This window comes from Anopheles ziemanni, chromosome 2 (assembly GCF_943734765.1).
Source record: "Anopheles ziemanni chromosome 2, idAnoZiCoDA_A2_x.2, whole genome shotgun sequence".
Taxonomy (NCBI): Eukaryota; Metazoa; Arthropoda; class Insecta; order Diptera; family Culicidae; genus Anopheles; species Anopheles ziemanni.
Window position 1 is genome coordinate 55324432 of NC_080705.1, and position 71157 is coordinate 55395588.

General features: G+C 42.5%; 5 protein-coding genes across 5 annotated transcripts; 3 read left to right on the forward strand and 2 right to left on the reverse strand.

The window, feature by feature from the left end:
- The first annotated feature begins 12159 nt into the window (after positions 1-12159).
- LOC131293984 (uncharacterized) lies at positions 12160-17570 on the forward strand. Its single transcript, XM_058322037.1, has 4 exons — positions 12160-14313; positions 16605-16714; positions 16789-16970; positions 17074-17570. The coding sequence occupies exons 1-4, from the start codon at positions 12205-12207 to the stop codon at positions 17463-17465; spliced, it is 2793 nt and encodes a 930-aa protein (XP_058178020.1). The 5' UTR covers positions 12160-12204; the 3' UTR covers positions 17466-17570.
- A 3302-nt stretch (positions 17571-20872) lies between these two features.
- LOC131281760 (ras-related protein Rab-2A) lies at positions 20873-25486 on the reverse strand. Its single transcript, XM_058311110.1, has 4 exons — positions 25061-25486; positions 22240-22555; positions 21429-21609; positions 20873-21351 (listed from the first exon to the last, which is right to left on the reverse strand). The coding sequence occupies exons 1-4, from the start codon at positions 25104-25106 to the stop codon at positions 21253-21255; spliced, it is 642 nt and encodes a 213-aa protein (XP_058167093.1). The 5' UTR covers positions 25107-25486; the 3' UTR covers positions 20873-21252.
- Positions 25487-26030: 544 nt separating this feature from the next.
- On the forward strand, positions 26031-27625 carry LOC131281759 (post-GPI attachment to proteins factor 3). The gene is made up of 5 exons (XM_058311109.1): positions 26031-26332; positions 26410-26567; positions 26644-27058; positions 27137-27341; positions 27420-27625. The coding sequence occupies exons 1-5, from the start codon at positions 26191-26193 to the stop codon at positions 27496-27498; spliced, it is 999 nt and encodes a 332-aa protein (XP_058167092.1). The 5' UTR covers positions 26031-26190; the 3' UTR covers positions 27499-27625.
- A 1566-nt stretch (positions 27626-29191) lies between these two features.
- Positions 29192-33814, reverse strand: LOC131281758 (uncharacterized). Its single transcript, XM_058311108.1, has 3 exons — positions 33760-33814; positions 33299-33683; positions 29192-33200 (listed from the first exon to the last, which is right to left on the reverse strand). The coding sequence occupies exons 2-3, from the start codon at positions 33480-33482 to the stop codon at positions 29959-29961; spliced, it is 3426 nt and encodes a 1141-aa protein (XP_058167091.1). The 5' UTR covers positions 33483-33683; positions 33760-33814; the 3' UTR covers positions 29192-29958.
- A 900-nt stretch (positions 33815-34714) lies between these two features.
- LOC131287514 (D-glucuronyl C5-epimerase B) lies at positions 34715-39880 on the forward strand. Its single transcript, XM_058316577.1, has 4 exons — positions 34715-35086; positions 36915-37080; positions 37156-38577; positions 39041-39880. Exons 1-4 carry the CDS (start codon positions 35042-35044, stop codon positions 39190-39192), a joined length of 1785 nt encoding a protein of 594 aa, XP_058172560.1. The 5' UTR covers positions 34715-35041; the 3' UTR covers positions 39193-39880.
- The last annotated feature ends 31277 nt before the right edge of the window (positions 39881-71157 follow it).

Below are 71157 nucleotides of genomic sequence, written 5' to 3' on the forward strand. Positions count from 1 at the left end.
AATTCACTGCCTCGTTGCTTAAACCGCGTGGTGTATACCCCGGAGAGGCTTGTTGCTTTTTTCACAAGCTGGCCCGGCGTTTCTTTGCTGTGATGTTGCTGGATCGAATATTCCGGTTACTGCCTAGATCAGCCCTAGGCAAAATGCTGTTCTGAAACTTCGGCTGGTTTTTTGTTGTACAAAAAAAAATGTACAGATTCATGGCAAAATCGACCAGCAATGAAACGATTGAAACACGAATCTTCCGGAATGTGAAATCTTTTCTTAATTTTAAAATAACAAAACCAGTTTTGAATGCGTTTGTTTCGCGCGTGAATTGCTTGCAATTAGTTCATAGGTCTGTCTTGCCAGTTAAGGAACGATATTTCCGTGCATTTTACCACCCCGGAAAAATAATTTTTCGTTCCAATTGTTCTATTCATTTTTTCATTTTCGAACTTTATTCCCCCCATCTTCATTTACATTTACTAGAAAAGTAGTTTTATACTTTTCAAATTGCTCTTTTTTTAAATAAATTTAATTATGTTTTACGAGAAAACGAGTTTTTTAGAGTTGATATTGGCCTGTTGTTGTTACACAAACCGCGGCAATATTTTTACTTAATACAGCACATATTTTTTTAAAGCAGAATGAACCTATGAAGTTCATTTTTTTCAATAAATCTCAATATACATATTTGTGCCTTAAATCAAAAACTACTATCTACTACTGTTGGAAACTGTTTCAACGTTGTGCAAAGCAAAGAAAAGAAAAAGAATTCCTTAGGAACCGATGTGGTACTGATCCAAAAAATTAGTCTTTTATTAAACGCTTATGTTTGCACAATGGCTCATGGCGCCCAAACGAGCCCTATTTAAGGTCTTCCACCGTCGAAGCCGACGCCAATGGTCATCGATCCTCTCGATCAGCCGATCCGTCAGCTGATCGATGAAGTTCCATTTTGGCTTATCAATATTATCAGGCTGTCTGTTCTTAGCCGAATTGACAGCTGGCGTTAGAAGGAAAAGTTTTTCTAACAACTACATTAAACTATCTTCGACTAAGTTTTTTTTAATCATCAAAAGCATGATCTCATGACACTACACCTATTTTAGATTTTAATGCATTTGTAATATGTAAAACATTATTAAACTATGCAAGAGTAAAATGGAATTCTGGCATGTAGAAAAAAAAAGATTTTTTGATTAATTTTCATTACATAAAACCATTAAAAAACAAGCTCTTATTGTGTAATGGAGATTTTTTTTTTTGGTTAGTCTATTTATTTGTTTTAGTTTACTTTGTTCAAATATGTTTGGTGGTAGGTATAGCTGCATGGAATAAAGTCGTCGAAGAGTACCACATTTTAGCATATTCGGTGTATTGGACTTGATTCACCGCTAAAAAGTTGTTCACACATTTGAGCTTCACGCGACTTCACATATGGCGCATGCTCCTCAACGTGATCGGGTCGAAGTCGCCGCGGACGAAAGAAGAATTGGAGTTAACCATCTTATATAGATGGACAAATTCATTTCAAGTTCATCAATTGTCGGCGCAGGTCAATTAACTTTATTCTGAATAAAAAACAATCCCATTAAAATTGGTCAGAGGCCAACGCAGTTTTATTTAGCTCCAGAAACTATGGACGAGTTTTTCTTCTTTCCGATTTTGAGATGTTCATACGTATATATTGATGCAAAGGGAAATGGAGATTTGCAAAGATAGTTCTAATAGTCATTCTTAAACGGTAAGGTCAACGTTTTAAAATACAAAAACGTCCAGCACGATTATTCTATCAGAAACAAATTAACCTGGTTGATTAAACTGCCCGGTGACAGGCGAATACATTCCCCGACAGCTCCATTGCGCAGATGCGCCCATAATTACAAACATTACTCAGGAAATTGAAAACAAGGCAGAGATTGATAAGCGAACGGATTTACAAACAACCGATGGCATTGAGGAAAAGCTGGCGGGACCTATCTGGTTAAGTAATACTTAACATTCTACAGGAACTTTTGCAAACGCAAAAACGAACCAAACGAGCCTGGTTCTTTGCACTCCATTGACAAACGTCGGTTTGTTCGATCTGGTTGGTGGCTCGCTTGCATAATAAAATTCCGCGTTCTTGACACTCAGGTCGTCGTCTATCGTGTAACGAATGTGGCGTCAAGAAGTTTGGCTTCACTATTGCTCGCAACCGAGCGAACTCGCTTTATGATGCAATAGTTTGCGCCGAGCATTGAAGGAAGACAACGTCCGCAGCGATGGCTAGTTTTAAATCACATGGAACGTGTTTTTTTCTTTTAAGCCGGTTTTTTTTATCGATCGGCTAATAGTGCGTTGCCGATTAGCTAAGTTAGCAGAAAAAAATAACCAGTTTTTATATGAACAACTGGCGCCAACACTTTTTATGTGCGAAAAGATGCAAAGTAGGATGGAAGGTTCGGGTTAAGGTGAATGTTGATTTTGTCGTTTGAAAATGTAGATTTTGAATTAGTAGATTAGTTTAAAAAACAACGAAATTTTGCAAAAATTAAAAAAAAAGTACATTTATTCATCTGTCCACAAACCTATGCAATGAAATAAAAATTAAATCAAAAAGATAGTAGTAGTAGTACTTCACCTGCATGTGTCGGTGGTGATTCGTTCTTTGGTCCGAGTTGTCTTTTCTTTTTTAAGAAATTTCCAGTGTGAACTGGTGTACCGTTATTTTGTTCACTCAATTCACGCTGACTAATCGATTGTGCTCGCAGATCTAGAGCAAAAGCACGTGGTTTTGATAAAGAGCGACCGAACCAATGACGTCCGAGAGGAATCGGGGATGTGCAGATCGTTGGACAGTGCCTTATCAACTTACTCTATCACGAGCGACGGGTGCGTTGCTCGTCCTTCTATATTTAAAAAAATTCCATTATCTCTGTCCGGTGTATTACCCCACAATAATCTGAAACCGGAGGTTGGGTTTTGGTAACACTTATCACGCAGATACCTTTTTTTTGTTTTTAGTATTTTATTTTGCACCTCATTCCGGTGAAGTTCAAACTGCTGATAAATATTCGTTCGAATTCGAACGGGTTGTACTGATCCAAAAAAAAAACTAGAAAGACAAGATTGGACAGTTGAAGCGAGTCTTCCTGCAGTATTCTTTCTATTAGACAATCATGCCACCATAAAACAGGTACGCATGATAGAGATATGGCTGTACAGCGTTACTGAATCGATTCTTTGGTGGATCGTTAAGCATGACTTTACGTTAAGCCCCACCCTGGCGGTAGATGATACAAAATAGTTTATTGCAAATTTCTTCGATCATTTTGAGTACCATCAAGTGACTGCCAAATGAAAAGATTGGCATCTTTCAATTGATGCTATCGTCACATTCCTTTTATAAACGACGCATCTATTTTTCCCAAACCATCTTTTCTGTAGCCTTGAGTTAGTCTAATGACTTTAAACGAGTAGAACGACATGATACGAACTGGTGGCGTTTATAGATGCAGTAAACAAAAAAATGGCAACGCCGAGTGGTAGAAAAGTTATAAATAAAAAAACGTAATGAAAAAAAAGGAAATTACATCTAAGCTAGATTGATGATGATTGATTCGTGATGGTGATATGATTGCAATTTAATTGCCAACGAATTATTTATTAGGTTATGTGCACTCAATTAATGTTCGTTGTGTAATTGACCATAGTGTTCATGTTTTTAAAACAGTTTGGCTATACATTCTTGACTTTACTTTAACTGATTGGTCAATTATTGCGACGTTTTAATGTCATTTGCATTTTAGTGAATGCTAGCCAAACATTACCTGATGATAATTTGATGATAATAAATCGAATTCTTACTTCTTTAACAGCATATAGGAACATCACAATGTACCCTAGTTTTCCACAATTTTTATAAAGATAGCAATCAAACAGGCATTTCAATAACCTAGTTTCTCGTATCTTTTTTCATTGACTTTTCTAATGCGTCATCCGATAAGCTTATCATTATTGTTTATGGTGCATTTATGATTCCCCCCGTAAACGTATGGTATCTTACGCTTCGCATCTTTATATTTCTTCCTTGGTTTTACTAACCTTTCGAGATAGTCGAATCCGTCACCTTTTAGCTACAATCTTGCCCACTTTATATCGTTTCGATTGTAAGCGTGCTTCGGTGTGCAATTTCGCACACATTACCGTACGCAAAGTAATTTTGCCACGAACATTCATTGCTCATTTAAGTGCACCTTAGCGGACGTTACTGTGCCATTGGGTATGTTTGTGCAACGGAAAGGTTGGCCTTCAACATGAGCGACATGCAAAAGAACCCTTCGAGGGTCATACATTAATTGTACAATTTACATTCTACCATGCAACAACAATTAGCATAATATTTTGTCACCAAGAAAACCCGGAAAAACTACGGTACACTTTCGAAGTCACATCCTTCGTGATGTAAACGACCTTCGGTGTCATGGCGGTTGTGGGTGTTGCCTTTTCTTTTCGTTTCTAAAAAGAAAGGAAATTTATGCTTCCCTCACAACCCCTCCTAAGCCTCCTACCGAGCGGAAAACGAAGGCAAATTGTTTAATGCTTTCCTTAATTTCCCTTCGGGCGTGAACGGAATGGAACACGATACGGAGGTGCGTGTGTTAGCCACAAGGACTTGTGACCTTTTATGCAACAGTCTGCAGACTGTTAGGGGACCTGGTCGTGGCTGTAATGGGATTAACATTTCGGCGACGGATCGATTTGAAGGAAAGGCGTTTTGTCGTAATAATCCCTTGTAGGGAACTCGACGTGTTTCAAAGAAAAGTGTATGTCTTACTGTGATACTGCATTGATTGTAACCACAACCGTTCCTTGGCAAACGATGAAATATTACTTTGAGATGACACCAACTTAAATGGTCAAGTGTGCATATTTGCCCAACCCAAATACGCCTTCGCCTCAACAGTGCAATAAATTCGCGTGCCATATGGCAATCAAACACAAACTTCGCATGCCGCCAATCGTAGAAAATGGCAGCGAGTGACCGTGTGTCGATGGCGCTATGTGCTCGCATTTCCATTCCACTTCCCCTTCCACCAACTCAGAGATCCACTGAGTCATGTGCGACTACGCTGATGAGACACTGTTGCCAGCTGATGGGGTTATTTATATTTGCATCAATGATATCTCGTTACAATCATGGAGCATTGGCAGTTAGTGTGTCGTACCATTGGAATGATTCTCGCCTCTCGCCCACCCAATACCCACCCTACCTCCTCAAGTATAGTGCTTTCGATCGTTTAGACTCGCCTGATTCTTAAAATAGAATAAAAATAACACAATCATCGCTGCAAAAGGCGAAGTGACCATCATCGGTAGGTCTGGCAAAGGATGGACGGTCAGCAGTGTCCCACCTTGATTCTCTTCCTCCGCTCTCTGCGTCATGGTAAATGTTGAAAATAAAAGTGCTGATGCTGGGACAGGCCGCCGACGTGCGCAGGGAAGACTTTTGCGCTTATGACGTGCGATCACTCCAATACGTGTGCGTGGGTATGTAATCAGCGTAAGCACATTTACCCCGGCCGGCGGTAGTAAATGACAACCGGCCAGACCAAGACTGGAGCGAACCGGTATGAACCGATCGGGCACCCGAGATACGCAAGAAGTGACAAGTCTTCACAGTAGTAGGGGTTGGAAATTGGAGGACCGAAAACGGAGAGGGAGAAAGGGAGAGGTATACTGATGGTCATTGTGTTAATTTTTTGTAAATTAGTCTACTGTTCGTGCGATCGGTTTATGGTGCCCTTTTTGATTAGGACAATTTCCTGTACATTGACACATGTCGCTAGTTAACCCTTACGTGCATGCGCGAAATTTGGAAGGTCTCGTTCAGTGATTTCAATCGTCTATCAGTAAGACGCTTTTACGTCTGCAGGAAGTGTTTCTAGTTAAAACTTAAAGTAAGCTGCTTCCTCCAAATGCAAATTTTCTTTAAGAAGTACATAAATGGATAGTTTATCATTGCTTCCCTAAACTAATATGATAATACTTTGAAAGTCCATTCAATTATTGTCCAGTTGCTATAAGACCAGTAGCGTCTTTAGATGAAGAGAACTTATAAATAGAGCTGTTAAAGCATAAATTGTTTCATTTTGAGCGAGATATGTTGGATTGTGAGAGAAAATCTGTCCGTCTTGTAGATATATTCAGGTCGATCTTAATTGTTTTGCAAGATCCCTATTGGGACTGGTAAAAACTACAAAAATATATTATAAATTACATTTTTCTATTTAAAATAACTTTACGTTTATTAAAGTTGGCTAGACTTTCTATAAAGCATTAAAAAAAAAATATGTAAACAAGATATGTACAAGATGTGGGTTGGACGTTTTTTGAGTAAGGATATTTACAATTATCAAACTCTAAAATGTATTCTACCTAGACATTAGTTTGGGATTATGTCTTTTAAATCCAATTGTGTTTAAGTAGTCTTATAACAACTGGACAGAGTGTAGTAGACACATTATGTACATCTCTTGTCGTGTAGCAAAACAAACATTACAAACCCCTCATTAATTTGTATCTCACGCCTGAGAAATAAATGACTTATGAAATGGTCTCTAATCGTTGTATGTATTTTTTAACCATTAAAAAATATTATTAAAATATAAAAAGCTTGTGCCAGAGGAATTTGTAATTCTAATTACTTAAAAATTGAAATTTTATTATCTCTACACTACCGTTTTTTTTGCTAACATAAAATGACTAAAATTTGTTGAAAGAATTAATCAAACTTGGATTATTTAAAAAGCACGATTTCTGTACCATTGTGTGCATTGTTTATAATGCATTTAACTGGCTGAGTTACCCTGTATAAACATGCAAGCAGAGATATCTTTTGTTTGCGTTAGACTGAAAACTAAACAAACAACGTCGTTAGACTTGCAACAGATAAAATGCAGCACTTTGCACGTAGTTGAAGGAAAGAATGTTTATAAGCGAATGCGCCGGTCGTCAAATATAGTGGACGGCAAAGTGTTGTAGTATGTGGCAATATGGCTATCATTATTTGCACAGCCCAATCCAAAGCAAAGTCAAAGGGGTGAAACGTGATGCACAACATCATATCCATCCTTCACCACTTTTTTCATCCTGGTGATAGTGAAACTTCCCCCTGATAGCGACCGATCGGCTAATGACCAGAAAATACCTGACAGAATGTTTGTTTTACCTTCGACCGCTGTTTGTTCGGCGGATTTGTTATAATGTTAACTATACTTAAATAAACTTAAACTGGCTTGCGAGGGGGAAAGATTAGATTGCGGTAAAACCTAATAAAAGGACAACGTAATTTTCGAAGGCATTCTAAAGATAATAGAGACGAACCTTTAAAAAACGGTGTGGGTTTCCTTTATAAGGTTATGTTACGAGTTGCATCGCAATCTTTGAAAATTATATGCCAAAAAACACCCTGATTTTTACAATTTAGCATAGGTTTTCTAAAAGTAGAAGGTTAACGATAGGAAAAAATTTGTAACTTGGATTACTGGATTCGAAAAGATTGACCAAAACCGTGCAAACTGGAATGGGATCCTTGTGGGGTTATCCTTAAATTGGATGTCCTTCTTGGCGATCGATCAGTTTAAATCAAGTTTCGGCTGTTTTACTTTCAATTTTTTATTATGTAGGGTAGGAATTAAGATATTCTGGAATTCTGGATACAATTTCCGACTTGAGGACTAATTAATACTCTTGACAATAATTGCACTTTAAAATGTTCGAGTGTGTTAAACAAGGTATTTTATTGATGTATATGAGAGCATGATTTCTTTAACATTTGAACTTAAAAATGGATTATGTTGTTACGTCTACTACATACATTATAAATCACTGCAGTGAAAGAAACTCATTAAAAACTAATTCATTCATTCATATTTTATCAATAACCAACGCAGAAAAGTTTCATTCTTTCTATGTCCCGGAAAAGAAAACATAACTTCTGGCTACTTCTTAACATTCTCATAACGTCACGGTTGCCCCGAACTGAATCTAATCATTCGACCTTCGCAAACACACACCGTTCGAGTTCTTGTTTCGGTAGCTTCCAAACAACGATTTTGGCAGTTGCTCGCTCGTCAATGGGCAACCCGATCGACCCAATCACGGAGGACTCATTTGACAGTGTCAACGATCCACAGCGCTGGCTGGACGGAAGCTGCACGGGTGACAGATCGGTTGTAGAGGGGGTGAGTCGGAAGGACCGATTATGAGTGAACGTTGCCCATTGCGTAGATGCAATAGCAGACGGTTGATGGCATCTTCCAAGCGACGGGTGTGTGGGCTGCGAAGAGCAGGGGTCGGCATGGACGCACGGGAACGATGATAAGAGCTCATCGGACTGGGAACAAAATCCCCCTGCCTCCTTGTTCAGTACCGATAGAAAAGGTAAAACGGCGAGAGGGCTGCAGCACGGGTAGGGGGCTAGGAAAAAGGGGAGAAGTACAACAGCACAATGCAGCTCGTGCCCGGGAGCGCCTCATCAGTCGCCTGCGGTATGTGTTGCAATGCAGAGCGAAAGTGGAAGTGCTGAGGAACGGCGCTCGAGCGCGTGTTGATCGGATCCGGAACCACATTCGCCGCTGTGTCCGCCCGATCGTCGTCCTAAACGACTACCTCCCGTGCCGTCCTGTGCCTTGTGTGAGTGAGGCGAAGTAAATTGGCCACAGGTTAAAAGAAACGTATCTCTGATGAGTTTTCTGGACCCGCTTAAGAACAATTTTGTGATAAATTTTAATAAAAGTGTCACGATAAAAGCCAAAGCCAACAAGTACGCAAACGTTGACTGACAACGATGAGGTAAGTCGTCACATCCCCCACGCTTAATGGGGCGAGTGTTTTGGCAGAGAAGCACTTAAGAGATACGATATTATTTTACATTTTACGATATCTGCTGGACGGATGGATGGATGGATGAGAACCGGTGCGATAAACCTCTCTTATCGCCTGTGCCCTCAATGGCTTCTCGAAAGTGTGAAACGTAATTTCTGGAAATGTTTTGCAACATTAGCATTATCTTATCCTTTTTTGTGGCAAATTTTTGTTAATGGCTTCCAGCGAAAGTCGATTGAGTTCCACGTGCAATTCGGTTGCGTTATCTGGTGTTGATAATCCGAATGTGCGGGATTAGATACGTTCCCCGAGCAATGAGGTTCCCACGAAATTGACCTAAATGAAGATTAAAATTGTGTTCCGGCTTTCAAATCGGTTTGCCATATCGCTTTTCGCACCACAGGGAAAGCGTTTGTTACATGGAAAAGATTTCTAGCTTGACTTTCTTTTTTAAATTAAGTAAGTTTTAATAATGATCCAATAGCTTGATCTGGTTCGGTAATTGCGGCAGTGAGATCCGGTTTCTTGTTAAAATTATTGCAAAAAGAAATATATTTCTTCTTCGGCCATCCCCGACCGAACGACGCCAGAACGGTGCGACAACGCACGTCATGGTCCACCAGGCGGCTCCATTTCGCCGAGCAAGCCGAGCTCTCGGTCTGCGGTCTTCGACTACGTTAGTGGACGAACGACGCAAACATATGCAGTTGTCCTTGAACCTAGCAGACGTCACTATTTTTGTGGTAGGATGCTTTTGGAAGTCCGGTTCTAACTGACTGTTTCCGGTAGAAGATTACTATTTTTTTTTTGTGGGTGAACACAATAGAAACTGAATGAACTTCTAATCTCCTTTTTTGCCGCGTATTGTTATGTTTTGTTTTTGCCGAATAATTAGTAAACTTTCAGTTGTTTTACACTGCAAGTTTTAATCGTTTTTGATAACAGTTGAACCGTTTTTGTGGCGTTTCCCATGATTTTTGTTTTGCTTTAAATCAATCCTTTCATATAATGGTGACATTATTGAATGAGAAGATGAGAATTGTATCACATTGTCTCTCGAATCCTATTTTTTTCAGTTTTTATTCCCCCCAGACAAATTGTACTTACAATTGTATGTAACTATACAGTTACATGATTGTTATAAGCATTTAAGTTCATTTAATTTTCAATTCCTTAAATTTTCCAAATACTCATTCAAATTCAAATGTAAGAAAATAGTTTTTAAGACAAAAGAGAAGAGTTGAATTTTAGTACAGAGACAACTCTATTGAAAATAGAATCTTCATATACATAATTTAACAATTTAATCGAAAACTTTTGTTACACATCGTTGGAGTATTCCCTTATATTTTATTTTTTATAGAGTGTGATAATCCTTCTATGCTTGGATGTAGCACATATTTTTCCTGCGAGGTTCTTGGTGAATTGAATTGAAAATTTTGTCAGTTTTGTTTTACCTTAAAAGATAACAAATAAAAGCGCTTGTTCTATCGAAGGTAATGAACTGAAATATCAATAATCTATACAAAACAAATTGTCGTTTAATTGTATGTGCTGTTTTTATTTGTATCATACATATATCTTTCATCTACTTGACTCTCGTGAAGGTTATTTAAACTTATTCCTTTCCTTCGCTTTCTCATGGTTTCCGTTCTGATGGTTCTATTTATATTTGCAGATTTTCCCACACTAGCGGCGAAGCAACACACAACAACAAACCGCCATCGGTAGCGACCGGCAATATACAGACGAACTTACACGTGATAGAACGCTTTTCTTTCCACTCGGAAAGGAAAAAATAGGGAACGGCATCTCGTGTACCGTGTGTTGGTCAGTTTTTCCGCGAACGTTTGTTTGCGAATAGCAAAAATCTGCGTCTATCCCGGTGCACAGCCGTCAGGTACTGCCAATTTTCTGCGTTCCATCTGGGAAAAACAGCTCTCCGCAGCATCCATTCGAGGCCCGCTCAGGGTCGATACGGCCGTGCAGTAGAGTCGTTACGTTAGACGCGATCAACACACACATTGGTGTAGATATTGCCAACAAAGTGACAGCTGCGCTTCGCTTTTTTCGTCGCTATACCAGGTGGTGTGATTCTTAGTCGTTAGAAACGATCAAAACAGAACACAGGACAGGAGAGAGTGCTCCATCGTAAGTGCGATTTTTCCTTCCCTCCCGATCGAACTGGTTCGATCGTGGACCATACCGCAAAAAGGTACATCTATACATACAAAATGTGGTTCGGCTTCGCAAACGACGTAGCAGAAGCCTGACACACGACACACCTTTGAGTGTGCCGAGAGAGAACGAGACATATAGTGCGAGCCGTTTTTCGGCCAAATCGTATCTCGAAAGGAGTGCAAAGGGAACTGCTGAATCCCTTCACTTGTGGAGCCCTTTGCCGGAGCGATCCGCAAACACAGAGAAAGCCTATTCGACCATTTCGAGCCCCCCGGGGAAAGCTTAATGAAAGCGCACCATCCAGTGACATCATTGAGGAAAGCCAGCGGCCAGTCTAACGCACTGCTAGCACCACTTATGCATTGTATTCGGAAAACCGCGACCATCGAATCCGCCGCCCATTGTCTCCGCTACCTGCCGAAGGATCCCCGGCTCAGACCGTTAAGTAGTAGAGCTGAACCGCGCAGGATCTTAGCGTCCTGTATCATCACCACCACCAGCAGCAGCAGTAGTGGCAGTGCGCTAAGTAGTATTAGCCACACCACCACTAAGACCACCACCGGCATCCGGCGTCAGGCGTTCGTCGAAAACGCCAACCGTAGCAGTGTCGTGTCGGTCATCGCCAAGAGCCATCGATCATCACGTCGTCCGTTTTACTCGGCTTTGCTTCGAGACGAACTACTACGAGGAACGACGACGCAAACGGAGACGCGAACCAGTAATAGCAGCAAAAGCTACGGGGGCAAACAAATCCCGGGCGAGCGACAGCTAGTACTGCCACAGGCGAGGCGACAGTTTTTCCGCGACGACCTCGTGTAGTAGCAAGAGTAGTGGTTAGTGGTAGAAGCGATCCTGCGAAAACAAAACACACGCCTCTACAAAGTGTTGTGTGACATCAGTGGTGACGCTTGGCGACGCGCGCGCTTTTCAATTCACTGATTTTTTTCCGATTCCCGCGTCCATCCCAGGCTCTTGTAGCGGCGCTTGGGCCTCGAGTAGCATTTTTCGCCTCGTCCCCGAGGGAAAAAAACGCAGCCACCACACTTGTGTGTGTGCTTTTGATCGCTTGCCCGCCGCGCGGTCACTGGATGAGGTTTGTACCAGCGGCCCATCGAAAGGAAATACCGCTCGAAGTTAGTAGTAACCCTATCACCTCTATTGGTGACAATGGTGCTCGAAATACGTATCACCGATCCGTCGGAGAAATCGATCACCCCGGAGCGGGCGATCGGTAATATCGCCGCGGGCGATGAAACGGTCGACGAGGAGGACCGTCGGAATAATAACACCAATCGTCGACTCCAGTCGCCTCGGAACGGAGCGTCACCGGGACGGAATGGGGCGACACCTGCGCAGCGCATCGGTCGGGAGGAGCTGGAGGCGATAAAGACAAACTTGCTCAACACGAACGAGGTAACGTTCAGTACCGTGCTCGATTCCGATCTCGGCCCACCGGGATCACCTGGCTCGAGGAAGGGGGGCGGTAATTATGGGAAGAACCTGAGCATGTCCCAGCTGAAGGTACCTGGCACTGCTAGTGGTGGTGATGGTCATAGTGGTGGTGGTGGCGGTAATCGTCGTATCCGACTCAACTCGGAGCTCTCGGAAGCGGACTCGATCCTGTCGTCGTATCACGAGCCGGAGAAGAAGAAACCACCGAAGATCCCGGACGGTGGATACGGATGGGTGGTCGTGTTCTCATCCTTCATGATCTCACTCATCATGGACGGCGTGTCGTTCTCGTTCGGGCTGATCTACACCGAGCTGCTGACATACTTTGGCGAGTCGAAGTCGAAAACGGCCTGGATCGGTTCGCTGTTCATTGCGGTACCGCTCCTGTCCGGTCCGGTCATGTCGAATCTGGTCGATCGGTACGGTTGTCGCAAGATGACCATGCTCGGGGGCATGATGGGTGGCATAGGGTTCGTGCTAGCCTCCTACTGCCAGTCGGTGGAGCAGCTGTACTTTACCTTCGGCATTCTGGCGGGCGTTGGGCTGGGCGTCGGGTACGTCACCGTGGTGGTGAGCGTTGCCTTCTGGTTCGATAAAAAGCGCACGTTCGCGACGGGTATTGGCGCGTCCGGTACCGGTATCGGTACGTTCGTGTACGCACCGCTCTGCCGTTGGCTGATCGATAACTTTGGCTGGCGCGGTACGACGCTCATCCTTGCCGGGACGCTGTTCAACATCGTTGCCATGGGTGCATTGATGCGTGACCCCGAGTGGATGATCGAGGAGAGCAAACTGGAGAGCCGGGCGCAGAGCATACAGACGTTCTCGAACTCGAGCGTCTACCTGGACGAGATCAAGAAGCTCATCGAGACGGGCATCTCGAAGGAGCACGTGCTGGACACGCTGGTGACGAATGTGAACACCGAGGCGAACCAGACTATCCCAGCCGAGGATCCGACCATGACGAAGAAGTATCAAAGCGAGGTCGCCCTGCCGACGTTCTTTAGCGAGGATGAGCAGCAACCGCAACAGCAGCAATCGCACCGAGGAGGAGGAGGAAATATGCGCGGAAGCCAACGATCGCTACGTCACAGTGTCCTCACGAAGGAAACCTTCAAACGGTCGATCACCGGTGGCAGCAAGCTGGCCCAGGCAACAAAGGCCGTCCTAGCCAGCTCGGAAACGCTCAACTCGTATGAAAAGTTCTCCGACGAGGAGGAGGGTGACGACGAGCTCGGGCATCAGGATGGGATTAGCTTGGGCATTCGTGCGTCGCTGAAGACACTCAGCGTTGTTTCGCTTGAGGATGCGTACCTGAGTGTGAAGCGTCAGCAGGAGCTGCACGTAAAGGCGGGTGGCAGTACGTGGTCTTTGGACGAGGAGGCTCTCACTGGATCCCTTGTCGTTCCGACACTGCACGGTCGCGATGGAATTGGTGGTGGTAGTGGTGGTGCTAGTGGACTGGATGGGCTTGGGCAGGAGCGGTCACGCAGCTACCGTGGCAACTCGCTGGATGTGGTGTACGAGAATGAAATTTTTAACCCGAACGTTGACACGAGCGTAACACTGGTGGTACCGAAGCAGACCAAGCTGCTGCAGCGCTCATCACCGCGCAACGGTGGCCTAAAGAAGCAACAGCAACACGGCCTCGGTCGGACGCACTCGATGCGCTATTCGAACTTCTACAAGGACATGCGGCTGCACCGGAACTCGATCCATTATCGTGGCGCGCTGCTCAACACGCACCGCTACCGACTGAAGGCGTCCTCCTGTCCGAACATTTACCGCAATTCGATGACAACGATCGCCAAGGAACAAGATGAGGTAGGTGGAGTTCTTACGGAAACATTTCGTATTTTTAATATAATGTGGAATCTACAAAAAAGGTTTAAGTTTTCATTTTTATGAAAAGAGAATTGCATTTTCAAAGAAAATCATACACATGGGTTTGCCAAAAATAATCGCGACTATGGGGTTTATGATTTTAAATCTTAAAATCTTAGGAACTTCTGTTAGTGTAAGAGAAAAATATTGTATTAAATTATGCGTATAAACTACTAATGTTTTTATTTCAAAAATATATTTATATATTTATTTATTGTTGCCACGCATGAATTAAAACTAGAATCCATTGCTATGAAATCATGCCCGAATGCTTTTTGACCGCCCATTTTAGACAAGCTATAACTTTTGCATTTTGGAAGATTTTCAATTCATTAAACGACTTATTTTAAGTATTTCTATCGACTATCTTTTGGCGTTTTTTTTGTACCACTCCATCATTCTGATCATAATGTAAAGGGAAAAAGATCGTCCCAGAATTCTTTTGAATTTTTTTCCTTTTTATATTTTGAAAAGCAAAAATGTAAATTAGAAAAAGTATGCGCATCGGAAAGGAAAGCAAATAAATTGGGCAACTTTCAAAAAGTAAAATATATTTAAGATAGTCATGCCCCAAATTGACCTTAAAGTTTGAAATTTTGAATTTTCTATAGTTTGTTTCCGGGGGTCCGCGACAGCCGAGCGGTAGCGCTAGTTAGAAAAATCGGCCCATTAGCGCCGGGGCTCAGCACTCTCGACGGCGTGGGTTCAAATCTCAACCGAGACCGGACCCTCCCCTGTACGAGAGGACTGACTGTCCACGTACAACAGGGAAAACAAGTCTAGTAAGCCCTTAGCGGGCAGGCATGACCAAGAGGTCGTTACGCCAAGAAGAAGAAGAAGATAGTTTGTTTCCGTTCGGTGATTTATTTCATTATGCGTGAGTGTTTCGATCGAAATCGATGAGGCTTTTGGTCTTTAGGGTCAATATTTGGCATCATTTGCATCATCATAATTATGCATGAAGGTTATGAAACATTGGCATTGGGCATTGCAAATTTTTACCCCCCAACGAATTCCTTGACTTAGTTGGTATTGTGTACTTTACCCGTCGAATGACAATTAAAAATAACTCATTTGTCCGGTGACAGAGAGCACGTTACGTTCGACTAATCGGGGTTCTCGCATGTTTCACGTGTTTGGATCATTCTTCCGATTTGCTCATCGGGCGATTTTTGCAGCAAACATGTGTGCTTTTTGCTGCAAATGATGCTGTCACGGACAAAAGAACGTGCACAATCAGCAAAGAAAGATCGTTCGTGATTGCGCAACTCACAAACCCATTTGGTCAGAGTTTAGTAGAGGATCGTTTTTTGCACTTGTGCTTTTAATCAAATAAGATATCTGGTTTGTCATGAAAACCGGTTCTAGTTTCAGTGAGGCTTTTAACAGGTTGCCGATTACATGCAACGAACTTTAGTTTCGCGTCACGCTCAACTTTAATAGGCTTTTCAGTGGGGTTTTGCGTGCATTGATTTAAAATTTGTAAGTACCATCGTGAGCCTCCTGTCTGTGCCCTTGAAACTGATAACCAGTTCCGGTCGACGACCATGCGCCTCCATTTATGCACCCCGAAATGAAAAAAAATTCTAATAGCAAAATTTAACTGTCCATCGCTACCGAGTTCTCTTCTTAAATAATTAACCATCTTACTTTAAGTACTCGTCTTACCTATTATTGCCGTTTACACTGATTTATTTCCCTTTTACTATAACTACCCCCAAGGATTTCTTTATTAGAATATCTTTCATTGGTAAAGATTTTTGTCCCGGTCATTGAATTACATTTACAATCCTTTTGATGTACAAATTAATAAGCATGGATGATTTATTAAAATGAACTTTAAATTGTATTTTCAATCAAAATAAACATCCTCCATTTAGCCATTAAAAAAAACCAGAATGATCTTTGCCTTATGGTTGGACCCTGTAATTTAATTATTATTTTAATATTCTATTACCATTTAGGCAAAAGTGACATTACGAGTAAGTGAAATCAGCAAACCCAAATGCCAATGAACATTATTCTGTCTGCATTCAATAAACTTCCACCCATAGTATGAGACCTAATTCTAGAATTGTGTTTACAACAGTTCAAACATTGGATTTTTTCCTTAAAACAACATACCTTTTAAAGTCATCTCCTGCATTTTAAAATTGAGCTGAGCTGTGTTTGTATTGCATGTGTTTTATTGCGTCGAATACTAAATGTATGATTTATTGTATTTCTCTTAGCCATGGTACGGCAGCTTCATCGACACGTTAAAGTCCATCTTCGATTTTTCGCTGTTTTTCGAATTCCGCTTCGGTATGCTATCCATCTCGACGCTGCTGCTCTTCGTTTGGTAAGTGAAACTAGTCGCGAACTTGGTAGAATAGATTTTGTCTAACTATTAAAGATGTCCCGTACATTCCACAGGTACATCATTCCCTACTTCTACATCCCGGAGTACGTGCTGAAGTATAAGTATAGCGAGCAGGACGGTGCGAATCTAATTTCGGTGATCGGTATCACGAACACGATCGGCATGGTTGGTCTCGGCTGGCTGGGTGATCGACCTTGGGTCGACGTTAATAAGACATACGGTGTTTGTCTGGCACGTAAGTACTCGCTCAAAGTAACAAATATAAGGGTTTATTTAGTTTGGAGAGAACATATTTATGAAATAAACCTTCCGTTTTTCTGTCACTTCCACTTTCGCAGTTTGTGGGGCCTCCATCTTCGTCATGCCCTGGCTTATCTCGAGCTACGCGGCCATGGTGGTGCTGTGCATTATTTTCGGCTTCACCTTCGCCAGTACGTTCTCCTTTACGCCTATAATCATGGTGCGGCTGGTGAGCCTGGACGATTTCACCGTTGCCTACGGGTTGATCCTGCTGGTGCAGGGCATAGGCAGTCTGGTCGGGCCCCCGATCGCCGGTTTCCTGTACGACATCACCGAGCGCTGGGACGACTCGTTCTATGCGGCCGGTTTTTTCATCTTCCTGTCCGGCATCTGCGCTTGGGCCATCGGTGCGTCGGAACAAACCGCCGACAGTGACTCGGAAGAGGAGGAAAAAGAAAGCGAAGCTCTCAGTTCGACGGCTACGGCCTAGAGCAGAAGGAAGGAGGGTAGGGATAGGTACGCGTGGAGAGAGAGATCAATAGAGCTAGGGAATGGATAGATAGAGGACCTTTGGTGCCTTTTGTACTTACTTATACCGATGGTTGGGTGGGAAAGGTTGCGCTCGTAAGCGACGCGCTGTCCGGGGATGAGTTTGCACAGCTTCAACTGAAGCGCCATCAGTTCCATTAGTACACGGAATTTAAAATGTGCTGCTATGAAGTCGATAAAGGATTTGCTATATAGTTGAGAATATTACTACACCATATAATAAGCACTTTAAAAGGTTTAATAGCTAAATTTTATTTCGATTTGCAATCGACACTGACGTGCGATGAAATTTTGCTTTTCCCTAACTATGAACTACCTCAAAAATTGAACAATCAAAGCAATGGAAACAATGCAGGCAAACAAACGATAAAGATCTTTTTTTGAAACCAACGAGGTTGGAATGAGGTGTTCAGTATATTAGGCCATTTGACCATTTTGAATATTTTTTTAATTTTTCTGAATCGATCACTAAGATATTAGCAAAACAAATAGATCACCGAACGTGTCAATCGAATGCCTTACGAAAAGTAGAAAATAAAAATGGCAGCATCAGTGCAGGTTATTGTTAGCTGCCTGCTTCATTTATTCTTCAGTCCACGTGTTAGGAACATTGTAGGAAAACATTTACAATAACAATACGACGTTATATTTGAAATATTGTAGTGAAACTGGGCAACTTCTGGGGGCGCGTAGTGTTAGTGTGATATTTTCAGAACTAGAAAATAACCTGTTTCTGTGTCGAAGGTTTCTTTTGTCTGTACTGTTTTTACACGTCGTGGGTCCAAGGTCAAAGGAATAGGGTTGATTGTTATCGAGGACCGTGCTGCAATGGTAGCTAATTGAAAATCATTATTTTTGGCATACTTAGAATAATAGAATAGATAAAAATTTAAAAAATCAATAGATTGTTTGTTTCGGCAGATGTAGCGCACGGTAAATACAAACAATTTAATGTCAGTGGATGAAGTCTCTTTAAGCTAAAACTACACTTAAAACAGGGCTTTTGTGATTCAAATAGTTGTAGTTGCGTGTTGCGTTTACCGTCTTACTCTCTATCTGTGTCTCTCTCTTTCCGCCAGCAAGAGTTATTATAAAGCATTTAGGATTAGTCGTAGTGTTCCGTACTTACGTAAAGACTTTTAATGAATAAAAGTGATCCATATAGTTTCAATCAATCAATGATGTATCTTTTTAGTTTTTTGTTTTCTTTCACAATCTGGTGAAATGATGGAACAATCTTACACTTTTTACTGTATTTCAGTTCCGTTGCCTTTTTTATTCCTGTCTTTTTCTAAACCATACATATAGTGTTGTTATTCCTTGCAAGATGTTTTTTTCGTTTATCTTAATTTCTGATCCACTTTCAATTTATTTCCTGTTTGTTGCGCATGTCAATATTTATGACATCGGCACAAATTACCGTTACCTTGGCTTTGCTCCGAATACGATCGGATCATTCCATCGCTTTCCCTTACAACTGCACTAATTTAAAGTCAGCTCCGTATCTCTCTTTCTTTTTCTCTTTTGTTATAAGGTAGCAATTCAATAATGGGATTAAAGATATTTATCTACTTTATTCGCTGATGATAAGTTTGCATTAGAAAATCGTTTCAAAGAACGGCGCCGAACGGAAGAAAACGAAACCCTGGCCAAACGCGCGGATGTGCAGCGGATGATTGAAAGTTAGTTTTTGAACGTTACTTTGTTTTGTTTGTATGCGATACCATACATGTATACGTAACTCTACACAAAGTTAATTGCAACCACTAACTTATATTTATTATAGCTCGGAGAAATAATAATATGTTTTAAGGACGTTGAAAGCATACAGGGGGTGAGGGCATTGGGCAATAGAGAGTGCGAAGTGCACTCGGGTTGTTTTGCTCTTTGTTTTTGGATTGCGATCACAACTAATTATCAAGTTTTCATAGGAATTTTTAAGGCGTGTAGTTTCGCTGCGGTTTCGTGCACCAGTGTGATGTGTAACGCGTAAACTGCCGAAGGATCAAAGTAGGCGACAGTTTACACAATCTTCTAATCCGACCCTCTTTTTATCAAGCCAACTACGAGATTTGGCTGGAAGAACAACGGTGGCGAGAGATTTAATGGAATATTGTGGAGAAAACGAGTTTATTTATATATGGCCCGAAAGAGGACTGCAGTGGGAAACGTGTTGCAAATCGTATGGATATAGTGTTCTTCTGTTCCGTGTCCAATGTGTTAATCTTGTTACATAAAATAAAAAAAAAACATTTGCATCGACCAAGGACAAACCACATCATCCATGCTTGAGGTGGTTTAAAATGAAGGAGGTGACTTATACAGTAAAATTTAAACATTGCGTTGAGTGCATTATTTAGAGCATCGCTGAGACCAAAAACATGCAACGAATGAATGGAGAAGATGGAAAACAAGCAGTTTAAAGAAATCATTGATCATAATTTTAAAAATACATTCGTATAAGCTGACAAACGTACTGTACAAACGATACAGTGTGAATGGTGTGTTAGCTCTACGAGATCATTTCTTTACCGACCCATTTAATTCTTCCTCGAGAGCGCAAGGAAGATGGATGAAGGTATGAAGAGTAAAAATGTTTATATTTTGCTTTTATTACTTTACAATCACCTCTCGCAACGGAAATCACGTCTTCATGAACGCGCCAAACGACGTCATTTTGCGATCATCCGTACCACTTGCGCAAAACGAGGTGTTCCTTTGTTGTGACAACACGATCGTGAATATGGTTTAGTGTGCTGTGTGTGTCTGTGTGTGCAAGTGTGTCTATTTTCATTACGAAACCCGCGTCGCTACAACGTCATCCGAATCATCCAAGGAAACATAGGTTTACCGAGGCGTTGTAAGTATTATTCTCGTAGCATCGGTTCTTTTCTTGTGTTTTATTTTAGTTTTGTCGGTTTTTTTCTTTTGGTTTTCTCTAACACACCGCTATACACGGTAGTATCCACCCCTTATCATCAGACAAAACTGGAATTGGTTGTCAATTGGTATGTTTGCGTTGTAATAATTTCATCCCATGTTTGCTCAATTTTGTCCCTGTTCTCCATAATTTTTATCCTTTTTGATCGTGTGATAAGCTGCACTGTTTGTTGGCTGTATTTTAGGCGGGCGGAACAAAGCAAGTGTGCACATATGGCATAGCTATCGTACTGCTTCGAATGTCTCTGAAGCTCTCTCATCAGTTCTTATGATTCGTGGCTTACGAAACGTGCCTTCACTTTGTTGATCTTTTACCTCTATTTTTCCTTTCGCGTTTTCGATTACTTCGCCCCTGAGTTTCTGAGCGAGTGTCCGATGTGTGCCCCTTATAGCCTGATTACTTTCAAGTGTGGTAAGTTAGTGTGTGTGTGTATTTTTTCTTTACTTCTCTGATTCATTAAAGTGACGGTTTTAGCCGTACAGAAAATGCAGCCCCAACTGTAAAATTTGCATTGTCTAATCACCGTCCCCGGGTCCTGTCTTTTCGGTACCTCTGGTGTAGGCATTATTTTGTCGACCGGTCTCGACCATAACTAACTCGTTACGTTCCGCAGAAACCGATCTTTGCCCCTTTTTCCCTCCTGCCATATATCCTTCCTCTTTCCCGTTCTCGATCACACCAGGTTTCACTTGATTTCATCCCAGCTCCGGCCCAGCGTCGCCGTCGTCGGGCCATCGTCGGGTACGGCATTACACATCATGATCGTCGGTGGCTGGCGGCACGACGCTTAGCAGCATCCACTGCTGGCCGGCCCGCCCGGGCTGTTGCCACTGCCCAGCGACGGGCTCGTCGGGGAATGCTGCTGACCAATCTTGATTCCGTTGGCCTAATAGGAAAGGTAAAAAAGAGAAAATGTTTAAAAGTGGCCACAAGACAAAACCTTTTTTCCAACCAAACTCTCACCTCATTGTTTATATCGAAGACACCTTCCTGGATTTTTTCGTAGATTTCCTTGGCCGTGTTGATGAACGCCTCCTCGACATTTGCCGCCGTACGCGCGGATGTTTCCATAAACACCAAGCCGTGCTCACGGGCGAACGCTTCGCCTTCCTCTTTCTTTACCTCTCGACGCGAATCCAAATCACTGGAAGTGATGGATAGTAATTTAATCACCATAGCACAAATGAATTTAAAAAATCAATTCCTGTTATATGCATTTTTAATTAGATCTATTGTAGATAACATTTATGATCCTTCAATTCAATTTAATCGAAGGAACCATAGAACAGAAATATTACATTAAAAAAATATCATTCCCTTGAGTAACAAAGGAATGTTAAATTAGAATATAATTGGATAACACATACAAAACAAATCACCCACGTCATTTATAGTTTTCTGCTTTCATTAACGTTGAATCACTTCAGTTTTTGACAACGTTCTCAGTTTAAAGAACAGTTTAAAGAATTGTCTCATATCAAACAAGAAACGTAGATGATAGGAGATTTAAAATTGTATGAAAAGTTATATCTAAGAATTTGACAACTTCTATAAGAGAAATAACAAACGAAATTTTGACCGTAATACACCAGATTCCTAATATGTAGTTTTACCTTACTTCATAATTTAAAATGTGCCTTGAAAATATTGTTCTTCTCAGCCGATTAATAAAATTTTATTCGATCGTCAGTTAAACGTATCATACCGATGGTAGACGATTCTATTAGTCTGTTACCGCATTTCCCATAATGGACAATCTATACACATTACAAACCTCTTGTTGCCGATCAGCATGATCACCATGTTGGAGTTCGAGTGTTGCCGGGCGTCTTCCAGCCAGGTGGTAAGGTGGTTGAACGTTTCACGGCGAGTAATGTCGTAGACGAGCAGTGCACCGGCAGCGCCACGGTAGTACGAGCGTGTAATCGAACGGAACGCCTCCTGACCGGCCGTGTCCCAGATCTGTAGCTTGATCTGCTTGCCATCGATGGTGATCATGCGGGCCCCAAACTCGACACCGATCGTCAAGTCGTGCACGGGTTGGAATCGTTTGTCGGTGAACTGCAACAGTAGGCAGGATTTGCCCACACCTGGGAAAAGAGAGAAAAAGAGTTTTTTTAATTAAATTTCATCCGTATGCTGCAACATTAATTCCATTATACTACATTTTGAAAGACTTGTGAATGTTTGTAAATATAATTTACATTTTATATATATTTTTCTTATCGCGGGGGGTCCGCGACAACCGAGCGGTAGCGCCGGTTAGAAAATCGGCCAATGAGCGCCGGGGCTCACCATCTCGATGGCGTGGGTTCGAATCCCAACCGAGACCGGACCCGCTCCTGTACGAGAGGACTGACTATCCACGTACAACAGGGAAACAAGTCTCGTAAGCCCTTAACGGGCAGGCATGACCAAGAGGTCGTTACGCCAAGAAGAAGAAGAAGAAGAAGAAGAAGAAGATATTTTTCTTGATGATGGTAGCTACAATTGAAAATTGGCTACCTCTAATGATACATGCAAACTTATTGTTTAGACAATTGAATTAAAAATATTGATTATACATAGCGCAAAGAACGCACACTTTATCCCAGCACGTGCTGCGCAATCCAAGTTGAGACTAGGGAATCTACGGTTCTAGCCAATAGGTCATACAACTAGGTTGTGATTATACTATCTGTTGGTCACTACATACCAACACTTATCGCAGAGTCAACCATGGATTGAGTTCCACAATGAATATTTCTCTTCTGCGAATCATCTTTGGCCGCGTGCAGTGATTCAAAAAGCTATCAGTACCACCGTTTCGTAGGCATTTACATTGTGTAGTTGGTATGGATTTTCTACATATGTTTCCTTAAGAAGGCGCTAGCACAACTGAAGTAAGGAAAGTTAATGTTGTAAAACAAGTGGTTATTAATCTCTATCTTACATGATTTCAAATTAATTAGCAAGTAAAAAGAAAAGTCAATCTGTTATGTCATGGATGAATAAAGTCCACAAAGACCACTGAGTAACACGCGTCTTGAATGAATAACATAATGATTAATCTTACAATACGGCCTGGCCGTCCAAATATATATAAAAAAAAAAATAATGATTAATCTACATTTTCTCTTTTCCCTGTAGTATCCGAGCGAGAGTGTTAATAGTTCGTTTGAGGTTTGCTTTTATCTTTTATTTTTGTTACTTGTTGCCCTTGTTTAAAATAAAAAGACAAGACCATCCGGCTGGATGCATCATGCAATTGAGCGTGTAGACTGCGCCTCAGTACTGCATCGGAGTACCCCTTCACAGCTCCGAGTATGAATCATGCTTCCGGCAAACATAAACAAACGGGGTGTTAAACTATTGAGTACTTTCTTCTTTATGAGGCCGGATCGTAATTCCCGCTTTCGTTTTGTTGCATCGTCTTTTTCACTTTCTTTGTGAGCATAGCCTACTCGATTAGACGGGGACTTTGGTTGTAACTACCGCTTCCTGAATCGAGCAAAAAGTGTGCACCCCACGGTGGGCGGTGATCGCAATATCATTGCTAATATCGTACCCCCAGCCAAAGCAACCGGACAAGCAAGTGTATGGCTTCAGTATGCATCCGTAGTGTTGTTGGACTATTCGTTTGGCGTTTAGAAATAATAACCGTAATAAGTAACTAATAAGAAAATGGTAGGTCTCTTGACCAAGCTTGGTTTTGCTGGCCAGGGACACTTTCCATCCCAGTACGCTAGATGATGTGATGGTCGTCGTTCGTCCGCTACCGGAGCGGACAAAACAATGCAATTATTTTATGAAACCACTGTAGTGTAGGTCATCGCGAACAAAGAGAAACGGTTCGTAGTCCAAGATGGCAAGGTCCACGAAACGTATCGGTATCGACCCGGAGTTGTGGCCAGCGCGTGATGGGCTGCAATAGGGCATGCTTCAAAGTTTATCAACGGTTCGAAGGAAAATTCTCTAACTGATTAACCCGGGGTGGGAGGAAAAAGCCCTTCCATATGGTGGTTTCATACGTTCGAAAGGGAATCGCTTGCACAGGCCCAAGCATCATGAAACACAATTTCTTCCCCGTCCCTTCGTGTTCCTTTTTTCGCCTGGCAAAGGAACGGCGCGCGCCGGGATGGATGTGGGACGGTGTGAGTTTGATGACGAAAAATTATCGATTTTATTCTGCCGCCTGTCGGTGACGGCGGTTTGCGGTTTGTAGGCTTTTCTGTCCTCCCTCCTTGCTTAGAGATAATTTCATTTTCGTTTCCCGACAACTTTCGTGATTCATGCGGGTTACCTCTTCTTCTTTTTGCTTTGCGTCCTGCTTAAAGGATGATTTCTTTTTTGTCAAAACAGTTTTCACGGCGTCATGTTACTCCTCCTGGATGTTCTTGAATGTATTGGTCTACCCTTCTGAGTATGCCCTAGGAACACCTACGCAATGCAAATTAAATCACACCCAAAAAGCTAGAGGATGCGCTTTTCCCTTTCCATTGAAGGTACAGCTGCGATACCCAGCATAAAATGACCGTATGGTTTGAATGTTAGGAGGAATCCCTTCGTCAATGCTTGGGATTTTTCTCGACACCATTTCTAATCATCATAATTACCTGTGTCTCCTATGATGATATACTTGAACAGATACGCGTAAGACATTTTGCGTAGTTATTCAAGGGCTTATTATTGCACTTATTCCACCGAATACCCTGCTCGTTAAGAATCTAGACGTAGTATTATAGAATCGGCTATCACAAAACACCTGCTTTCTAGTGTTTTGCAAGAAGCACAGGAGATTCACGGGGGGCACACAATGGTGTTGTGACTAGTTTCACTGCGTACTGCTGCGTAGGAGCAGCAATAAAAACACGCACAGCACTCTCAAACACACCAAATTGACGGGAAAATACCGTGCGCAAACAGCGGTACGATTATCACGTTTGTTCTCGAACGTGGGCTTTGCACAATAGTCACTGCTGGTTGTACAGTTGTTTATTTCTTTGTTGAAGCGTAGAACAGAGAAAAAGGTGACCAATTCAGAAAAGTCTACGACAATATGTAGTTAGAGTGGAGCATTCCGCACCGCACTTACTCGTTCCTAGAGATACCCGTTCCTGGTCTATTTTCGAATGCTGTACTTAGTTCCTATAAGGGCCAAGCGCTAGGTTTTATTTTTTCAACGATAATTTAATTTTATAAAAAGAATAAATAAGTTCCAGGATTTATTAGGCTCACTAAGGCACATTAGAATTTTCAGTAGATTGGTTTGATGGAGCTGTTGTACCGAAAGTTCTCGTAATGTTGCATAAATTCAAAATTGATATTTTATTTTATTTTTAAATTTTTTACTATTTAGTTGTCAATCGATACAATATTATGTATATGTGTCTGGAAATTCGTACAACGAGTTAAAAAGTTTGTTATTTTCAAATTAGAAGAAATATCTACAACTGAGTTATTTTAGAGTTGGAACTGCATTAACTCGAACCTACCAAATTAAAAGGACCGAACACTTCACCAGGTTTTTGTTTTGATTCTCGAAGTCGTATCGACGGCTCATTATTCTTGTGATATTGTGGTTGCGTGTGCAGCTCGCAAAAGCGATATTTGCTTTGCTTTCTGTGCGGTGCGGCGTAATCTGTTTTGCGATAATGGTACCGTGATTAGCAGTTCGTTTCTCCAGCATTTCGGCGATATCGCTTAAGGTTTAGCGCAACGCGGCTAAGCGAATCCATCCGACAAGATGATACGATACCGGGTGATTGCGCTTGTTCTAATTTTGCTGCTAATATACTTCTTTCGATTCATTTTGGCGTCCGGCGGTGACCTAAGTCAGTTTTATCAAAATTGTCTGAAATTTTGCACGTTGGACAATTGCACCAAGTGTAAGTTGCTATTCTGTTGTAAATTGGCCACCAACAATGTTACATGTTTTATTGTTTTTTTTTGTTTGAAATTTCAGCTGGTATAGCATACAAACGTGAGTTGCAGTGGAAGCACGATCCGATCAATAAATTGCTGTTATGGACATGTTACGATGAGTGTGGCTACGACTGCATGTGGAAAACGACAAACGCATTCCACAACAGAAATTGGACTACACCGCAGTTCTACGGAAAAGTAATGATCGAGTTCCTATCCCCCGTTTGATTATCTACAATTTACCTGTTGGTCTGTGTTTTTCTTTAATCTCTAGTGGCCATTCATACGATTCCTTGGGATGCAGGAGCCGGCATCGGTGCTGTTTTCGATAGCAAACTTTTTCACGCACTACAAAATGCTGCAGCGCTTCAAGCGCGAGGTACGCCCCGACAGTCCAATGTACGGCACGTGGCGTACATTTTCTTACATCTGTCTCAATGCGTGGATCTGGTCGACCGTTTTTCACACGCGCGATTTCCCGGTGACCGAGCTGTTAGATTACACGTTCGCCTACTCGATGGTGCTCGCCTCGTTTCACTGCATGGTCCAGCGGATGATACATCGACGATCGATGTTCGTTCGGGCAATATTTAGCATCTTTTGCGTGCTGTTCTTCATCAATCACTTTTCGTATCTGAGTATTGGCCGCTTTGACTATTCGTACAACATGAAGGCAAACATTGTGACCGGTAAGAATGGCGGTTCCCTCGGTGCTTTCGGTGGCATTAAAGAGTACTTAAATCTTCTTCCTTTCTTAACACTGGCAGGCATGAGCGGCGCACTTGGATGGATTTTGTGGTGTTTGCTTCAGCGCAAGAAACGTCGTTACGTTTGGAAGTGCTTTTTGTTCATCGTCCTGGCGACGCTGTCGCTACTGTTGGAAATAAACGATTTCCCACCGATCCTGTGGACGTTTGATGCACATTCAATTTGGCATCTTGTGACGGCACCACTAACAATATTATTCTATAGGTGAGTTTGCCCAATCGATACCACTCTTCGTTTTGTAATCCACACTTAGAATACCCTTTTTAAAATCGTCTTTTCCAGTTTCATCATCGAAGACTGCAGAACGTTACGTAAAGAAATGGTTGACAGTAGGGATGAAGAAGTTCAGAAGCTGCTGTAAGAAATTTCCAATGTTGCCATAGGAGAACCGGAAAGCAGAATTAAAATACGTGTTGGGGTTGGCGAGAAACCCGAAGCTCCCGTAGACAATAATATTATTCCACAATTGTATCACACGAACGACAACTGACAGGAAGCAACGAACCCTTAATGATCGGTTACAGAGGTGCACACAGAGGGGCACGCAGCACGACACGGGTTATGCTCGAAAAATCGCTTTCGATCGAACGAAAACAGAAAACCTATTATAAGGTTTGTTTATATATCCATACTTAGCGGGAAGAATAACTAGTTTTTCAATATTAATTATTAATTTCCAAACATAATCAATATGCGTATTTTGCAATGGAAAAATGACATGGAAATATTAAGCAATGAAGCAGTGTTTAGTGGTTGTAAATTTTAAAAACTTCGCAGTAGAATGTTTCTCAAAGAATGAATAACATTTATCTTAATTTTTTTGACTACACAAATTTACATAAATTATGATCAAAATTTAAAATCATTAGCTAGGAACGATTGGAAAATTTGCCAAACTAATAATATTCGTAAGACTTTCGATGAACATAAGACGTAATCGTGCAAATTAACCTTCTATTTTACGTTTATTCGAAAAAGCGTAGTCGATCAAATGAGAATATTTCAACCTGCACCATACAGCACAGGCTGTTTTGCTGTTAGAATCGTTATAAAGCGCCAGCAAGTGTAGCATAGTAAGTTTTCAACATTCGGAACTCGAAATTATCCTGGAAGACCTCAGCGAGCGAGGAGGATATACTTATTAGCAATTAAGATTTGGATAGTTCAATAGGTTCCGTACTTCGGTTCCGGAAATCTAGTCAACTACAGTACGCCCGAGATCAGGTGGAATTGACGTATGTCCCTTTGTTGCCAGTGTACTGAGAAGGGGCCGTACACTTGGAGCAGGAGTTCCTGGTTTTCTACTCATCGGGCACTGCAATATATTTATACGATTATGTACTTGTTTGGAAGCAAACATACTACTACCATTTCGTAATGTAGAGAGAAGGTGCAAGACTCTAGACTAGGACCAATATACACATTTTAATCCATTCCAGTTCTACTGCGTTTTCTTTCACTTTGGTTGCCCGAAATTTCAGAACAGTTCTTTTGCGGAATATCAACTGCAATTCATTCTTATTTTTCGGTAATACCTATCCTTTTGTAACGCCAAAATGCATACAATATACAGTGTGCGTGACGAATTCTTGCAGTAAATTTATGTTCTCATATTATGTATATCACATCTCCAATCATCATAGCAATTAATAAGTTATTGTGTAAGGTATCCGAAAAAAAATCAATTCAACGATATCGATAGCAATCGGTTAGCCATCGTTAAATTTATCTGAATATTATGTAGAATCACGTACGGATTTGTTTAATTTTGTCGAATATGATTTATTTATCAATCGTTTGCTTTAAGGTATACGATTGTTAAATCAAAACAATTTGACGAAAAGATAAAAAACTGTTTGTTAGAATGTAGTACTAGTTGTTTCAAAACAAAATGTGGTAATAATTTCTTTTCGTGCATTTTGCACCTTTTTGTTTCTACTCTACTGTCTTATTAAAAATGGTTAACTTTGTGTTGAAACAGTGGAACGTTTGCTGCAAAAATCAGATCAGATGGAAAACAAAAATACTGAGGCGATTTGCTTTAAAACTAGTTACACATTGGTTTATTGTTTTTAGCGCTTGAATTGCGTATAATATGATAATAGACGTTAATTCTTCCTTTACAGAACAATTTGATACACAAAAAATATTAATAATAGTCTCACCTAAAACCGTAATGTAATGTTTGTAATAATGTGAAGAAAAAAAACCGCGGAGTGCTCAGATGCGCTTTTAAAGCCGCTCCGGTTTCTAAAGCTTGCCGTGACCGTGTATTGTACCGCATCCATCATCGTTTCCCTTAACCCGCACATCCGCGAGCCGCAGTTAGTTGGTATAATTTACTTATGTAGGAATTTTATGCCTTCCGATCTGATCAACTTGACGACGATGTGATTTTGGGATTGTTTTGATTTGTTTAATGTTAGTGTGGTTAGAATAAGCTGGCTCTCTGCTAGTAATTGGGCTTTCTGCTAAAGTTTGTCTGGCAATTAATTGCTTAATTCTCTTTTTTTTCTCTCTCTCTCTCTCTCTCTCATTCTCTCGCAATCTATCTCTCTAGCTACATTCTAAGTATTCGCTTTCGCGTTCACGTTTTGCAAGTGGTTACAAGTAGTAAAGATAAAGGTAAGGTGCAGGCTCAACATTTCCCCGTGTCCCTTTCTCGCCGGGCGAGGAAAATTCACATTCAGATCACAAATTCAAATTTGCCGTAGGTTTCCATTCCCTTTCTGTGGGATAGTTTGTTGTTTTTTTGTTGCGCGGCCCGAACCCACTGGGATACGAAGGGTAAAACTGGGAGGAACTGGCTCTTGGTGCCGCTTCACGGACTTCGGTAAGTGTTGCGCCGGGCGTAGCTGGAAAATCGTACGTAATCGTTGATCTGCGTCAGCTGGTTCCAGTACTGATTGCTCCACAGCGAGTAAACCCGGTGGTAGAGGGCCGTCGCGTGCCCATCGGTTACTGGGCGTTGCCGTAAGGGTGCGGCGTGTGTGTGGTGGTAGGTTGCCGATCCACCGGCCGTTGGCCTGATGCTTTCGAGACGTGTGAATGTGGTGGTCGGTGAGCGGATTGGTTCCGCTTCTTCCGGTGCCACCGTCGGCGGTAGTAGTATGGGTGGCTGCACGATGCTAACGGTTGGCGGCAGGGAAATGGGGACCGGTGCAACCGTTGTGCCCATTGTCGAGGTCGATGGTCCAAGGATTCCTGCTGCGCCCGCGAGTCCGATGCTGCTGCTTATGATGAGCGGTGGCGTGGGAACGCTAGGGACGAACAGGTGCGGTGAGGCCGCTACCGAGACCGAGTTCGAGTTGACGACGATCTGCTCGAGGCTTCCTCCGACCGCACCCGCCATGAGCACGTCGTTGCCACCACCATCCACCGTCTCTTTGGGCGTGGATTTCGCCGACGTTACCGAGACCCGATCGACGTCGTCGAAAAAAGACGAGTTGGAGCCGTCGCTGTCGTACGAGGAGTAGGAACTGGCGTCCTCCATCATGTCGTCGTGGTGATGCGCCCGATCTACGATGATTGGGTCCGCCGCGATCGCAATGATTGGCAGTTGCTGATCCAGCTGATCAAGCATTTCCGGTGGCTCCGGCGTGGAGCCAACGTTCGAGCCGACAGTGTTTGAGTTGACCTCCAGTGAATCCTGCTGCTGGAAACGGATGCGTCGCTTGGGGATGTTCGCCTGGATGACGTCCTCGACCTCCTCTTCCTCCTCGAAAATCGAGCCCCGGTTCGAGCCACACGTGTTAGAGTTCAACTCGATCTCCTCTCCTTCGCCATCGTCCTGGCCACCAGCACCAACGCCACCGCCGCTTCCGACGCCACTGCCCCCTCCGCGAAGCCCAATCTCCCCACCGCAGATAGACCGATTACCACCGTGCAGCCGAGATGGATCGAGTGAAATCCCGCACGGGACCACATCCGGCACGGTGCCCTTCCGTGAAAGCCCCCGATCGCTGATCGTGTCGTCGTGCACCTCCAGACTGCAGCCATCGATCGAGTGCAACTGCACCGCGTGTTCCTGTTGCTCGACACTGAGCTCTTTTTGTTCCATAATTTTCGCAAAAAGCGCATCATTGTTCGCCTCGAACGGCGGACAGTCGGCACCGCCGTTCGACTCACTGTCCGAGCTGCTCGAGCTGTGCTCGAGGTCGGAACAGTCGACCGAACCGACCTGCCGGAAGCGTGGATCCGGTATTTGATTCAACCGCGACATGGATGCGTTAAAATCCGACCCAACCTCCACCTTCTCCGTGACGTTCGTGCTTAGCGAGGAGCTGCTTTCCAGGTCGGACTCGGTCTCGACACGTGTAGCCCGTACGATTGCCGTCCCATTCGGAGTAGTCCCGATGGCACCTTCGCCAGGGAGCGGATCCGGAACGGGTGTCGAGAGGCCACCCCGATCGCCGCATATGCTGGACACCATCAGAAGCATGTCGTCGAAATCGGACGACTTTGGCTTCAGACTGGTGCCGGCGATCTTCCCCGATGGACCAGGTTTGGGTGCGGACGAATCATCATCGTCGTCCGTTTCCTCGCCGTCATCATCATCATCATCATCATTGTCGTTGTCGTGTTCGGGGCGCTTCTTCCGGTTGCCGTTTAACGAATCGAGCCGTATTTTGCCGCCCTTCGGCTCATCGCCGTTCGTTTGCTGAGCCCGGTCGAGGCTAAGCTTTTCCATTGACACCGAAAGCCCATCCATGGACGTTCCATTTCCGTTCACCTCCACTCTTTCATTTGCTAGGCAACCGTTGGGATTTTCTTCCATTCCGACCTCGACTACCGTTTCCTCGTCCGAGGTAGACTTCTCAAGGCTATCATCAAGCTTCACACCCTCACCACCACCACTCGGGTCACCATTCGACTGCTTCTGCTCGCCCCCGGCCTGTGCCGTATCGTCGAGCATTTTCATCGCCTTCAGGAACAACTGATCGGCATCCTTGTCGCGTATCTCTTGCTCCATTCGCGACGCGAATAGCTTCTCGAACCGGTCACCGTACTTGTCAAACTGCCAGATATCCTCCAACGAACCGCGAGGAAACTTAAGCACAAACATCTCGTTTCCACCGATGTCGTGCAGTATGCGACGGAACCGTTCCATGTCCTTCACTCCCGACACGAGCGTTATGGCGATCCCACGCGTACCAAATCGGCCAGCGCGCCCGATCCGATGCAAGTAGGTGGCATTATCCCTCGGCACGTCCGCGTTGATCACCAGATTGACGTTCTCTACATCGATCCCCCTGGCGATCAGGTTGGTGGCGATGAGGACGCGCGACCGGAACGAGCGGAAATCGTCGATCGCTTTCAACCGTAACCGCTGCTCCATACCACCGTTGATCAGTTCCGTCGGCCAGCCGGCCTTCTTCAGGTAGGTGCAGTACGTTTCCGCCTTGGCGGTCGTGTTCGCAAACACCACACACTGTGTGAAGGTGATCTGACGAAAGATTTCGTTCAGTACGCCCACCTTCGCCAGCAGATCCTTGATGTTGTCCGGTTCGTCCGGTAGTTCGCGCACGAATTGCTTGATTCCAAACAGAAGCGGAACCTCTCGTTTTGGCGTGACACCAATGAACTTTTCATTCAAGTACCGAAGCAACTCCCGGTCACGGTCGTTGTAAAAAGTTGCACTACACACGATCGTCTGGCGCTTGTCGGGCAGGGCGGCAACGATTTTGTTGATGTCCCCACGCATACTCGCGTCCAGCAGGGTGTCCGCTTCGTCCATGACCAGCGTCCGGATGTACGAGGTGTTGAGCACGTTGCTCTTGATGAGATGCAGGATGCGCCCGGGCGTCCCGACGACGGCCGAGCAATTCTGTAGATTCTTCCGATCGACGCTGATCTCCATCCCGCCGATGAACGAGCGTGCCTTAAAGTTGGCCACCTCCGCCCCGATCCGATTGAGCACGGACTCGACCTGCACGGCGATTTCGCGTGTTGGCACAATCGTGAGAGACTGCGGGAAGCCCACCTCCGGATCGTGTGACTCGACGATCGTGATGGCAAAGACGAGTGTTTTTCCGGTGCCGGCTTTAGCTTGTACGAGTAGATCTAAAACGAACCAGAATCGAAGGAATAAGTGGAGAGAAACGAAGAAAGGGATTAAATCTTCCGAAACCAATGTCAAACCCACTGAATAGCCGACTTACCGAAATCGCATCGTGCCAGCGGAATGGCACGGGCCTGTATCGGTGAGGGATGGATAAAGTTGTTCCGCGCCAGCGCCTGCTTCACTGGGTCGGAAAGAGGCATTTGCTCGAAAAGTAGGCTGCTGTGCAAAGCGACGTCAGCGGTGCGCACTTTTTCATCACTCAAGTTGTGCGCCGCCATCATGCGACGATTTATTTGTCTGTTATCCTTTTTGGAAATCTGTTATTGTTCTTGTTGAGGCGCTGTGGCCAATACTGTTCTTTCGCAGGTGTACTCCGGAAAGTATCCGGAGACGGTTTCTTTCCTTTCCTTCGGCAGGCTTTTGTTTACTATTTTGGTGCAGCTTCGTCTCGATGAGCACCGTGCGGAGTGATCCCACAATGCCTGCAGAAAGTAAAGCGCAATAGGTGTTTCTTTGTTTGCACGTTTTACTTTCGATCGTATGTAATACGTTTCTTACGTTCCCGTTGTGTGGGAAGGACGACAAAGTCTCCTTTTCGTGATTTTTACTGCTTCCGCTCCCGAAAAACTGTATGTGCACTTTCTATATCAACAATACTAGTGTTGCTAGGTCGGAGCTGGATCGTATGTATCTATCCGACCCCTGCAGGGAGTCTGATCCCAATGTGAGAGTGATTAGCTCCATAGGGAAATGCGTTTTTAAAATGCATTACATCCGGAAGTGCATGGGGTTTGATTTTCACTGAAGCATGAATTAACTGGAAATTTCATCCGAGAGTGAAAGTGCTTGTATTCAAGCTGAAATCAATTTACAGGAATATCTGAGGGCGAAAAAGATTTGACAGTCTTCGGGATCCGGGTCTTCAATTCCCACCACTAGATGATTCAATTGACTGAATGCACTCGCACTGCTGATTCGGGGTCTAAAGTTTTGAACTTTTAGAACGACAGGGTTTTCATCGCCAGTCCTATTTTGAAATAACACAAAAAATAGAAAACCTGTGTTCCTGATTTGATGAAACTATGTTTTTACGAGGTGCCCTTGGCCGAAAGCATAAAAAAATCGGTTAGTGCTATATTTTATGTTTTCTAGTTTGTTTGACGTATCTTGAAAAGAAAAAAATAGATCACCGTTCCATTAATCCAATTAGCTGTCATTTGGTGGGTGCAAAATGGATCACTCCACACTACAGAGACCGAAAATAATGGGTCGATAGACTGGCAAATTGTTTTCCTTCCGAAGAATGCTGAATTAACTCGTTTGAAACATTCTTCGCACTGCCTTTCAGTAAAAGGGCAGCATTTCGGAAAAGATAAAAGGAAGATTAGCGACATAAAACGGTGGTTCCAGTGGTGTAGTGTTCTTCGCAAAAGCGCTGCGTGTTGTGCGTTGCGGGCAGTCTTAATTAATCGTTGATTCGTTCGTTGGTATCCTCCCACACACCACGACCGGACCAAACCCGATCCGTAGCTACCGTGTTGCAGCGCAAGAAGGTGTCGACGGCGGGAATGACCGTGCCGGTGGCGGACAGCAAACCGACACCAGCGTCTTATATGACCATGGTTGAACAAGTGGTGTCTTGCTGTCCAGCGAAGGGAACTGCGAAGTAAAACAAGGCAAAAAATATCCTTCAAACGATGCAGCGGTAGAAGCAGGGTGTGTGTGTCGGCGAAAGGGTTTGCAAAATTGCACCTACTCTGCTTACTTGCATCCTGGAGTATTTGGAATTTGTGGAGGCTGTTCGGAAGTGCAACCGTGATCCAACATTCATCCGAGATCGATGACTGCGTTAAAACACGGCGTTAGCGCATCCGCAGATCAAAAGGTAATACTGGTTTCGTGCCGGGAGGCAGACGATGGATCCGTTTTGGCCCCGCTCATAGTCACCCCCTCACCCATTCTGCGCTCCTTTCGTTTCGTTTGCCGTGAAAGAATACTTTCGCAAGTGTGTTTGCCAACCCGTGAGCATGGGTGAAATTTTGCAAATACCGTGACCCAAAAATAAACCGGCGAACATCGTCTTACCCTAATACTCCCCACCCATGCCTCCAACTCGCAGGCAGAACCCCCAAAGAAGCGAGCAATCAACATTACTCTCCGCGATATGCCGGGGTTACCTGCTCCGGCATCTACGCTACCGGGTATCGATCAATTCCAGTCTATGATTTATGGTTATTGACCGTACCGTGCGAAAATCACTACCGCGAAGGCAGGTTCTTTTTTAGTCCCTTTGCGCAATGATTCGCGGACGGAACAAGGTGGCTCAAGGGGGGACGTAAGTTATTGATGGTCCAGATTGGAATAAACATGATAAACGGCAACCGAATCGAAATGGTTGACGCATTACTGGCAGAACACGGTGGAGGACAACGTTTCTTGAGTCTAACTTGGATCGGCCTATAAAAAGTTGCGTACGGTTGTCTTGTGCCAGCTGTTGTTTGCCAATCTAATTATAATTCAAATAGGTATGATATTTTTTACTTGTTGGTTTAAGTTAAATAGCATTTAGAAGATACAACGGACTCAAGGTTAAAATTGTGGGCTTTCGTTTCACTTATTAATTTCGCCCTTTTTGAATATTTATTCCTCCCAAGATTTGGTTCAAAAGGAATAACTAAGTTCTATTCGAAAATGCTCCTCGTTCAAATTGAAATGAAATTTTATTCATACCAAATTTTCCAACAACTTTCACGGTTCCTTCAATAGGCCCTTCGGTATGATTGATTGGATATGGAGTTTTTTTAAATGATATTCCATGGCATAGCATATTCCAAGTCATGTTAACCTTCGTGATAAGATCATAATCTAGATCTGGACATGTCACAACAATGTTAGAATTATATACGTCTACGCAGTAAATAAGGATGTCGGATGTAGCAAACAATTTACATGGCCATCAAAACAATCAGCATTCGCACCGCTTTCCGTAGAGGCCACACCATCCCAACGTTTTACATGGGCCACATCTTTCAATAATACTATAATAAAAAAAAATTAATAATAATAAAAAAAATAATAATAATAGGTACATTTAGTTAAAGTTACTAAAAACTTGTAAAACCTGTTTCCTATTTTATACAAAGTAGTTACCATTCAAGTGGTTCAGATGGAACACCTCCTATGGAAAGTGTACATTACATGTTTCTATAGCACATGCAATATTGCTTTAAGGTTGACGCATATTATTATCATATGTGACTGCATTGAAATACAGTAGAAAGTTGATTATCTGGGGTTTTCGGGACCAGGTGGCCTACGGATAATCGAATTTTCATGCAAATAATCGTCACATATACGGTTAAGGTGCAAAATTTGGGTTGAGTAGGACATTTTACAGACAAAAATATGTGTGTTACCAACATTAATTAGTTGATAATTAAATAATTGGTTTCTAAGATTGTTGGAATTTGATAACAAACTCATTCGCAACTCAAAGCTGCTCTAAAAGCATTTTTTACCAATCTTGAATGCATTCAAAATTCAATACAGTTATAAAACTGTCAGTTTTGGATTCACGGATAATCCGTCCGGTGGATCGACTGTATGTTGAAATTAGGTTCTCCAGACAATTGTGAGCCTTTTGTTGTTTTTCCACTAATTTCGCAAATTTGTGTAGTAAGTTACGTTCTAAAATGTTTGCCTCTCGTTTACAGACAAGATTTTTCCTCGTAATTATGCGGCTGAATCTGAAGTTCTTACTGATAATTCTGTGCGTGACGGTCGCCCTGATAACCTTCGCACTATGGGCAAACTGTGGTGTTGGTCAAGGACTCGTCCCAAAGTGGCCCCAGCACCATGGAGACGGCGGTAAGAGATCAGGCTGATGTTTTAGGTTTATTGTGTGGATTTTCTTTCTAAAAATATGTCTCTTTTGGTGCGACTAACTACCTTCAGATAATCCCTTCGAGCAGACCGAAGAAATCGACTGCATCATCAACCAGGAGTACTCGATCGGTTGCCGAAAGGAGGGTGAGGAGGTGTACCTGCCCTTTTCCTTTCTGCAGAAGTACTTCGACGTGTATGGTTCGCTGAACGTGGTTGACGGTAGCCGGCGGTTCGACTGGACGCACAGCTATGGGAAGGTAAACTACCCGAAGGGTGCGTACGATCCGCGCGGCATCTTCATGTACTTCGAAAACTACAACGTGGAGATGCGCGATCGTGTCAAGTGTATCAGCGCGATCGATGGCGTCCCGATCTCGACGCAGTGGGAAAGCCAGGGTTACTTCTACGCCACGCAGATCGCGCAGTTTGGTCTGTCGCATTATAGCAAGAATCTGACCGAGCCGGAACCGCGCAGAAAAACGGTAGAGGACGGAGACCGAGAGCTAGCGGACTGGATTGTTCCGAAAGGAAGCACTCTCAATCGGACGCTTGACCGCGCGCGGCCATCGGCGGGCGGTGTGGTAAGCTTTTCCACCGGGAAATCCTTCGACACGGCCATCCTGCTCCCGATGGACCATGTGCTCGATTTGGTGCTGAGTGTGGATGTGCTGCTGCGGCCGAACTCGACACTGTGCGTCACACTGCAGAACCGGGAGACGCAGAAACTGTACCGGGTGTATTACATTCTGGTGGATTTCCTGATTGGTGTGCAGGATGAGAACATCTACTACGGTATTGGGTTGAACAGCACGGGCGTGTGGAAGCATCTGACGCGGGATCTGTTCGTCGACCTGCAGAAAGGTCTTCCGCAGTACGCCAGCACGGATAAACGGCGCAAGATGCGGCGTACCGAACTGAAGGTGATCGAAATATCACTTCTCGGAAATGGAAGCATCGACAATCTGACACTCTCGACGAGCGAACACATCGCCCACTTCTACGACGCGGCCGAGTGGCTCATCCGACATCAGGATCCGAGCACCGGCGGGTGGCCCATCCCGGTGCGGCGCAAACTTGGGTCCGGATTTGGCGAGCTGGCGCGCGGCTGGTACTCGGCGATGGCACAAGGGCACGCAATATCGCTGCTGGCCCGTGCTTACTATCATTCTAAGGGTGACAAGCGATATCTGCGTGCGGCCCTTGATGGCTTGAAGCTGTTCCGCATCCCGTCCTATCAGGGCGGAGTGCTAGCGACGTTTCTTGGGAAGTACGCGTGGTACGAGGAATATCCGACGACACCGCATTCGTTCGTGTTGAACGGCTTCATTTACTCGCTGTTGGGCCTGTACGACCTCAACTCGACTGCGCCGGCCAACCAATCGAACGAAGCGGCCGTACTGTTCGAACAGGGAATGACGAGTCTCAAGAAGATGTTGCTGTTGTACGATACTGGTTCAGGGACGAGCTACGATCTGCGGCATTTCACTCTCGGTAAGCTAAAACAATCATTAAAATGTAGTATTACTTTCGTTCTCTTATTACAAAACAAAAAATATTGCTTTTATCGAAACGATGAATTGAATTGCAGCAAGGCAAGGATGGTACATCTAAATGTTTTCGTTCGCCGTATTTTATTGTTTGCATTTCACGTTACTGGGTCGGTGTGTTGTTTTTTAGGTCTTATAAAAGTTTAGGTATTATTAATAGATTGATTAAAAAAAATGCGGCCGACAACTTAAAGCTTGAATATTTTTGTTTTTAAATTTTATTAATTTGAGCTATCTTTTTATATATGAATTCATTTTCCAACAAATTGCTATTCGATTCAACGCTACTTATAAGAATAATGATTCGTGAATCATACTGTCCGTGTATGAAACATATGTCTTTTATCCGAAGCCAGAATGCTCTGTTTTAATGCATATATGTTAAATTGTTTATTTGCTATTTTTAGGAATTGCCCCGAACCTGGCCCGGTGGGACTATCACGCGACACACGTCAATCAACTGCTCCTGCTTGCAACAATCGACTCGGATCCGTTGATTTCACAAACAGCGGAACGTTGGAAAAACTATATGGTTGGCAAACGTGCGCCTCACAATTGAACGATGCTTACCACGCCGTTGGAATCGTTTTCGCTCAGAAGATAACTAGAACACGGGGGCTTGAGGCAGTTACCAGCAAGCAAGAATTTCCGTTTGGTCCATTTCCAACCGGTTGCTCCTTAACCTGTAATCTTCTCCACTTCCATTTTGAATGCCTTACTCAAAAACAGAAAAAAAAACAAATTTACTGAAAGTAAGTTAGGTCACAAGAAAACTTTAACTCACGCTCAGCTGGCCCACGGGTCTGACGGGTCGGTTAGAAAATGCTGCCCACTTTCTACAACTACTCTCATCAATCTGCGCCCCGGGAGACGAACGCAAAATATCATCTTTCTGCAGACTTTGGCCACTACCTTGTGCGTGATATAATCGGTACCTTTAGTGTGTAGAACAGAAACGCAAGTTGTTTCCCTTTTGCTGGCAAGAACAACCTGTAGGGCCAATACGGAAGAGCGAGAGAGAAAGTGTAGGTGATCACTCAAGGATCACTGGTGCACACACAAGTACCCGGTGAAGATCCCGGGTTTTGTACATTCATCAGCAAGTTTGTTAGATGCTTTCACCACCCTTTTTGTATGATATACCATGTGCCACGCACAACTCCTACCATTCGGCTGGGAGCCACGCACCCACGAAACAATAATCAAGTATAATAGTACCACAGGGATGTATGGGGGGCTGTGTAAGTGTGTGGATGTGGTGGGTGGTAACAATGAAAAGGGGGATGAAAGGAGAAACAGGTTGTATAGAAAAAAACAAACGAAAATCAATCCAAATATCAGTGTAGCGTAATCTTTAGTGGCAAACATTATAGAGAAGAATTTAGTCCAAGTTCGCTGTGTTTGCATACAACAATCCTTGCCATTGTGTCGTTGCTTGCCTACTTACTCGCTTGAAGTTATTGGTTTACGACGAATACGAGATTATATTTTAATTACAAATTGTTTACTCCTTTGTATAAAGTTAATGGATAAGTTTTCTTTACATTATTATAACATCACCTAGCTCCGTGAATGGTATCGATCTTTTGTTCTGTTGTAATTGAATTTAACGTAGTATGTGTCAAGTGTTCAATTCATTACGACTTGTACTTTTGCGAAGCACTGTCAAAAAACAATGCAAAAAACGAAATATTTAGAGAGCTTATATTGGATACAATATTGAATACTACTTTGGAGCACATAAAAGAACACAAAACACAAACTTACTGACTCCAGAGATATGGAAGACGGCACAAACTAAGATAATAAGCGGGACCCCGGAAATAGGGGTTGCTAGGGTAGCTCTTTTTTATTCAACATTCGCTTCGGAAATGTGTATTTAGTTTTTGTTTTCCATAAATTAGCTATTTTCCCATCACTATGGTATGATATGAACGGGAAAGCAAGCTCTAGGTTAAGTTCTTTCCAAATGTACCTAACAGTTGTTTGCCTTAGGTTTAGTTATGCCTTTCTCAGCGGCGATTTGGTTTGTAAATGGATTTAAGAAAATCCCGTTCTTTGTAAAGGCACAACGGTTGTACATTTTGAATTAGGTTGTTATCCAAAACTGTTTTTATTTATTGGTATAAAATACGCTTCAATTAAGCTTGCTGCATAATTGGATATATGAAGAATTTCAGTGTGAGATTTGTGTTTTATGACGGTATTCCGACGGGTTTGAAAGCTACTGAAAAGCAAAGCGTCCAAAACCGATCGTTGCATTTTTGTAGCCGTTTCACTATCCTGTTACTAGAGTTCCTCCAAATAGTGTGTAGCCATACCTTGTAGTACGATTTATTACTAAACAATGATATATGCAGGAAATGTACACACCACAGCTGAACACTTTTTTCCATATCCTAAATATCATACGAGTCATAGTAAAATGCGCTGACACCTTACAATGGGTAGTTTTATACTAGTTACATACAAAATCTATAAGACTGCATCCTTCTGACCAGAGGGTGGTAAAGTGTGTTTATTTATGATTTTCGTTTTGATTGACGTTAAACACACGTTTGGACATTTCTAGAAGTAACCAAATTATGATTCTCCAATACGTAAACATGTTGTGTATAGTTTTGTCATCGGTGTTTGAACGTTGTTTGAGTTTAGAACGGGATTTAAGGTTCAAAAATATGTTTATACACAAACCATTCCTAGTAATATCATCATCAATACTTCCAGTCCCAGTCCCGGAACGCACGGAGAAAATGCGGACATGCATGACAGCGATAGCTAGCGATAGGACTGCAGACGACACGGAAGTCGAATTAGCTGAGAAATTAGAGGGATTCATGGACCGGCGATAAGTCTCTCCACGGTGAAAAACGAGTAGGCAAGTGTTCGACCGGTATGGTTTACCGTCGTCGGTTATGATAGAAGTAATTAATAATCTACCTATATATCTTCGCACCTGAGTAGCAGAAGCAAGAAGGCTGTTCGTATGTTTTGTAAAATGTGGTAAATGAAACAGTAACAAAAACACTCTCGACAATAACATGAGCATAAGTAAACTGTGGCATCGATGTTTAAACGGAAAACCAGGAATGATGTGAAGCATGGCGTAAACATCACAATACTAGTAGGCTTTGGAGGTGTTTCAAATGGTCGTAGGTCATATTTAAGTTTGTTAGTGTTGCTTTTTACGTGGTAAAACCGACGGTACGTTAAATTTGTTGTTGTAGGATTTTCCGATACTTGATTTTTTGTAATTGAAGCCTCTACACCTCTTGCGTTGTATATTTAAGTTATGAAGCGTAGTTGCAAAATTTTATTTAAAATCGATCGATTGCAATAATTTGATCGCTTGCCCAGTCAATTTAAAAAATAATCATAACACTGGTTTAGAACGAAAAAGCAGCTTATGAAAAGTCGTTCGTTGTTTTGGCACAAACTATAACATAAAATGACCAACACTAAAATGTAGCAGAACTTATTGAATCTTGCAACCACGCTCTACCAGTCACCATCACAAAACATTTGTCACGTTGAATTACGTATCGTATGAACATTATCGGTAGCTAGCTGAACATTAGAGTGATCGTTCTTGTAGGATATTACACGTCTGCATGGTACGATACGAGAGCGACGGAAAGAAGACATTTTTCTCGATCACATAAAGTATCTGCAGACTCTCTGAATACCAGTCACAATTTCAAAGTGTACAAATTTGTAGTTAATTAATAATGAAAGCAAAAGACTAGTGCAAAAGAAAACGTATCTTAGGCGTCAGGATCGCAATGAAAAAGCACCATTATGAAAAAAATGCTAAACGAAGCATTATCGTATTGCACGTTGAACAAAAGAGTCGAACGAGGTATTTGCTTACTCTGGGTTTCAACGGGGGTTCTACGCAATGCAACATAAGACGCGGAATGCATAGGAAATGTAATACCAAATTGACGTCATATCAAACCAGAACATTTTGTTGCAATAGTACTTATGGAATTCAAAGTTATAAACTCTCTAAACTTACCGCAACTGTCGAAAAAGAATATGAAATGAATTTTATTTATGATATTGTATCAACTATCGTAATTTCTTTTCGTTAACATAGCTAAACTCAAAGCCTGCAAAGCGTACCCTACATACAAACACGCAGTTGCCGTGGGATGGTGAACAAAATCACGGAAAATCTACGATCTATCTGATTCTTTCTGATTTTTATTTGTCATCCAGCAATGTCAATAATGAATACCATATCATAGGTGAACACGAATAATCTTAGTAGATAAAAACAGAATAAAAGAATCACACCTACAATATATGAAAACAAAGCTATTGAAACAAACGAGCAAAGCAAATATGCTGATGATCAGTTTTGAAGATTAGGTAAAATCCCAAATGAAGCCCCCCCAGCCGAAATCGCTGTTGTGGCTACACCATTTGTGAGCGGATGGACCTTAAAGGTATGCAATTGGTGAAACACATGCCGTTGTGTGAACCGTTTGAATTGAATTCTCGTTAAATTAAAGATGATGATTATACTGGAAAGGATGTACAACATAAACTCCCTCATGCATTACTTACAGGAGTGTATCAAAATTCGGCTACGCCATCAACCTAGGGGTGCGGTATGAGGGGGGCCCACGGGCCCCCCTTATTTCACAAATTTATAACAAACTCCCTTTTTCGGTAGACCTAGCGCAGTCCGCTCGCTGCGCTCGCTGCGGGCGCGCCGCCGTTTCAAACTCATTTCTTCAGTCCAACTCATTGGTTTATGATCTCCATCTTGCTCAGTTTAACCGATTAGTTCAAGTCATTACAGCTTCTAACGGAAATTCAACTATTCAAATATTCAAACTGAATTGATGTGCCACCTATTGCATACTTTCAGGCGCACATGTGGAAAAAATGACGACGATGCGGCGACGGGGGGGCTTCATTTGGGATTATACCGAAGATTATGTTATCGTGCACCTGAGAAAACAACCGATATGTTGCGGAGAAATATCCCATGCATCTGAAATAAAACCTGAATTAACTAATAATAAAGGAGTGTTGAATTAAATTGGTGGCCGAGGTTGTGCATGTTCTAACTGCATACAGTTTTTCTCAGAATGTCTAATGTCTTTTGGAAGCATATTTCCGTAACTCTTTAATATTTAACTCGCTAATCTACTCAAAGGAACTAATCAAATCAAATGTGATGCATGTTGCCTCATCCTCGCATTTTCCACATTGGACATTGCGCCTGCAGATATGTGATACGCAGTACATCAATATTGAACTGCAATAATAGTTTTTGTGTTGCAAACTATTTTTCCTGCCTGATCGCATCGCTCAAGAATAGAGTAAATGAATTCCACTAGATTGGTTCCGTTTTGCCATGCGGCGTCATATTCAACCGGTTTACGATGATTAACAGAATTACAAAAGAATTTACTTTACTATCTTTTCAATGAAAAAATCTAACAAATTTAATCACATTGTTCGCTGGTGAAAATTGTAGATGCACTCATAAACTTTAGCACCAGTTACCGGGCGGCAATGATTGCTTTCAGACACCTCTCGATCATCACCATCGACCGTTGGAATGCAATTGAGTCGTCTCGAAGGACCTGGTCGACCGGAATAATACCGATCGCACGCATCAGCGAAATAACATGACGCCCGGAAAACGGTTGATTTGAATTTTTATGTGTCTTTTATGCTGAGTAGCCGTCGCGGCGATCAAGCGGCATGTTTGGCGTTTCGAAGGAAAGTAACGAAGGGTGTGCGTATGTTATATTGCATGAGCAAGGAACGGGTCATAACTCTTCAAACCACACCGTGGGCAAAGAGACATTGAGGAGAGGTGATGATGGATTTAGGCATTCCCTTCCCCTGTGTGTGTGTGTGTGTGTGTGTGTGTGTGTGTGTGTGTGTGTGTGTGTGTGTGTGTGTGTGTGTGTGTGTGTGGATTCTTGGAACTTACTTTCGCTTGTTGTGTGGAATTCTTCAAATGGCAAAATCGAAAATTACGATTACAGTGATCTAGATTTGATGTTGATATACCTATGACCGATTCAATCGTACTGCTTGCTGGAAGTGGACGGTTCGGCGGGAAAAACTAGAAGTACTAGGTGCTGTAAAAAACGAATCACATAAAAAACGCCTTATCCTGGCTGAACGAACGTTCGCTGGAACTTGATCTCGCTCAGCGGCGCCAAGAGATAGCGAAAGGCGCTCGGCAACCGTGGCGAGAATGGTTCCGCTTTTTGCAAGTGGGAAATAATTTATCAACCATTCATCGCGCGAGGGAAAGAGAACCGACTGTGATAGCCCACAAACTGGCCGCACATCGGCTGCACTGCATGTTTTGCATGGAAATGGTGATTACGTCGTACGTTTGGCGGAGGCGCGCAGGACGACTGGCGTCGCCAAGGCAGTCGAATGCCTTTTTGAAAAGCACACTCCACATTTGCATTGGCGCCCCCGGACAACGGATGGTGGCTTTTGGCAGGTGAACGAGGTGGCCGAGAGTCCAGTCCACAACATCTATCAGCTGTGGCGGAGACCGGAGTCGTTGTTGCTGCTGGTACTGCTGACTAGCTTTCGCCGTGGACGTTGATACTAAGGACTCTACTGTGGCTAATGATGTTTGGACGCTCGAGAATCTATTGAACAGCACCAGGTTCGCCACCGACAAGTTGACAACGAGGGTTGGCTGAAGTTTAGTGACCGGTTCCCTTACTTGCAAGATGGTACTGTGTACCTCTAACGCCTGAACCTCATCATCGACGTACGTTCGCCACCACGCGACGCCATCACGTGAGCTCATCTTTTCGAGGCGTCCTCCCATCAAAAAACCCGCACAAAGATGGCACGACGCAGCCAAGCCTTAGCGACGACGATCGACCCACGATCGAGACGATGAGTTGTCGATTATGTTCACGCGTTCGGTGCCTATAGCTGGGCTTGATTGCTCGATCACCACGTAGGTGCCGAGCATAGGCTTAAGCAGTCTTTTAACGGTGGTTCAGCCAGTTCAGGTCCGTCGCCGCAGGTCGCGAAAGGAGAAAGTGTTTGCGCGCGAGGGCCGCGAACATATGTGGTCGTTTGTTGATGTGGTTTGATGGGCGCCCTCATCCCCCCTTCCCCTTTCCTGTGTCTCACGGACCACAACTTATCCTCACGGTCAGGTGGAGGTTTAGGAGGGAATACAAATCAACGGTTCGTGGCGGTATCGACGCCGATGCCCACACACATTGGCATAACGTTGGCGGCAGCGCGGATTCGGAGGGCGTATAACATGTTTTTAAATCTACCGTCCGATGTTTGTGAGTTGTTACGAAATGTTAAGTTGAGGGAGCACGAGGCATAAGCCGAGGAATTGTAGACGATGAAGATGCTCCTAGTGATGAGGCTGAAAAAAATGATAATGTTGCAGGGAAGTAAGGGGTTTCAAAACTATGCTAGGATTACGGAATTTTCTTTCCAATGATTTCAAGAAGCCGAGGCATATCAGTCGTTTGAATCATACAGAATATTTAATAGAAAGAAAGCGGTAAAGTATTTAATAATTAATGTTATTCTTCTGTTTCCCCATAAAGCTTATACCTATTCGAGCTGGATTTAATAACGTTCATGTGAACATATGAAATTCTTTTACTTACATAATTTGTTTGCATGGTCAAATGATCTACCAGAAAACCATTTGCGTCGAGCCTCGAGTTATCGAGCGTGTCACTTTTCTTCTGCAAAATGAAATATATCGAGTAATGAAAAGAAAAGTAAACAAAATGTCAAGTGCAATATTAGTCAAACAAAAAATGATACAAATCTATCGGGCTCCATGGGAATAGATAATAATTAAGTCAAATTAGCTAATTGGCTTAATTAGCTAATTGACCACTTCTTCCAAGCCCGAACAGAATTTACATTGACAAATATGCTTGCTTTGATTATGGTACAAATGCCATTATTTAATTTAAAAGAAATCACGTTTGAATATTAAACTAGCTAGAATCCGCTAAAATTTCTTAAAGATTGAACAAAGCTGCGGGGTTTGAATCTCGATCAAGAAATAAACGAGGGTGTTACAAATGTAAAAACCTTGTAACGGTAGCAGCTTAATGTAACGGGCTGAGTACCAACAGATTATGTTTGCCCGTGGAACTCACGAATTAAGGTAGAAAATGTCACCAGTGTAGCTGTTAGAAACAGGATCGATGTGGTTTTCAGAGGTTTCAGACAAAACTAGATCAGGCTTAGACTAAGGATGGAAATTATAACATTGCTTTGCTTATGTTCAATATTGCTGCTTTGAGATTTTTATTCCCGATTTCCACTCAACTGAAATTACAACATTAATCCATAGCTTTCAAAATTAACCTGATGTTGATTTTATTAACACACAAGAAAGTGGTTGCTAACTGCACGGATAAGGGTAGTAAAATAATGGTAATAACTTATAATTTAGCAGTTACTGATTTCTTCACGTTGGCCGTTCGCTGCTGATTGCGAATGGCTCAATGTACATGTTAGGCTCCCCTAAATTTGTCCCGGTAAGTTTCCCCGGCGGGGCTGCACAGTGAAGAAAAGCAGTGAAATTGAATTAATCGCTCGTTTGCGGCGATTAGCGGAATTAGCGTCCGGCATCGGCTTCGAGCTATAAATAGCTTCACCTTGCTGACCGAACGCTTTCGGCAGCCCGTCAGGGTCAGGGTCCGCCGTAAATGAGCCACTTCAGCCCAGAGCCGTATTGCTCGCAAATAAACCCTCCACCCCCATCCGACCGTGTGGTGGTTCCGTCAATGCTTCCAAAGCCAGCATCATAATCGCACCAGCATCGGATCGAGTAGCGATCGGTAGATCGATCGATCGGTCGGGTTGTTCGCTTTCCGCTGATTGCTCTATCGGAGCGTGCGGTGAGGAAATATCCCACAACTACCGGTCGGTTCGTGGAGTCCGTGCCCGAGCCGTGTAAAATCAATCTGGAAAAATTAGCTACCGTTTTATCCTCGTCCTCGTGTGTGAGGGTAAAATAGCGTTTCACCACGGTGGCCACCATGGTGGTCGCCTCAGATCGTGTAAAGATTTTTCCGCCAAGATGCGAACGGGAAAAAGAAGGTTGGAGCACACGCGCCAACCAAAAAAAAACCCCAGCCCATTACGAAAATCGATCCGTTTCCGAAGTTGGGGAAACCGATGGGGAAAAACGGTTCGTTGGGTTGGAGGTGGACGGGGGCCGATTTTTCGTTGTTTGTTTGTTTGGCTCCGCTGCGACCGGTTGTACGCAGGGTTATTTCATTGTTCCTACGCTCCGGTATTATTTGGTATTAAGCGTAATAACGCCTTTCCTGATAGGCTTTCCCCGCTGCTGGCTCGGTAGCTGCAAACCGGCGATTTGCGGCAAATTGGCGCGATCGCCACCGGTACGGCTAATCTATCTAATAGCAGCCTGCTGCCACCACGTGCCGCGTTCCAGCGTTCCCTTCGCTGGTGGTCAATCAAGAAAAAAAAATCTGGAACACCGCACCGGCACGGAATCCGATGCATGGCAGGCGCCTTCGTGCATGCAAAACTCCCGAGAGGTGTGACGTTTGATAGCTTTGGCCGGGAGACTAGCGCTGCTGGGTGGAACCATTCCGGATCGGGCTGGCCGTAAAACGAATCCGTAATGGTCCCGGTTCGATCACGAAACCGAACCATTTCCACCCCGGCGGAGGACGGTTGGGCTCTCTGGATAGCTTCAGTCCAGGGCGGTTTGCCCGGTTTTAGCTCCCTTCATAAATCATACGTATTACAGACGAACGGCGGCAGGATCCAGGACGCCACGGAAAGAAGAGTAAGGTAGCATGTGGCAAGAAAAATATTTAAAGTAAGCAACGGATCGTGCGAACTGAGGTGCGCCTTGGTAAAGTGTAGATTATCGGACGCGATACACCGACGGTGTCGAGTGCATGTGTGTGTGTGTGTGTCCCATTTGGAAATCGTACACATCGTATCAGGTGTACCTACGACCTCAGCGTGGTCGTTTGATAGGCCATTTTAGAACCATGTACCGCGTATGCACATGCCTGCAAATATATGTATTTATACGTTTGCTGACTCGAGTTGGAGCAACCCACTCCGGAGCCCGGGGCGTCCTGCTGGGCGGCCAATTTTCCGGAGGCAGATGAAAAATGGCACAATTCCCCACCATCGTCCGTATTTCTGGCGGACTCCGAGTGGCGCGAGGTCGTTGAAAACAGCACCATAAAATGCGCAATAATATACTCATTATGTAGCGATGTTTATTATTTTGCATACACACCTAATTAAGCGAATGGTTCGGAGGGTGAAAGGATGCATGCTGGTGGGCGGTAGAAGGGGTAGAGAAATTGACGATCAGAAGGAAATATGCAAGCATACAATAAACGCGTGTACAAGTTTTAAACGTGATCTGAACACATGTAATGATCACGAATCGTGGTAGGAACGAAAAATGGCTGCCCTGTTTCGGTAAACGGCGTTTCGAACCTGTTATGTTTTCTCCGATTGGCCAATAGATAATCAGCGATCGATAACAAGCGATTCATGTTGGTTCTTTTTTTGCATGCTTCACAATATTTGAGTTATCATTAGAGAAGACGAGAATAAATGGGTTTTTATTTTATTTTCCTCCAGAGTAAATATTTGTTTCTAAGCTATTTTATCAACAAACTGGTTGGCATAAAATAGCAAATATCTTATTTATTTATATATTTTTCCACTAAAACAAAACATCTTCTAGTGAACAAAAATATGTGGGACAGAAGCCAAATTCTCATTGTACCTTGTTTTAGATTTATTATCGATAACTATTTGTTTTGATTTGAGATTAAATTCTTTTGTATATATTTGATTTTTGTGTTTTCCAATGTTTTTAGTTTAATTGTAACTGTTTTAATGTAGAAGTGAGTGATCTTTATTGTGGTTTATCCTAAAAGGGCAAATTTGGTTGTCAGTTAAAATTTATATGATTTATTGTGATCATGGTTTAAATTGTTTGATGCTTGATGAATTTCAATTGAATTTGTTTTATGTTTAGTTCATGTCGAAAAAAAAGGATGTATGTTTCTAAAATTGAGAACAATTCGGTTAATTCTGATAAAAATTAAATGATCACCTCTCTTTTTTACACCAATTGTGATGGCTTTCCGTCTACAAAGATTAAATTATTTTCGCAGCAAATTTCTACTCAAATACAAGAGCATTTAGTTTTCTTGTTTCGCAAACGATGAGATATTAGTTAATGTTAACGTGTTAGCATGTTATTCGAAAACGTTTAGCCAACTGTATGATCCCGTTAATTTCCCGTGACCTTAATTCTTGCCTCACAGTGTCATATAAAAGAATTGAAAAGTATATCAGAAAACAAAAAAAACGGATAATAATCAATCATAATCGCAATGAAATCGCAAATCGGACTCCAAAACAATCTAGAACGATATTTAATTTAGTAAAAACATCTGTCGTGGAGGCTTTCCATTAACTAACTCTTATGCCAAATAAGCATAATGTAGTCGGTCGATTTAAATCGACCGTTGGTCTCAATCCTCTAGATCCATCTAACAAGTTACGACCGTTTGCGAAAGTAGCTTTTAAAAGTTGGTTTCAATCACAACTGAACGAACGACCGCCAGGGAACACTGGAAAGCGTTTTCTAGTTCTTCTAAATCGGAACCTAACCGGAGCCTCGACCCGGGGTCGGCAGGATTGACGTGCACTCCTGGTTTGATAGGGTAGAAGTGAAAGACAGGAGCGATAGTGGAACATGGGAGAGTAAATACACACACACATGACAAAAAACAAATGAAGGGAAACAACATACAAGACAACATAAAATAGAGCACCGGCAGCTGCCGGTGCAGAATTGACAGCCGATCTCGTGGGAGCGCTGGAAATAAAATCTATAAATCGGTAAACCATAAATTTTCCCAAAGCAACCCGTCCGGGCAGGAAGCCGGCTGGGAGGCGTATGGCTCCCGGGGAGGGGTGCAGAGGGGCCAGATTGGAAAGTCTTGTCGATTCTCGATCGGCGACGGCGGCGGCAAAATGGCAGGGAGCTTGATCTCCGCTCCAGCCTGACTTCAGGGTCGATGATTGAGGTTAGGTAAAAGCCTTAGCCAGTTTAGGGCGCGCGCGCGCTTTTTTTATGCCCGCGTCAGGTTCGTTTAAGTACCAGTACGTGCACGGTACTTTATCGCAGTATGGTTGAAGTTGCAATTTGATCTACAAGTTCCGAAAGCGATATCGCCCAATCGATCGGAGCATTCCATCGGCGCTGATTCATAGCGCAGGTCACGTCCCGTCCGGGAAAGGGTAGGTTCGATGCGGAATCATTCGGGACAAACGTAGCAGAAAAAAGGAAGCTCAATTAGCTAACGAAAGCCAGGAATTGAGTTTATTTAAAGTCGCAAATTTGATTGGAATATGTAAAGATAGTGAATGTGATATTGCCTATGTTGACGGAGCCTTTTGAACAGAATCATGACGTAGCGCAAAGCGAAACCAGGGGTGCGCAAGGGTTAGGGTACATTCTTTATTTGGCTTTTACTTAACAAAGCGGAAAAATAATTCAGTCATACATACATTTAGTACATTGGTATTTTTGATTACCACCGGAAGAATATCATTTTTTAAATTTTAAAATTTTAAGTTAATTTTTGATTTGCTCCATCTCCAATTCATTCTGATTGACGGCTCTTTCCGATATCTAAAACAGCTGTCTTTCGTTGATGATTGGACATCGAAAATCAATATCCTAATAGAGCGTGCGTTGTTGGCGCGCCAGTATCAGTTTATTGCCCTCTCGTTTGCTTAGCATTAGGCGAGCTTAAGAGCCTAGGAAGACGTTAATAAAAAATTAACAAAGATGACGGTGATGTCTTAAAACGCGACGAGCTCCAAAAAGTGGGTCTGTGATTTATGGATTGATGGGTTTGTCATATTTATTTACTCAACCATCGAAAACGCTATGTTTGCTGGCTGGCTAGCATGAGCATGAGTTGTCGCTGGCTGGCGATCGATAAAATATGCCCATCGGTTGTAAAAGCCCAATTATGGTATTGGACGGCCGACGGTTTGGGGGAGAACGAGGCAAAAGCTCACCTCGCATCCATTTGTGCGACAGTGTATGTGGCCGGTCGAATGACGAATGAAAAGTGAATCCATCAAACGCCAATAGACACGGGGACCGGGACAATGCGCGCCTGGACGAAATTATTCGTCGCGGCAATAGCTTAAGTAATTTTATTATATTTTATTCAGCATCCTTTTCCCGCGTGGCCGTGTGGAACTGGGCAGGGTGCCGAAGGGGGCGGTGTTGCTTCGTGTGCTTCGACACGTTTTCCATTTTGATCAGCGACAGCAAGGGGTGTGATGCCGCTCAGAGCGTGCCTTTTCCGGAGGGGTTCGTCTTCTAAACCCTCGCCAGAGTCTTTCGAACGAGTCGTACGGTCGTCGCTCATCAGAGATTCCGTAAGCCTGAGCTGTAAATTATTGAATATGAATTATTGATAAGCGATCGCTGGAAGGAACGCGCGTCGCCGGTGGTTTTGGATCTTGTTGTCGCCGTGGTGGTATCGCCAACCTCGTGACAACATACCTCCCTTTCGTCTTAAAAGGCTCGATCCAAGGCTAGGCTCGCCGCACATTTGGAGTGGTGTGAATCTTTTTCTTTCTTCTCGGTGGAAGATTTTTTTTAGCGCCTTTCTAATCCCGATCTATCTGCTGGGGGAAGGAAGGGTATCGAGTCGATTGGAGTGTGTTTCGTAATGTGTAGTTTATGTCAGATTTGGTTTCGTTAACCATTCGCCATTCTGGGAGCGTTAGAGTAGGTCTGTTAGTGAGTCCATTGATCTTTCGACTTCTGTAGAAGGTTTGAGATGCAAACAGTACATGTGTGTATTTGTGTGTGACTAGCAGATGAATCAATGAGATATAATAGTTGATTTATGTTTACTGTACTAAGCTACGTTCAATTTTAAATTAAATTTTTCTATTAATTTTTTAAATGGTCTACAATTATAAATCTATCTATTTTTTTATCTTGACTTAGAAAACCTGTGTTTTGATTTAATCTTAAACTTTCGACCAATTTAAACAAAACACTAGTTTTTGTTCCAACGTCAGTTCGGCAATTCCTTTCCATTATCGTGGTTTTGGCAATTTTTTTCCTTTGTGTTGCAACCTATAAACAAAGTTATATGCAACCTATAAATAAACAACCACAATTAGCCTAATTTGTGTTATAAAAGGTTGTAATCCTTTATAAAAGTTTGCAGCATATGATATTCGTCGGCAATTTCCATCCAGCAGTCCCTTATAATTCTAACACTTGCTAATGTAAATACGATTCTCATGTTATTTCCATAATTCCTTTCCAAAATGTGAAATATCAGGAGAAGAATCTAAAACGAGGGTTTAGTTTGTAGCTTGGTTAATTTAACAACTTCTGATTGGATTCTGATTCAGATTTGAGTTCTAACTATTTTCATTCAACCATCATTCTATTTCCATGATTTTGAAAATGTTACTTGATATGTTGAAAATGTTGCTTCAAATATTTACATGAGCAATCTAAATAAGCTGAAAAGGTCTGCCCATATTTTCATTATAATTTTCATTATTTTAGAGCATCTTTCATATAAACAGTGATCTTTCTATTAGTAATGATAGCACAATACATTTGAAACCGATCACTAATGATTATTCTTTGATCAATTTCGACATCGATGAGGAAAATAATTTGAACAGATAATAATTACACACTTTTACTGGTAACTCGCTTGCCGGTACTTTGAGTCATAGGAAAAGATCAGAACGGAGACAAACGAATACATATTCTGTCGTGGTCGAAGTAAGAACACAAATGACAAATAAAAATGCGTAAAATATGATTAATAATATCGGTGGTTTCTGTCTAAGGTTTTAAACCCGGGCTCTCTTAAGCTCGTGGCCCCTCGCGGCCGCTCAGTCCGGTGATAGGTAGATACGCCTCTGTCTATAAATATGAGTTCTGATACATTCCACTACAGACATAGTGAAATTCTGTAATGCAGAACTATAGATTTTTTATGAGTTTTTAGGGCATTTCTTAGGACAAGATGCCTATTCGGTGTTAAACCGATTATTTATTGAGAACAGATCCTTAAAATTTATAAATTGTCATAATGCATACGCAATATTTTCCTATGCATAAGTGATTTCACATCTGAACAGTGGATCGCTCATCCTTTGGATTCATCTAGATTTGAGTTACTCGATCATTTTTATTTATGTTTTCGGTCGATGGTGATCGCACGTATCCTTGGTATTACATCGTGGTGGTAAATCGCATCAAGCTCGCACCAACTGGTACAGCGGGCGCACCCAAAACTGCACCGCTTCCGAGGTGCCCGTGATGCAGTTGCACTTCTAGGTGAGCAGAAGGGAAACTCCACGACGCCGAGGCGGTAATTTATAGCATTCGTATTAAAAATCATTTACCATGATTTGATGGATACGCGGGTGTCGTAGGCAGCGCCCGTGATGGTACACTTTGGCGCAAACTGACTAACAATATCCGACGCGCCCTCGCAGTCACGTTGCCTGATCGATATAATGCCGTCGGTCGGTCGGCTCCGATTCTCTTGCAAACAAGGTGTAGATCAGTTTTGCAAAGTAAGCCACCCGAAGGGTTTGATTCCGCTTTGTTGGGTCCGCTGGGGGTGCAAATTTGTTTGATGTGGGATGCTCTCTGCTGCGTCAACGTAAATTTTTCCATTGAAAACACGATGAAATATTTATACCACCTTGAAAGCCTGCATCCTGTCATTATTTCAATCTAGCGGGTGATTCATACGGCGAATAAATCGCAAAAAAAGATTCATACTGCTAACTGTCGTGTGTGTATAGGAATATCTGATGTTCCAAAGAAGGTAGTTTTAAATGAGAATAATTTATTCATTTCATATTTCATTTTACATTAATGTTTAAAGTGAAATGAAAATAAAATTACCTCACAACTAGTGCTGGGTCACTTAGTACTGTGCTACCCAACACACACAGCACAGTGAAATGTGGCACCACACACGACATAGAAAACGTTTTGAATCCAAAAGGTGCTGTTGAATAAATACAGACGTTGTAGGGCTGTATGACATTTCAAATGGTATCATTTTATTTGTTTCGAACAGGAGCAAAATGTTTGAATACAAATATTGATTATGTGATGAATCTAAAGCACTTTTTTATTCCAAAGCATTTTTTTCGAAGTGTGTTGTGTTAGCATATTATACTGTACTGTATAGTTTTTAACTTGCTATCTAAATTTTCTTCTACGTTAAGTGTTTCGCAATCTGCCCTATAAAGAAATTAAAAAGCTCTAGAAGATGGGAACTATTATTTCATGGAAAACAATAATGTTGTCGAAAAATATAAAAAAGAATGAAAGGAGTTATTAAATTTAAATTTTACATTTTTAACTACAAATAGCATTGTCTTGAAAAAAAAAACAACCGTAGGTATGGAAAAGTGGTGTGGCTGCAACTTGATGACGTTCGCGACGTGTTCTTTTCACCGTGAATCACGTTTTCATCCAAAGAAAGCTGTTAACCAGTTCTTCTTTCGTTTAATGTTGTTCATGTAGTGTTGTTTTTTCGACCCCTTTTTCTCACTGCTTGTTTGCAAATAAACATGCAGGATGTGGCAAAACAAGCATTAAAGATTGCAGTAAAAATGTCATTCCCTAAATCATACGGTAAACGTTTGGAAATCGTTGGTTTTTGCAGTTAGGTGATAAAAACCGCGTAACCAAATGAAATAGAGAGAGAGAGAGAGAGAGAACAAAACGACAACGAAAAACAGACGTTGAACCGGGTAAATGCATATGGAACAACAACAAAACAATTTAAATGTACTTCCCTCGGATAGGATCTGACTTCGCAAGACATAACATTACTCAAAATTAAAATACCATAAACCTAATGACCAGCGCTGTGCACTTAAACCGTCCCATCGGGCGGTGGTTCGTGGATAACGCTGTGCAATAAAACGGCCCCAGAACGTTGTGGCTTTGTGCAAAATAATTTACGACCCGGCGGTGTGCGAGATTTGCGAAGTTTCTCTTCTTTTGTTTGCTTATTTTTAGCGAGTCGGCTAATTGCGAAATGTGTAGTTTTTCGGTTTTTGTTTGTTTCAATTCCGGCCACGTAGCAAATCTGCAACAAGCATCTCCCGGCCGAAATGCCGAATAGTACGGAGCCTCGTTCCTTCGAGGAGATGGAAAGGATAAGAATCAGCGATGCCCTTTCAAAGGCACACTCGGGTGCCCGTTTAATGGATAGATCGTTGGAGATCCTCTCGTTTATGCTCACCATTAACCTCTGGGGGGATCTCTTGTTGAAAACACTGCTTCACATGTCGAAGCGGACGGAAGTGATGTTGGTTGGTGGATATAGCACCCCAAACGAAAGGGGAGGATTTTCACGACGGCCATACGAATCGGAGCCTGTACATATGGTGATAGTAAGAGACCAACTGTAAGTGATAGGAAGAACACAAGCTGCTCGTAAGAACTCTTCGTCCGGAGTGTGCAAAACCAAACTAACGAAATCGAGACAAAAAATCTCTTCACAGAGAAGCCCAGAAGTGCGACAACTTCGCGGGTGGTAACAAGCCGTTTGGTGTATGTGAAGTGTGTTTTAATGTCGACCCGCTAATCTCGGGCCACGGCAAAGTGGGCTTCGTGTCGTTTCCCAGGCTCCACGGACTCATTCTATCAGTCTCAACCAGGCGAGCGCCACGAGCGCGAGTGGTGAACGTAAAAGGAAGCGAAGGAACTTTGTTGCGACAAGTAACCTTTTTATGGGATTTTGATTAATATTGAACGTGCCACGGGCACGCGTGTGCGTGTCGCTTTGCATGCATCTTGACATTAGTCTTGCGCTACGCTCGCCAAAGGTAGCGGTGGAGGCGAAGAGAGGTTTCGGTTTGATGGAGGAGGGCCAGCAGTTGGAGTCATGTATCTGTCCCAGTGTTGGACCTGCTGATCAGGTTTAATGTGATTACCTCCGGTGCCCGGGACGGGCAGACATACCTGTTCGCGTGAGCACTGAAGATGTCGGCATCCTGTGGAACCCGGTGCACTTATCGTCCACCGTCGCACGGATGATATTCAATTACCCACTTTGACGGACCCCTTCCGCGAAAGGCGAGCTCTCGAGGAGAGCACACGCCACGCGCTAATCTGTCCCGGTTTGTACTTAGTCCCGCGGGCGGATTGAACACAACCGGGCACGATCGTTAAGGCCCGAGAACTTACAAACTTTGTTGCACCGGTCCAGTCTCGGAAGCTTGCCCCGGTGCCCTTCGTTTATGTAGAGCACGAGCGCCAACGCAGTTTTCCGACCCCGACTTCGCGGTGACTTCATTTGTACAACCTGAGCTCCGAACTATCTTTGGCAGCTTCCGAATAGCTGCTCAGCTCATTCCTCAGCTTCGGAGGACAAGATTGATTACGTGCAATTAGTGCATAGCGCACACTCTGCTAAATCTTCGCTCCAGGCAGTATCCAGGTGCGGAGGTAAACCCACGACTGTTGGCGTCCGTAGCGGAAATATTTCCTGCCTCAACCCATCCGGCAAGCGAGCATTCATCGGAGATACATTGTTGCATCGCTTCGGTGCAACCTCCACGAAATCCAAAACATGTATTTGAGTGAATGCTTCACCTCGAATGAAGCGTTTCCGACTTTGATCGACTGAAGGTTGAAAAAAAAACATGAAAATAAATCCATCCTGATCGGGACTCGAAGGTTTCTTGATTGATGTCAAAAGTGCGTGATACGAGCGTGTTACGTCGGAGACGGGGATTTCGCCGTTTCGTTTCGTTTTCGTTCAGCATCCACGAAGGCACGGCTCAATCCCGGGTGCCCGGTGAGCGCATCATTTGCGTGTCCCTTTCGAGCGGCGTTTGAGTGGCGTGCCACTCGGTTTGCGATCTCGTGTACCTTTTACATCGTTTAGTCAATCCCTCCGTTTGGGATTGGGGAGCAAAATGCTTCATAAGATCATTATAATTAGAGAAATTATCTTCATCCTTGGCGCCTTGGGGGGAAGAGCCAGTAAAATAAATAAATAACACAAGCGAAGGACACCAGCTGGAATCACGGTGGCCATACCGCGGTAAGCTGCACGTCACGAAATACGATCTCTGACGGGGCCGTTTGACGTTGTCCCGGTTTTGCTTTATCGGTGGTTGAAGGTTTTGTCAGGCCGACGGTGCCCCTTCATTCATGTCGACGTCGCTAACGATGGGTGAAGGAACTGCTCGGGCATTTTATTCTGATAATATCGACGAAAGCTGACGTGCGAGTGTTGAAATGTTGCTGATATTGATGCAAATTGTTCTGGCTACAAATTATTTCAGTGATAAATTGTATCACACTGTGGTTGCTCGTGGAAATGCGGTTCTTAACTCACCCTTTCAATGAACTGTGAAGAAACTAACAATGATGCTTTTTTAAGGCACGAAAAGGTTTGCAAACTATTTCAAGGGGCTGCAAAAAAGTGGAACCAATACGTCAGAACTAAAGTCAATTTTGTAATTTCTAAATTAACTGACTCGGGCAATAATTGATTGCGATGAAGGTGCATAACAGTATCGGAAGACTTTTAAACTACAAGCTCCGATTATGCTACGTAATGTGTAAGCTAAAAAATGTTCGTTTTTCTTTATAACTTTGCTTTTGTACTTCCTGCAACAATTCCATTTCAAAAACCAAAATTAAAACAAAATAACTAATCTTTCAAGAAGAGTAAAAACAATTTGGATTTAAGGATGGTTTTAAAGGTGCGAAAATACGATATTTTATTTAAACTTGAATATGTTTCTGCTTACCAAATTTCATATTCAATAATGCTACATATCTCTATCCTTGGAGTTTTTTTTATTATAAATATACATGTTTTAAGATTATCATCAGTGAAAAAAGATACATTTTAATACACTGCGTGATCTACGATTTCACCCAGAGGTGATCATAAGATAAGTAAACAAAGTAACGACCTGGGTCCCCAACTTTTTTTATTGATAATAAAAATTGCAAATAATTATGCTGACGGTGAAAATTATGAAATAAATTCCTCGAATGTTACATGCGAGATCAACAGTATTTACCTGGAACAGCGAGCATATAATGCATACCAATATTACAATCTTTTCATGGTTTTTGAGAGAAGATAAAAATAAATTTCTGGAATTTATTAACGAATAGAGAATCTTACAGAGCGGTTTGAGGATCATGGAAATAAATATATTACCAAAAGAAATATTTTGTTCATTTTCAAACACAGCAATAATTCTTCACATTTTTTAAATTTTGGCAGGCAAGTAAAAGATTTTTCATAAAGTATAATTGAGATAATTTTTTTCTTTTATGAAAATTCTTTTTATTTTATAGCAAACATAATCAAACATTTGAGTTGTACAAATTTTGTAGTAGTGCATATCTTTTTATGTCTCAACGTATAGCTGCTTAGGAAATTTAGAACCGTTAATCCCCTTCTCGATGGGTTGGGGGTCCGCGACAGCCGAGCGGTAGCGCCGGTTAGAAAATCGGCCCATGAGCGCCGGGGCTCACCACCTCGACGGCGTGGGTTCGAATCCCAACCGAGACCGGACCCTCCCCTGTACGAGAGGACTGACTATCCACGTACAACAAGGAAACAAGTCTCGTAAGCCCTTAACGGGCAGGTATGACCAAGAGGTCGTTACGCCAAGAAGAAGAAGAATCCCCTTCTCACTACGCCTATGTAATTTAGTTTTCCATTACATTATATGTACAACTAAACCCGGGAAAATTATGATCTTATACTGATTAATTGAATATTTACCAAATAGATATGGATCAAATAAACAAAACAAGCTGATCATCAAATAGAACAAGTAATAAAAATTTCATCAAAATAAACATAAAGAATTTTTAGTAATCTGATGTGTTACATTTCGTGAAGCTTCAACGTTTCTAGTTTACTTTTATTTGTGAAGTTCCTCCGAAACATGATTGTAATGTGAATGTAAATTTTCTTACTCGACTTATTTCTTCTCTTCTTTTCTTCTTTTCAAAACTAAATGAATAATAGAAAAACATAACTGTTTTGGCAGACCGAGAAGTTTTGGGACATTTGTTGATATGCCGACACTAGATTAACGCTTGCTACAACCCTGGCCAGGAAGCCTTAACCTTGTGTCGGCATATCACTCGATGCATGGACCAGAACTTGTGTTATCTCATGCTCCCAATTCCTCAATGTCTCGAAGGCGATCCGGGACTGAACATTTTATTTCCCTACACATTCACTTGGGGACCGTTTTCCCAATCGCTTTTCCCCTTCGCTTCCGTTGTGCCAATCGTTGATCGACTAATGGTTTCCATTTATGGTGTTTATGGTTTGGTAAGCAAACCAATGGCAACCGTTGAGCCGACGGACAACGTTTCCGTTGGGAGGTGCTTTCCAGTTTGACAAGTTCCGTTGCACCTGCCTCCTCTATAGCAGTTCCGCACCCGTGATCGTGAAAGCCGACAGGGCTCGTTAATGGTTGTTTTTGAATATGCAAAACATGTTTAAAATTTTCCCTAAGGAGTGTTTCCTTTTTCGATTTAAAATGGCCAAAGCTGGCTTTCTTCAAAAGTAAATCTAATATAAAAAAACCGTTTACTGTTTTATCATTTTTAAAATTTTAGCTGTCTTTGGTTTTTGTTTATCAAAACTCCATTTAAGTTAATTTTCTCTCCTATTGCATGTCCGGTACCCATCATTCGATCTTGCAATGTTTGCAAAGTACGCCCTGTCTACTTTTCTGCCCAAAACCTCCTTCTTTTTCTTTTCGGGGAACGGCGTTTCGGTTGTCTTGCTTGAAAATGGCGAAAAAAGCAGCAAAATGTACCCACCCAAGCAGACAGACATGCAGACAGATAGCTGCACGGACGATGACGGGAGGAACTGAGCAAAATGTTCAAACAATGCACAAAAACGTTGTGTGTTGCTCCGCCGACTTTCGGCGGACCGGCGCTTCAACCGGTTGGACAGCTTGATATATTTACGGAAGCCGGTAGCCGGGGATGACAGAAAAATCGTTAGAAGCGGCTAATAAATGTACTGCGCCCCTGAGGACACGCCAATCGGAAGCGCTTGCGATGCCGAACGATGTCGGTTCCCTCCGCAAGGCATGCTCCGCTTCTTGGGGTGTCATTTGGTTTGAATTTATTTATTTTACTTTCGTGTTTAACTTCAGGCAGCAAATGGTAGCGAATGGTAGCGTCCCGTCCACGATTCATCTTGTGTCTGGGTTCGTTGTGTTTCTCCGAATGCAAATCACTAATCTGTGATCCTTAAACGACACCGATGGGTCGCTCTTCTTCGCGCTGGGAAAATAAACGTGCGCGACAAGCCGTCGGGTTTGTGTGTGCCAATAAATAAGGCTGCAAAGCTGCAGATGCGCAAGCTCCGCTCCTGCGATAGAGTGATAAAGTGGACGAGCTGTCATAAGTGACAAGTAGGTCTTCGACTGCGCCTCGCTGGTCCACAGGGCTGACAGGATTTATCGTTGCTACATGCTATTCAAATTGATCTGCAACCGGGAGCGAGGGCAAACACGACCAAGACAAAACGGATAAAGTAAGTGTGTTCGGTTGGGAAGAATTGCATCTTTCGATTATTCTTCACCGTTCGCGTGTTTAGTCTGTGCATGTTTGCTCATTTATTTCCCATCATAATACGAAATGCAATGGGGAAGGATGAAAAAGATACTAGAACCCCACTTGGCCTGCAAACTGCGCAAAGAGGAACGATTTGAGAATGATTTGTTGCTGCTTGTTCGATGGCTGATTGATTTGGTGCGAATGGAGATTTCAATCATTGTCAAAGCGACGAACCTGTTTTCGTTTTCGCTGGACTGGGTTGTTTTTCTCATCAAATTTTATTAATGAATCGACGATGCACCACTGTGCCACCTTTTTCACTGTACGGTTTGATGAGTGTTTTTCATTGACTTCTTTTTATTTTAGTCGAGTTTGCCATAAGACGCGCCACTAGGGAATAGTTTGAAATTGGAAACTGATTCATGTGGACAGCCATGGGTTTTGTGCGCGATTGGAAAACGCACTTCCAGCAGGCCATCATTGAGGTCTGGAATGTGGACCCCGGCCATGGTTATGGAATGGGGTTTCCATAAACGTAAACACTCCCCTCCCGCACCATCGCATTTTATCGGTGAGTTTTTATTGGCGAAACATTCATGTATGATATTTTTTTTTTGCGTGAAAGAGAAATGTCAATCATTCTGCGCTTGGCAAAGGTTTCTAGCTTACTAAGGGGTGTGTGTTTTGCTACTGCCCGATCAAATGTTATTTTTTTGCTTTATTTTCACTGACGACGGTTGGGGATCACTATGGAGGCGGTTTGTTTCCTTTCGCAGCCAGCCTGACTCCGGGAAGCAAGCGTGCAAGCGAAAAATGACAACAATTTTACGGCAGCTGTGGCACCAGAGGGTACGCACAGACGGCTGCAAACGTCGTCAGAGTCGGCGTGCGTACGCATGCCGATGCCGATCGGACCGATCGATCGGTTGCGCGACTCGAAACGGTCGTTTGGAGGCAAACAGAGGCGACCACTCCATCGGCAATCGAGATGAACGCGCATCGCCCATGGTCAGCTCAGTTTTCCGTAACGGATTTCGCTACGGTTTGTGCCCCGAACCCGGACACTGGGGACCGGTGCATTCTGCCCGTACGCCACGATGCAACATTCCTGTAAAAGTTTGCTCGTCAGGGAAAGCGTGTTTGTTTTTGCCACCGTTTGATTTTGGTATGCTTTTCACAACACATCGTATCCGTCACCGACGGCAAGAAATATACAGCACAAAAAAGAAAAAAAAAATCCTTCGTTGAACCGAGGATTGGAATTGGCAAGCGTTCGGTGTACTCCACGCGGCTTCAACAGGGAAACAACCGTCCGCATTCATTGGTGTCGTAAGTGCGTAGCTGTAGTGCACTATGCACCCGATGCACGCGTGGTCGCGAACCATTCATGACATTGGTAGCTGTAGCGGACGTAGCTAGACGTAGTTTACCAGGATGGATCGTACCAAGCATAAAAAGGGTGACGGTTTGGCAACCGGAACGCAGCAACTTTCAGCGCATTGCGGGGGAAATTCAACCGAGCAAAAAATGCAGCCACCATCAGATAATGCCTAGCATAATTCGAATACTTCAATTCCACTAAGGTCTCATGACGAAACCGTACCACATAGATCAGTTACGTCGGAATGGATTGTATGTGTTCAACTGTAATTTAAAAAGCAATCTCAGAGAAAAGTTGATAAAAAGAGATAACTTGAAATAAAATGGTCGTAAAATGAGTTTGCAAAATAATGTTCTTTTTTTTACCGATAAATCATTGATTAGTTTTGTTAACTGGCGCTTTGCTGGATTATTAATTGAGTTAGATTTTCATTGTATTCAACATGCCATAATCAATAAGAGTTGCCTTGGAGGACTTTATAAATGAGGACTTTGTAAATGGTTTCAAAATTTATTGAATGCTTGCTTTTATGAAAGTGGAAAGATTACTATTTTCTATCGTAGGAAGATTAGTTTTAATGAGACCAAATAACAAAAATAAGCAGATTAAAAGACACGTTTTTGTGCTTTAGGCATTCGCTAAATAAATCTTCTCGCATGAAAATCTATTTTCAATCAATTGCAGGCTCGTACTTGCAATTGTAGGGAACTTTTCATCCCCGTCACAATGCAACATTGTCGCGGCGGCAATCGGATAAATCGGTGTCGCCAGTGGCACCATTAATCATAGGCTGATTATAATATTGCAGAAACGGTTGACATTCAAACCGCCGTTGAAGCGAACTTTTTTTGTGTTCACTCTCACATTCGCGTTGGCAGCGAGGGCGCGCATGTCCACTCACGTCTCGTATAAGGTATGCGCACCTTTTTGGTATCTGACAGACTAGCAGAGAAGAGGCGAGGAGAAGAGGAAGAAAAAAATACCGGCTTAGGTGCGAAACAATGATAAGAAATCGTCAATGTTCGGAAAGGAATAATAAACGGAAGAAAAAAGGAAAATGGCAATGGCAACTCCTTCATCAACGTCTCACGTTAGAAAGACGTTAGACGACGGGGCTACAAAGTTGTTCGGGTAAGTTATTAGGCGACCAGCCGTGCGAAAGCAGCGAACCTCGTGGGCAAGAGTGTTTCAGCCTTGGGTCGATTGTAAATGTGCATCGAATTGTTACCGAAGTGCAATTGTCACGCGCTCAGTTGTTGGAGGTTTTTCTTCTGCCTTTCAGAGCTACCGTCTGGGTGCGTATATTCTACGACGATCCCTTGAATTGACTATGTATTATTACTTACTACAAAGAGTGCACAAGCGGTGCTATGAGTGGCTCGTATAAACATGATAATTGTTTGGGCAAAAACCTTTGCTGCATGACAATCAAAAGGATAATTGTTGTTTTCCACGATAACTGCTCTGTGACAACAAGAAACATTTATTGACTTGTGCCAAAGAACTAACTTCTGCCTATTACCGTGAATTTTTTTTATCGTTTTTTGGAATACATTTTTATTCGCACATTTCGAAATCTGCACAGAACCGGTGATTTCGTGGATTTAAAGCTAATTGCATGTAAAGCTTTTCTACAGTATTCAACTTTTCATTTCATAATTTTGTCTAAGCTTTTTAGCTAAAAATGTTTAGTATAGATTATAATCATCATATATCATGTATATACCTTTAGCCTAACAAACAAATTGAAAATTGAAATCAGTTGTCAAAAGCAGATAAACACGAGTAAAAATGTCAAGGAGTTAGAGACAAACTAAGATGCGTTAGAGATAGCAGTTGACGCGCTATTCCAATCATGGATGGGTTAGAGGCAAAGAGTGTACCAAATGCATCTGCACCAAAAAGGTACTCTGTTAGGACTCGTCCTAACGAGCGCGGATAAAAAGATGAAACTAAAAGGATTAGTGGGTACGCTTACTGGAGCGAACCCAAAATTTAGCCTTTATTTCTCGTAAAATTTATTCGCGACTGGATATTTTTGCCCCGACTTCCCTTATTTATAAACTCGACCCGGAGGCGATGGCCGACCTCAAGGGTCATCGATCGGCGATCAGTCAGCTGATCGCCGAAGTTCCCTTTTTCGGTGTTGTCATCATCTGGTCGGTTTATCTTTTCTGAGCCGAATTGACAGCTGGCGTTGGGAATGAAAACCGTTCCTAACATACTCATTTATACTAAAATTGTGTGACTCCAGACTATCCGGTCGAAAGAAGTATAAGTAAAATTGCTTGAAAGTAAAAAGAAATTGTGTTACATAATTAAAAGTGATTAAACACAATGGTTTTGGCAACAATAAACAAATACTTGAACTATTTTTATTAATTTAGTCAAAGAAGTATTTTTTAAGTTATATGCATTGGAAATGTAAGTTAATCGTTGGTAGAGGTACATAAAATAAGATAAACAGATGACTATGAATTAACCAATTTCCCGTTTTCGACTAACTGAAACTCGTTAAAAAACCGCTTCAAATGCACCAACTTAAAAATTCAACCCGTTGACACTAATTGACGTGCTAGTGCGATTGTCATTGCAGCTGTTGGCGTGTCCTGTCGTAAAATGCAGTTGCACCCATGGCTAGCGATAGAAAGGCGAACTGTGGTCGGTCTATTTGGCAAGGTTTCGAGTTTGGCTTTAGCTCGCTTTGCCTTATCCTTACCTTTCCGTTATATGCTTGCCCGCCGTCTTAGAATTGTTAACATTCGACCACAATCCCCTCACGTTTGCGTTATTTGTTTCCGCGGCCGCACGCACCAGATAGTAGACGTTCGACATACCAGAAACGAGCTGCAAACTGGCTGCCTGTTTTCCTGTTCTGCTCTCGTGTACCTACCCTTCATCGATGTGGGTGCCTCTGGACACGGATTGTAGCCTGCGGAGGTCGTAAGTCTCCCGAACGCCACCAAGATTGTCGACAATGTCATGACAGTGGCAAATTAATTTCCAATTCCCATTCCAATCAACCGTTTCGGCCGATTGGCTGCTTCACGCAACTGCCGTGTGTTGGTCAATGAAAGTGTATAAAATTTAGATAACGGTAAGTTTTGCACCCTGTTGCATTAAAACGATGTCGTTTTTTTCGTAGTGAGAGCATAGTTTGGAAAGGCAGATACATATTTGAAAAAAAACTGTTCGATTATATTGATTTCCAGACATTTATTATTTCAATGTCAAATTTATAATCTTCTTCTTGGCGTAACGACCTCTTGGTCATGCCTGTGGTTAAGGGCTTACGAGACTTATTTTCCTGTTGTACGTGGATAGTCAGTCCTCTCGTACAGGGGAGGGTACGGTCTCGGTTGGGATTTGAACCCACGCCGTCGAGGTAGTGAGCCCCGACGCTCATGGGCCGATTTTCTAACCGGCGCTACCGCTCGGCTGTCGCGGACCCCCTGTGTAATGTGACCTGTATAAATTTTATAACTACTTAAACACGAGCATTACGTAAAACACGGTTGGCACAATCAGTAAACATATTTAAATCCAATGTGGGAACAAACTGTCAGTGTTAGCCATGCGAGGCAATGGATCACTAGCACCAAATCAACTCTACTTAGCACATAGAATGCGGTTTCTGTTCAGATAGTTAGGCCTGGTGCATCAATTAGGCCTGGTAAAAATTTTCGCAGAAATAAATGCTTGGAAATCATCCTCTGGCGTTCCAACATATTATTATTATGTAGAAGGCTCTGAGTTTGATAGATCGGAGATGAAAATGGCCAATAACCACGCGAGGCTTTTTATGGATAGGCGACCAAGTCACTGACATAAATTTAATAGCAGGTAAAACAGGACGCGCACAATAAAAATCTTAGCATTTTGTTCGCGTTAAGTATGGCAGCATCCACACGAGCGTTCACACTAAGCTTAGACTAAGCGCGAACAACATAACAACAGAAAGGTCAGAGTGTCAAAGCTTGTTGTCAAAATTAAACAGCGTAAAAAATATAACATACAAATTTAGGCACATTTATGTTATGTTATATGTTAACACACATATTTAGGCACACTCACAGACCGATGGACAGATTGACAAGGCCTGGAATCCATAATAAAAGCAAAAAAAAATGATAAGTATTTTTCTTTTGTATAGTTATGCATAACGTTTGTTATAAAAAATAAGTTTCTACTATTTACAAGTTCTCTGTTCTTAAAAATTCACGTACTGTTCACGATCTGCCATTTTTTAAAGGTTGTCTTAGAGTGCTACAGGGCCAATAAGATCCACTTTGTACCAAAACCAAATTTCCCAGAGTTTCGCTCCATCGAAAAATGCTGGGCAATCACAAATCTTTGTGTTAGACGAAGTGGTGGAACAGTTAGTGATGTTCTTGGCAAGAGGAAGTGAACGGTTGCAAGGGGAAGTAAATATTTTTTCGTGTTATAACTATTTTTATAACAAGCCTTATGTATAACTGTACTAAAGAAAAAGAGTTCTCGTTTTGTTTTTTTTTTTGTTTTTTGATAAATTCCCGACCTATTCAATTTGCTCAATTGCTTCGGTGCTCCAGTGTTTTGTGCGGGCTCAGTTCTGACACTTCAATTTCCATTGTACGGCATTTAGCGAAAAAAAATAGTACGGGTGTGAAACATTCACAACTTGATTGTTACTATTGACTACTACAACTAAAAAAATTAGTTTCCGGCTGAGGTTACTAGAGACGCCACAGTAGCGCGCCTTTCCTTGGTTCAATTTAGTTATGGTCAGACTTTAGTAACATCCCGTAGGGCTTACACCAATTGTTAAAAACATAAATAAAAAAAATAAAAAATAAATAAATAAATAAATAAATAAGTAAATAAATAAATAAATAAATAAATAAATAAATAAATAAATAAATAAATAAATAAATAAATAAATAAATAAATAAATAAATAAATAAATAAATAAATAAATAAATAAATAAATAAATAAATAAATAAATAAATAAATAAATAAATAAATAAATAAATAAATAAATAAATAAATAAATAAATAAATAAATAAATAAATAAATAAATATATAAATAAATAAGCACATTTACCAATGATATAAGGCTAGGGTAATGTTGGCCCTGGGGGTTTCCAGCCTTATTTGTGGAGTTTGTTGACATTACCTTCACTAGTTTGTTCATATTACCGAAAGCAGCATTGAAGACCGCCTAGACTTGCGATCGCTAGTCGAGGGGTTAAAAGCCGAAGTACGTGAATTGCACCAGATTGGTTGTATTATGATGGCCATTTGATTTTTTCTTGATACGAAACGTTCTGCCAACAAATGCTAAAAGCTTAACCTGAATCACAAAAATGGGAATTCTCTTGTACAGTGAAGCAATTAGAAATAAGTTGGAACATAATTTAATTATAGCATAAAGATGTTTCAAAGAAGAAAAAAGGATGTTAATGTATTCTGAGTTCAGCAAATAATCCAGCGCTTATCTAAAAATGTTTTATCTACCATAATTACATTCCATTATGGCCTATGTATAATAAACCATAGAAGTTGACTGAAAAAGGGCCATCAAAATGGAAGGCATACCCATTTTTCTGCTTAATGTGAAAGATAAACCTAATGGGGCATTAATTTTAATCATTTACTACACCATTTCAAACGGTTTACTTTTCGAATACCTTAAATTAATTTCAAACGATCTTAATTTCCTTTGCTTTATCACTCACCTTGCCTAGCATAACACCGTGCACCGATCGTTGTGAGTTGTTATAGTCTTACATTTCAATCTTTTTTAAGTTTTGTTCAAACTTTACTCTCGCATTTTTTCACGCATTATACTTAATCAAACTGCGTGGCTTTTGGAAACGAAAGTGGTGCGTGTTGTCGATCCTCTTTTCGGCGGAAAGTATCGAGGGGAAAACCGAGAAGAGAGAAAAAGCCGCTCGGTTCGTTGACTTTCATTGCAACGGGTGCTCATCAGAATCTATGACGCAGGTGAGATCGTAAATATAGCGAAGCAGTTTATGTGTGTGGTTTCGTTGTTCCTTGTACGGTGGAAGATTTCCTTGTCCAGCGCTACTCCGAGACCGAATGGTCAGAAGTGGTAGTGGCCATCGGGGATAAACAAGAGTTTCCCTACCATGTTCGAAAAAAAAGTAGCCCCGAGACAGTTTCGTTGAGGATCGCCAAGGCAACATTGTTGCCCAACGCTCGTCCGACGTTTCCGTTTATGCATCGTTTACGTGTACGCGTACTTTCAATCAACAGGTTTTAGCGGAGAAGCTGACCCCTAGGTTTGACCGTTTGGGTGATTAACAAAATCAAAAAGCAAAACTGTGGAACAATCGTCTAATAAATTTAGCTTCAAATCGCCATCACAAAACTCGAGCTAGAGAAAGGCCGGGGTCAGAAACGGCCGGCGGAGTTGGACCGTGAACATTTTTCCTTTTCGGTTCGGTTTTCCAAATTCCAGCCTGCATCCCATAGATTTAAGCCCACGAGAAGCCGACCCACAAACTGTCGGCTAATTGCGAGGAGCTCCCTCTCTTCTTTCGCCTTATATCAAGCTTTCGGAGACTTCTCTTCAGGGTCCTTATCGCGGCTTAGTGGTGGCTGAATAAGTTATTAGCGCGATTAGCACGGAATGCTCCATTTATTCGTGGAAATATTGTGTTTTGTTTGTCAGCGTATGTGTATGCGTGTTATTCGATGTTGGTGCGGGCGAGGAAAAAGTGTTACTTCCAAAAAGCGGAAAAATGTGCCTCGAGCACGTGCATGGTAGCGTAGCGTAAAAGTTGGTGAAAATGGACGTTTTTAATGAATTCCAAACACCTCTAGTGGACAGTTCCCATGGTTTATGATACGCCTAGATGAACGTTTTCCTCGCCGAGTTCGTACATGACGCACAACTGCCCGGATGGTTCTTGTTTAGTTTTTTTTGCCACTCATTCGTCCAAGGAAGGGCAGAAAATATTCAGTTAATATTAGACAAACAGCTCCTTTCCAAAGATATGAACGCACCGATGGAGTAGATAAGCGGATACTGCTGCTCAAGCGCTGTGTTCTTCAAACTGTGCATAAAGACGTCGTCTCTCGTTTGGGGCGGTGTAGGAGTAGAAATAAATTTGTACAATTTATGAGGCTTTGTGCCACAGTCGACGTTTTCAGACAGGCAAGCCTTGCTTTAGATGTGACGGGTCTTTGTGAAGGGAAAGGGGATGGGATCACTTGCGAGACTAGAAATTCTAGTCGCATAGACTCACTCACCCTTCTCACAAGCTGAATGACGGGAAGGTTTTCACACTTCGACGGTGCGCGTTATCTCGATTTCGTTGGGCCACCGTTGAAATGGATGAATTTATTGTTATTATCTTGCTGCTTAGAATTCTCTATGGGTTTTGGTTTTATCCTAATGTTTATTCTGTTGTCTAACTGTGGTTTGATTAAAATTTGAATGAAATGAAACCGTACGGATCAATCGGCACGAGGAGAAACATATGAAGTATTCACATAAAATATTTTGACAAAATCATAACCATAAATTTCTAAAATAACTTATTTTAAAATGCAAAAATAGCTCCTGTGTGTGTCTACTTTTTTTTTGTTTTATTCTTTTCTTATGTCATGTGGGAGTAGATTTAACTTTAGTAAATTATGTTCTAATGTCAGTTGCAAAGGAACATTAAACAGTATGAGAGCAATATTTTTGAATGTTCAATTAATTGGTTTGGAAAAGGTCGGTCAAATATCCTAATAATATGCAGTAAAATTTAGCTCTGTGTCAAAAGGTTTTATAGTTTCGTTGTTTCTTGGTTGCTACAATGTTTCAGAACTTAATTCACATTCATCTTTTAATCTTTATGATTGGCCAGGGCTCAATGCTTCAACCGAGGCTATCTTAAACGGTTTTGTAGGCAATACAAGATACTTTGCTTGCACCGTCGAGTGCACTTCGAATGACGACGTGGCCACGGATTCACCATGTTTGGTATCCGCGTACACTATGCGCCAGTTGGGGTGCATGAACACGAGGCGATTGCTAGGTTTCATGCGTTTGCCAGCGAGCCAACCGGAGGAGGTCGGTTTGGATTTATTGTACAATTACATTTGTCATAGCTTTCTGCGGCCGGTTCGCCGAATATGGCATGCCGTGCCAGGCGGAAACCCGACAACCGACAACCGAACCGAAGCTTGACACACAAAAAGGGAATTACGGGGGAAAAAAGCGGACGTAGGAAGACCAAAGGCGATTTCGGCCGCAACGTCGGCAAAGACGGCGTGGCGCATGTCTCGTGGGTTCGCTCGGAGGGCGTTTGTCCATTGTAAACGGAAGCCATAACTCCAGCGCATGCCAGCTGCCGGGCGGCTAAAAGGACGGCATACGGGTTTGAAAAAGAATCTGCTCGGAAAAACATTACAAGCGGGTCCTTTGCGCAAGAGCAAAGGGGTCTCCGAGAGGTCGGACTAGTTGCGTAG

Excerpts from the sequence above, each read along its gene's own strand:
- LOC131293984 (XM_058322037.1), top strand. The coding sequence starts at position 12,205 with ATGGTGCTCGAAATACGTATCACCGATCCGTCGGAGAAATCGATCACC. Across the intron at positions 14,314-16,604 it reads TCGCCAAGGAACAAGATGAG|CCATGGTACGGCAGCTTCAT; the intron begins GTAGGTGGAGTT and ends TATTTCTCTTAG. Across the intron at positions 16,715-16,788 it reads ACGCTGCTGCTCTTCGTTTG|GTACATCATTCCCTACTTCT; the intron begins GTAAGTGAAACT and ends TACATTCCACAG.
- LOC131281760 (XM_058311110.1), bottom strand. The coding sequence starts at position 25,106 with ATGTCTTACGCGTATCTGTTCAAGTATATCATCATAGGAGACACAG. Across the intron at positions 22,556-25,060 it reads TATCATCATAGGAGACACAG|GTGTGGGCAAATCCTGCCTA; the intron begins GTAATTATGATG and ends CTCTTTTCCCAG. Across the intron at positions 21,352-21,428 it reads TCTTCGATATAAACAATGAG|GCCAACGGAATCAAGATTGG; the intron begins GTGAGAGTTTGG and ends CTTTCCTATTAG.
- LOC131281759 (XM_058311109.1), top strand. The coding sequence starts at position 26,191 with ATGATACGATACCGGGTGATTGCGCTTGTTCTAATTTTGCTGCTAATA. Across the intron at positions 27,059-27,136 it reads GAAGGCAAACATTGTGACCG|GCATGAGCGGCGCACTTGGA; the intron begins GTAAGAATGGCG and ends TAACACTGGCAG. Across the intron at positions 27,342-27,419 it reads CTAACAATATTATTCTATAG|TTTCATCATCGAAGACTGCA; the intron begins GTGAGTTTGCCC and ends CGTCTTTTCCAG.
- LOC131281758 (XM_058311108.1), bottom strand. The coding sequence starts at position 33,482 with ATGATGGCGGCGCACAACTTGAGTGATGAAAAAGTGCGCACCGCTGAC. Across the intron at positions 33,201-33,298 it reads GCTGGCACGATGCGATTTCG|ATCTACTCGTACAAGCTAAA; the intron begins GTAAGTCGGCTA and ends GGTTCGTTTTAG.
- LOC131287514 (XM_058316577.1), top strand. The coding sequence starts at position 35,042 with ATGACTGCGTTAAAACACGGCGTTAGCGCATCCGCAGATCAAAAG. Across the intron at positions 35,087-36,914 it reads GCGCATCCGCAGATCAAAAG|ACAAGATTTTTCCTCGTAAT; the intron begins GTAATACTGGTT and ends TCTCGTTTACAG. Across the intron at positions 37,081-37,155 it reads AGACGGCGGTAAGAGATCAG|ATAATCCCTTCGAGCAGACC; the intron begins GCTGATGTTTTA and ends AACTACCTTCAG.